The 71,541-nt window shown below is 43.4% G+C and overlaps 1 protein-coding gene across 4 annotated transcripts; it reads left to right on the top strand.

The window, feature by feature from the left end:
* The first annotated feature begins 20,378 nt into the window (after positions 1 to 20,378).
* AHCYL1 (adenosylhomocysteinase like 1) lies at positions 20,379 to 60,277 on the top strand. 4 transcript variants are annotated; one of them, XM_072754368.1, is made up of 18 exons: positions 20,421 to 20,555; positions 37,226 to 37,317; positions 45,241 to 45,352; positions 47,816 to 47,959; positions 48,952 to 49,052; positions 49,476 to 49,578; positions 51,367 to 51,461; positions 52,040 to 52,146; positions 52,977 to 53,093; positions 53,329 to 53,392; positions 54,189 to 54,277; positions 54,640 to 54,710; positions 55,076 to 55,170; positions 55,259 to 55,357; positions 55,768 to 55,836; positions 56,468 to 56,546; positions 57,665 to 57,785; positions 58,285 to 60,277. In XM_072754368.1, exons 3-18 carry the CDS (start codon positions 45,262 to 45,264, stop codon positions 58,289 to 58,291), a joined length of 1,452 nt encoding a protein of 483 aa, XP_072610469.1. In that variant the 5' UTR covers positions 20,421 to 20,555; positions 37,226 to 37,317; positions 45,241 to 45,261; the 3' UTR covers positions 58,292 to 60,277. The 4 variants fall into 4 exon arrangements, with proteins under 4 accessions (XP_025852178.1, XP_025852179.1, XP_072610469.1 ...); XM_025996393.2 differs by lacking the exon at positions 37,226 to 37,317 and having other exon boundaries at positions 20,379 to 20,555; XM_025996395.2 differs by lacking the exons at positions 20,421 to 20,555; positions 37,226 to 37,317 and adding an exon at positions 20,715 to 20,900.
* The last annotated feature ends 11,264 nt before the right edge of the window (positions 60,278 to 71,541 follow it).

The raw sequence follows: 71,541 nt of genomic DNA, 5'->3' as shown, positions 1-71,541 counted from the left end.
CCTCAATGCAATTTTAGTGACATTGATTGATTTACGATCCATCCCTCCTGGCTAGACATAAATTTCTTAGGGGCATAGACTGAACCAAGCCCTGGCTATACTTAATGCCAGGATTTAGCCTAAAGCCTGAAACATAGTTGTCACTTAAAATGTGTTTCTGGGATGAATGAAATAAAGAGCAGAATAATGAATCAACTCAGATCACCTCCTGTGATGCTTTTCCTGACACCATCACTGCTCCCTACAACCCTACCTAGACTGGCGGCCCACCATGCTCTTTTATTTAACTGCTGGCTTCCCCATTTATCCTTTTATGCATCCCTCTTTTCCATGACAGTGTGAACTCTTTAGACACATGAACTATCTTAATCAATTTTATATCCCTAGCACCTAGTAAACATTGAATAAACATTTGCGGAGTGAAGGAGTGAGTGAATGAACACATGGTCTGTAGGAAGACTGTTAGAAAAGTTCTGAACGTTACTAAGGGTTAGCTGGCGTCTCTGGTCTTCATTTCTAGAAAGGAGATTATTTTTCTGGAAGAGAAAAATGCAGAAAGAGCATAGGCTTTGGACAGAGAACACAGCTGAGTTCTGATTCCAACTCTGCCACTTTCTTTGAAGAAGTCACTTCCCTTTTCTGAGCTTCGGTGTCTTGCACTGTAGAGTAGATGTAAAAGGATTGGAGATGAGATTTGCCAAGTCCCCCCCTCCCCCCCCGGGGCATGGTGTGTCTTAGGCCCTCTCTAATAGCCATGTTGCTGCTGCTGTTATTATTTATTATTTACTACTATGGTTATTTAGAGTTGTGAGGGAAGCATGGAGGAAGCTGTTACATATATAGTTTAGGTAGCTTTGGAGGAGAGTTTGGGGGTGGGACAGAGAGTGGGGAGACCTCCGATAATTGCTGTGGTGATCATACCCAGCAGATACCAAGCACTGACTCTGTCAGGCATTCCACACGCATCCTTTCCTTAAATCCTCACAATAAACCCCTTAACACTGGTGGTATCACTGGTATCACCCCTCTTGTCAAATGAGAAGTCACAAAGGCTTCTCTAAAGTTCAAGATCACAGAGGTAGTAGGTGATTAAGCCGAGTTCAATGCAAATCCATCTTGAAAGCTTTGCTTTAAGGGCAGCCCCAGTGGTGCAGCGGTTTGGCGCCGCCTGCAGCCTGGGGTGTGATCCTGGAGACCCGGGATTGGGTCCCGCATGGGGCTCCCTGTGTGGAGCCTGCTTCTCCCTCTGCCTGTGTCTCTGCCTCTCTCTCTGTGTGTCTATGAATAAATAAATAAAATCTTAAAAAAAAAAAAAAAAAAGAAAGCTTTGCTTTAGGTTTGAGCTCCTACCCTATCCTGAGTAACCCAGGAGCTAAGAATATTCTGGGAGTAAAACCTAGGTAAGAAACCTGTCAAGAACCTGGATATTGAGTTAATTTATGTAAAATTACAAGAACAGATACACTCATTTTTTTCATGAACTCATGCTTATCATTCCTACTGTCATTAATGATGTCTTAGTATTTAAACAACTGAGTTCGCCTGGACCACATGGACTGCACTGGGTGTGGGGAAGTGGACTTTGGGGGGGAAAAAACTCCCCTTGCACCTATCTCTCCAGCAGCAGCAAGTCACGTGGTTTGAGGACAGCCACCTTTTTGGAAACTGCCCTGGGCCTGGCTCTTCACCTAATAGAAAATGTCATTGGTTTGCATTTCCCCAGCACACACCAGATGTTTGCCTTAGCATACCGTACATTCTCCAAGCACAGGGGACGTGAAGACTCTCCCTCCTAGGCGCAGCTGTCACGAAGCTTCCTCTGGCCGTAGCCTCTGTAACCCCTTCTCTAGTGCACAGGCTCATCCTGTAGAGAGTTCTCTTGGGCATCACAGAGTGTAGAACCTGATTCTGAATTCCTAGGCCCTGTTGGCCATTGTTGTGCCAGCCTTCTCTCTGTCAACCAGATGGTCTTAACTGTGTTCTGACTTCCCCACCCCACCCCCGCCACCATCTCCAATAAGTTGCACTAAGCAGGTATTCAATAAATATGCCCCAAATGGAGAGGTTAGCTGAGCAAGAGCGAGCAATATACCACCTCTTGGCATTACTTTTATGTGGCATCAGTATTCAGGAGGGGTTTAGGAGACACAGAGCAGGGTTGACTTGTTTAAAACCTCTTTGTTTGTATATATGTCTCTCCCACAGAGTCCTGCTGAAAATAAACATAGCCTGCCCTGTGTGTCTCTACCACAGGAGGGGCATACAGCACGGATTAGAACTGTCTTCTCTGGGGGAGCTTTTCCAAAGGACGCTATCTATTTACTCAGCAAATATTTACTGAGCAAGATGGGAGGAGGAAGGACATTCCAGGGAGAGAGAACAGCTTGAACAAAGCTAAAGAGAGGGGAAACCAAGCATGGGGTCCAGTGAGTACTGAAATTCAGAAGGGAACATTTGAAAGGTAGGAAGGAACAGATCAAGAGCCTTGAATGTTTGGCACAGGAGTTTGGGCTTATTTCAACAGGCAGGAGGGAGTCAAAGAAGGATTCTGAGCAAGGTGAATGTAATCAAAACTGTTCATTAGGAAAATTAATTTTATGAAGAATAATCATACAGAGCAGCCAGTAGTGACTGAGTACTTACTATGCGCCCAGCACCATGCCAAACCCTTTATACACATTGTCTCATTCATTAAAAGAACAGATAATGCATTTAAGACTTAGTGCCTGGGTTCTAGTTTTCCAATCTCCACAATCACCCTGTGAGTCGAATATTATTATTACCTCAATTTTACAGAGAATGCCTGAGGTGCAAAGAGGTTAAGTATATGATGTTCAAGATCGAAGTGTTAAGTGGTGCCTCGGTGGTGCAGTCAGTTGAGTCAGTTGAGTAAGTTGGTTTCAGCTTAGGTCATGATTTCAGGGCCATGAGATGGAGCCCCACATCCGGGCTCTGCACCAAGTCGGCTTGAGATTCTCTTCTCTCCCTCTTCCTCTGCCCCTCTCCATTGTGCCTCTCTCATGCACATGCTCTCTCTTTCTCTCTCTCAAGTAAATAAATAAACCTTAAAAAAAAAAAAGTGTTAAATGGCAGAGCCAGGGTTTAAACTCAGGTTGGTCTAAAGTGGACTCTTAAGGGAGGGAGATGTTAGGAAGTAATTGAAAAATCCTGACAAGTGGCAATGAACTAGAAGAGGGGCAGGAGGGAAGGAAAAGAGAAACAGATGTACAACTGAATTCCAGATACATAACAGACACGACATAGCAATTGAGTGACAGAGTGGCCAAAGATGGCCCAAGGTTTGGAGCACGGGTGACCAAGGGAAAGGTAGCACTATAATGAAAGTGAAGAACAGAGGAGGTAAAGTAAGTTAAAGAAATTCAAACTATGCTGAGTTTGATGTATTGATGGCAATATCACATAGAGATTTTTTTGCAAGCATTTGGAAAACTCACCTTATCCCTTACACCTCGTTCCTCATTTATAATGTCTCATTCTTAAATGTCTCATTCATTTCTTTTTTAACTGTTATTTTCTAAAAAATAAAAAAAAGTATGGTGATAAAATATACCTAACATAAAAGTTACTTTGAACCATGTTCAGAGTCTTGTTTTTTAAGTTAATGTAAGTTGGCTTTGGGCTTCCACTCCAGTATAGGAGGAGCTTGGAAGTCATCACTCCATCCAACCAAGTAAAAAGCTGAACAAAGTGAAAAATCAGCTCTTTTTAGATCCATCAGAAAAGTGAGGTCACAGAGCAAACTGCCGCCCTCCAGAATGGAGAGACAGACAGGTAGACACAAAGAATCACTACTTTGTAGAGCAGAAACCTCCGTGGGACTCAGTCCAGGGGGAGGAAACCCTAAGCTGTAGCTGACAAGTTGCTGGAGGCTCAGTGTGGACAAGTCTGAGAGTTTAAAAAACTCCAGGGGGGTAATCTTGGGGGATGCCCATGCTTTGAGGAGTTTTAGCTCTAGAAGCCATACCAGCCATAACCTCATCAGGTTTTTGCTGAGAATAGCAGAGAAAAATTCCCTTGTGTCTCCTTCTGGCAGAAGGGGAAAAGTGACCATTTTGAATTATGCCAGAGCATTCCATTCTTCTTAACAAAGGCCTGCTCCCAAGAGAAACTCTTTTACCAGAGCCTAACCTATTGGGGCTTTCCCAGAGGTTAATCCTTAACTGGAGGAAAAGAAGTACCCAACTCCAGCCCCCTATTCCACCTAAAGGGAGAAAGAATCGAGAAGCCTATGTGAAGTTCACAGCCCTGGAGAAAGTTTCACTGAAAGACACAGGAGTACAGCCTCACTCAAAGCATCAGGCCACAGAGCGCTTCTTCTCCCCCCACACCTGACCACCACACCATTAAAGGCCTATTTTCCAGAGTTCTTTTTCCTCAGTACATCATGTCAGACTTTCAACAACCAAAAAAACTTTGCAAGGCACGCTAAAAGGTAAAGAAAAATCACAGTTTGAAGAGGCAAAGCAAGCATCAGAACCAGATTCAGATATGGCAAGGGTGTTGTATTCTCAGCTTGGGAATTTAAAACAACTACAATTAATATGCTAATGGCTCCAATGGAAAAAGTAGACAACGTGCAAGAACAGATGGGTAATGTAAACAGAGAGATGGAAGATCTTAAAAAAAATCAAAAAGAAATGCTAGAGATAAAAAAAAAAAACCCACAACAACACAGTAACAGAAATAAAGAATGCCTTTGATGGGCTCATTAGTAGACTGGAGACAGCTGAGGGAAGAATCTCTGAGCTTGAGGATATGTCAATAGAAATTTCCAAAGCTAAAAATCAAAGGGAAAAAAGACTGAAAAAACTACAGAAGGGGTAACATTTGTATAATGGGACTACCACAGGATGAAAAAGAGAAAGAACAGAAGAAATATTTGAAGCTGGGATCCCTGGGTGGCTCAGCGGTTTAGCGCCTGCCTTCAGCCCAGGGCGTGATCCTGGAGTCCCGGGATCGAGTCCCACGTCGGCCTCCCTGCCTGGAGCCTGCTTCTCCCTCTGCCTGTGTCTCTGCCTCTCTCTCTCTCTGTGTGTCTCATGAATAAATAAATAAATAAAATCTTAAAAAAAAAAAAAGAAATATAATTGACAGGCTAAGAAAATGGAATCATATAAAATACTCGATTAAAACTTTGAAAGCCAGAAAAAGAGTGGAAGACAAAAATTGGAACAAAGACCAAGGGTAATGAATGGAGAATGGCAACAAATATGGTAGACACTAAAACAACTATAGCCATAATCACTTTAAATGTCCATAATCTATCATACCAATTGAAAGACATTTCAGAATGGATCAAAATACAAGACCCAATTAAATGCTATCTATAAGAAACCCATTTTAAACATCATGTAGATAATGTATACAAATAAATATGATTAAAAGCAAAGGGATGGAGAAAGATATACCATGCCAATACACCAAAAGAGAGTGAGAGTAGCTTCTTTCACTCAGCATAATACCTTTGGACGGTCATCAAAGTTGATATACGTATCAATAGTTTATTCCTTTTTAGTCCATTATATAGATGAACCACCGTTTTTAAAATCCATTTATTCCATTAATATATTTGGATTATTTCGGGTTTTGGCAATCATGAATAGTGCTGCTACAAATATTCCTGTACAGGTTTTTGTGAAAACGTAAATTTTCATTTCTCTAGAGTAACCACCCATGAGCACAAGTGGTGGGTCATATGGTAATTTGTGTTTCATTTTATAATAATTTATCCATTTGCTTGTAGTGTGATTGTACCCTTTACATTCTGACCAGCAATGAATTGGAACTATGTTACCAGTGTATGACAGCATTCTCATAAGTACTTGGTATTGTCAGGGGTTTTATTTTAGCCATTCCAACATATGTTATGCTCTCCCATTTTTTTTAAAAGATTTTATTTATTTATTCATGAGAGACACAGAGAGAGGCAGAGACATAGACAGAGGCTCCACAGGGAGCCTGCTATGGGACTCGATCCTAGGACCCCAGGATCACACCCTGAGCCAAAGGCAGATGCACAACTGCTGAGCCATGCAGGCATCCCGGTGTTGTGTTATCTCATTGAAGTTTTAATAACTATTTTCCTAATGGCTAATGATGTTGGACATCCTTTCATGTACTTACTTGTTTTATCTTCTTTAGTAAAATATTTAAGTCTTTTACTCATTCTTGATTAAATTGTTTGCATTCTCACTATCAAGTTTTTAGAGTTCTTTGCATATTTTTGCTACAAATCCTTTGTTGGACATAATGATATATAGATATTTTCTCCCAGTCTGTGGCTTGTCATTTCATTCTTCTTGTTTCCTTTATTACCAAAGTTTTTAATTTTTTTACAGATTTTATTTATTTATTTGAGAGAGAGAGAGAGAGTGAGCCCATAAGTGGGGAGAGGAACAGAGGGAGAAGGAGAAGCAGACTCCCTGCTGAGCAGAGAGCCTGACTAGAGGCTTAATCCCAGGACCCTGGGGTCATGACCCTCGCCAAAAGCAGACACTCAACCAGATGAGCCACCCAGGTGCCCCTAAGCATCCATCTTGAATTCATTTTTGTACATGGTGTGTGTGAAGTTTGTTTTTCTTCTTAGGGATGTCCAACTGTTTCAGCACAATTTGTTGATAAAAATTGTCCTTTTCTCCTTTGGATTGCCTTTGCACCTTAGTGAGATATCAATTAGCAATATTAGTGTGTCTTTTTCCAGATTCTCTATCCTGTTTCACTGATGTATGTGTCTCTCCTGTTGCTAGTACACTGTTTTGGTTACTAGCTTTGTAGTAAGTTTCAAATCAGGTAGCGTGATTCTCCCAGCTTTGTTCTTTTGCAAAATTATTTTAGCTCTTCTAGTTCCTTTGCCTTTCTGTATAAATCTTATTTTATTTTTTAAAGATTTTATTTATTTGACAGAGAGAGAGAGAGAGAGATAATGAGGGAGCACAGGGAGGGGGAGCTGCAGAGGGAGAGGGAGGAACAGACTCCCTGCTGAGCAGGGAACAGGACTCAGGCTGATCCCAGGATGTGGGATCATGATCTGAGTCTAAGGCAGATGCTTAACCAACTGAGCCACCCAGGCGCTCCTCTGTATAAATTTTAGAATCAGCATGTGTATATCCACCAGAAAGCTGCTGAGGTTTTGATAGGAATTGAGTTAAATTTATTTATCAAGTTAGAGAGAATCAAATGTATTGCATGACTTTCTATTTTTTAGATCTTCTTTGATTTCTCTCATCAGTCTTTCATACTTTTAAGCATATAGATCCTGTATGTGTTTTAGGAGATTTGTATCTAAGTATTTGATTTTCTTAGCTATTGCAAGTCGATATCGGTTTTTTTACATTTTGGTTTCCAATTTTTATTGCTAGTATATAGATATAGGATTGATTTTTTAATGTGTTGATCTTAAATTTTGCAATCTTGCTAAACTCAGTGCTAGATGATGTTTTGCAGGTATACATGAATTCTTTGGGGGTATTTCTGAACAGAGACATTTTTAATTCTTCCTTCCAATCCATATGACTTTTTTTTTTAATTTTTATTTATTTATGATAGTCACACACAGAGAGAGAGAGAGAGACAGGCAGAGACACAGGCAGAGGGAGAAGCAGGCTCCATGCACCGGGAGCCCGATGTGGGATTCGACCCCGGGTCTCCAGGATCGCGCCCTGGGCCAAAGGCAGGCGCTAAACCACTGTGCCACCCAGGGATCCCTGACTTTTATTTCTTTATTCTAAAACCATAAATAGATGTGAATTTTGTCAGGTGCTTTTTATGCATCAATTGCTATAATAATCATGTGGGTTTTTTTTTTTCATGAAATGGTAAATGTGGGAATTATATTGATTGGTTTTCAAATAATGAACAATCCCTGCATTCCTTGGATAAATCCCATTTGGGCATGGTATATTTTTTTTACTATATTGTTGGATTTGATTTCTAACATTCTGATGAGGATTTGAGTCTATGTTCATGTGAATTTGTTTTTTATTTTCTTTTCTTGCGATGTCTTTTTTCTGGTTTGGGTATAATGCTATTCTAATAATGGACCAATCCTTTATTTTAAAAAGGATAAAACCTAAGAAATGACAAGGATTCTGCAAATATTCCAGAGAAGACAATTACTGGATTCTGAATCAGTACCATTTGCTGTGCTGTGTGAATTGGATATAATTTCTTTTATGTTTTGCTCCTGAATTCAAAATACAGATAGTAGTCATGTTGTCTTCAGGGATAAGTGACTTCTGTAATCTTAATATCTCATTGCCAATTATTAAAGCTAGTTTTCCCTGCTGACACATTTTTAGTGATTGATGTAACAGATGTTTATATCTTCTTACAGCTGCACTACCAACCTGATCTCTTTTTCCCTTCTCTTTTGCAGTCAGACCTGGAACTATACAAAATCTACTAGCCAGGTAAGCCCAGGTAAGCTCAGGTAAGCTCTGTACAATTTATAACCACAGACAGTCCCTGACTCTATGATTTGACTGACTTACAACCCTTCAACTTTACGGTGGTGCAAAAGCAATATTCAGTAGAAACTGTACTTTGAATTTTTATCTTTTCTAGGGCTAGCTAGAGACCTTACAATCTTCTCTCATGGTGCTGGGCACTAGCAGCCAGCCACAGCTCCTGGTCAGCCACATGATCATGAAGGGTAAACAAGCCTTACACTTAAAACCATTCTGTGCCCATACAGCTATTCTTTTTCTCACTTTCAGTACGTTATTCACTACATTACAAGAGATATTTGACACTTTGCTATAAAATAGGCTTATGTTAGATGATTGTGTCCAACTCTAAGTAATGTAAGTGTTCCAAGCATGTTTAAGGTAGGCTTGCCTAAGCTATGACATTCAGTGGTTTAGGTGTATTAAATGCATTTTCAACTTAGGTATTTTTGACTTATTATGGGTTTATTGAGACACGACCCCATCATTAGTGGAAGATGATCTATACATTGATTTCCTGAGGGCTTAGGGAGTTTCTGCTTCCTTCTCTCCAGAAAGATACAATAGTTCGGATAACCCCAGGCCTGTAGGTAGCATGCATTTAGCTGAATATATTGCCCATCTAAGGGCTCATGATCACTGAGGTGAAGACCGGCCAGGTCATCAACATGAAAGTAGGTAAAGGGGCAACTTTCCACTATGCAGCCCCTCTCCAAGTGATGAAAGGAATAGATGAGAAGTTAGCTATTCATTTGTTTTGTTTAATTTTTTTTTAAAAACCACAATTCTTAATTTTTTCCTATTAAGTTGATAGTCTTAATGTGGATGGATATCTATGAAATAGTGTGGAAAATCAAATAAAAAACATAATAAAATAGTTGAGATTCAGGCAGTGCTTTTTTAAAAAGATTTATTTATTTATTTGACAGAGAGAGAGTGAGCACAAGCTGAGGGAGCAGCAAGCAGAGGGAGAGGGAGAAGCAGGCTCCTCTCTGAGCAAGGAGCCCAATGCAGGGCTTGATCCCAGGACCCTGGAATCCTGACCTGAGCTGAAGGCAGACACCCAACCGACTGAGTCACCCGGGTGCCACCAGGTAGTGCTTTTTCTATACCAGGCATGGCTCTTGGCTCTAACCCTTTTACATATATGAGCTCATTTAGTTGTGACAAAACCACCAACAAGGTAGGTATCATTATAATCTCAACTTTACTAGGTAGCTGTCACAAGAGGAGTTATAGAATAATATGAATAGCTTTTTTATGCAATAAAAAAGCCCACCTATGAAAATACAACAAATACAAAGCCTGGAGTGCATGCATGCATAGGGAAAGAAGATTTTCATTTTTGTTGCACATTCATCTGTTTGCTTAGATTTCTTTTTACGAGTATACATTACTTTTATCATTTAAACTTACATGTTTAAAAATAAATAAATAAATAAACTTACATGTTTAAGGGTGCCTGGATGGTTAAGCTGGTTAAGTGGCTGCCTTCCGCTCAGGTCATGATCCCAGCCCCACATCTGGCTCCCTACTCAGCAGGGAGTCTGCTTCTCTCTCTGCCCCTCACTCTGCTCATGCTCTCTCTCTCTCTCTCAAATAAATAAAATCTTTTAAAAAACAAAATTATATTTTTATTCAAATTGCTCATTTATTGCACTTATTGTCAAGTTTTTAGAAAATGAGATCACATAGGAATGAGAAAACAGGAATGACCTATAATCTTGCCTCGGAGAGGAAATAGCATTTTGGTGTTTATCTTTTCAGTTATTTTTTTCTTTGTATAAATACACGATTTGACATTTATCCAAACATTGGTTCGCACTTGAGAGATGATAGAAAATATATATCGGCCACTGCCCCCAGCCCCCAGCCCCCAGCCCTGGCTCCTAAAACCCTTGTAATTTCCCATATGATGAGAGCCCTAGGAGCCACTGTCATTCTAGTAAAGTGACTACTGGTGAGCTCCTCCTCCTGGGTAGGGGCGGGTGCCTAGAAAGAGCAAGCCATGATTGGAAACTCAGAATTTTCAAGCTCTTTGAGAAAGTATGGCTGAAAGTAGAGCTAATGATCGATAATACTCCTGTGGTAAAAAGTCCATCAATTCCCACAAGTACGGACTCAGAAAGCTTTCAGGTTGATGAACACATGAAGATGGCAGGGAGAACAGCCCTCGGAGAAAGCATGGAAGAGTTCCATGTGCCTTCCCACATAACTCGCCCTGGGCATCTCTTCCATCTGGGTGTTCCTTTTATAAGAAACTGGCAAATATAAGTCAGTGTTTCTCTGAGTTCTGTGAACAGCTCAAATCCAAGGAGGGGTCATTGGAATCTCTGGTCCACAGCTGCCTGGTCAGAAGCACAAGTGACAACCTAAGCATGCAGCTGGCATCTGAAGTGGGGCTGGGGGCGGTGGGGGTTTCAGTGTTGTGGGACTGAGCCCTTAACATGTGGGATTTGATGCTGTCTCCTGGTAGATGGTGGTGGGATTGGGTTGAACTGTGGGAACCCGGCTGGTGTGGCAAGGAATCATTTATTGTGGTGAAAAACCTCTACACATTTGGTGACCAGAAACAAAATATTCTGTGTAAAAGTAGAGAAGACACTCAGGAGAGACACACAGTGGGCAGGAGCTGGGTTTTCACCATTCATGGGTGGAAAACTGAGTCTCTCTCCACCTACAACACTGTAACGTTGTTTTAAAAGCTGCCATTTTCAGCTAGCAATTTTATCATGAGCATCTTTCCAAGTCATTAAGCATTCTTGCATGGTATGGCCTTGACCATATTTTTGGTACCCTGCTGCTGTACTTTTCTTTTGCTGTTGGAAGTGGGAAGGGGTGATTAATTGAACATTTAATGTGATAGGATAATGTGATTGAGAAATAAGCTATATGTGGTTTTCTCGGCCATAGACTCTTCAGGAAAGTATGTGAAGTATTTTCCCCACATCCTCCCAGAAGGGTGGCCAGAGCTTCCAGTCCTGAAGGTCAAGGGGAATGGAGCTGGTTTTCCAATGGGGGAGCAGAAGCCTTACCTGTGGGACAGTGACTTCCAGTACCTGAGAAGAAGGTGCGAGATCACAGGTGTCCACAAGTAGAAGTTGTCCAGCTGGAACACATAGTCCCTGACCCCGTACCCTTCAGGTGGTGAAACCTGGTGCGGGATGGCTATGAGGAAGAAGCAGTACTCACAGACAGGAAGGACCAGCATTCAGCATGTATACAAGAAGCAGATGTAACTGTCGCTATTTCCACTGAATAAGGACCAGCTGCCCTGTTTTACAAGATCAAAACTTTCGTTTGCTTGTTTGGGGATTTTTGTTTGGGGGTTTTTTGGTTTTGTTTTTAATCCAATGGGCCAGGGGATGAGGACCTAATAATGATTTTAAACTTCTCACCAACTGTGGATGGGCCTTGGGATAAGATTGAAATAAACCTGGCAAAATAAAAAATATTGGCATTTCTTCCCCATCAAGTGTCACAAACCTATTCATTCCTCACTTATGCACCACAATATGAGAGACATTTGTGTGGCTAAATCTTCATTCATCCTTGATCACTGGCTGTTCATTTCAAACATCTCTTGGCCTGGTAAGCAGTGGCAAAGTCTGCTTGGCCGGTCAGCTCCATGGATTAAGCTCTTTGGATTAAGAGACCAGAACTGGACAGGAGTAGGGGACCCTGGTTCCAGGCCTCTCTCTGTCATACTGTGCTTTCTAACTCTGAGCAAGTTCTTTTACCTCCCTGTGCCTCCATTTTCCAGTCTGTAAAGTTCTGTGGACCTATAAGTCCTTGCCTCTTGGAGTCCTCAGCCTGTAGAAGTCAAGACAACTCACCAGTAAACTAAATGACCTATCCATGGAAACCATAAGCAGCTCAGTGTTCTCCCATGTGCTCCAGTCAAACTAGATTATAGGCTGTGTTCCAGAACATACTCTTGAGTTTTTTCCCTCCAGAGTTTTGCTCTTGCTGTTCCTCTAGAATGAGTGGCCATCCCTCCTGCCTGTGGAAAGGAAATCCGAGGGGCCCTTTTAAATTCAACAAGAAGGACTCTCCAGGAGGCAGCCCCCAAAGAAAGCCTCTTTCTTTCCTCTTCCTCTGGCCTCTTCTGCCTGTGACTACAGTCATCAGGGTACATTTACAAGCTCCCTGAGGGCAGGGGCTGGGCCTCACTCCTCTCTGTGTCCCCCACAGGCCCCAGCCCAGGATGCTGCGAGTTAGGTACAGCCAAATGTTGTGGAACTAAAATTGGGACCTGCGCCTAGGCTTGGCTCAAGTTTCAGACTATTTCAGGCCCTGGAATGGGTGGGGCAATGAAAGGAGTACTGGGGCAGCGAGATAAAAGGGCTGAGCGGGAATGTGGCCTGGGCTTCACTGCCTGGAAGGGCCTCTCTGCCTCCCTCCTCTCCCCACCACCCAAGCGGGAACAGGGAAACACTGTGTACTAGGGACTCTTCCATCAGGGCCCCGTGGGTCCCTTAGAACCCTAGCCCCACCAACCCCTTTCCTGGGTCCCTGGGGCGGGGGGGAGGGGGGAGGGGGGGCAAAGGTCCAAGCAGGTCTGCAGAAAATGGTTGGAAGGGCTGTGGAGACAGGTTACTGTCCAAGCTCCTGGTCTCCACTTGGGCCTCACTGTTGCTCTTGGTCTAAAACGTGGTGTTGACCCTTTGTCCGGGCTCTGTTTGGAGTGTGGAAGTGGCATGAGCTCATGTGAGAGGCCGAGGAGCCTTTCCTCACTGCTGCAGAATGGGACAAATGCTGAGGGTGGGGATGAGGGAGGTTAACTCTTTTCCTGGGGAAGAGTCCAGGCTCACAAAGCCTAAGGTGGAGCCCTCGGCCCTCAGAAGGCCGCCTGAACAGAGCTTCTGGGCATCACAGAGCAGAAGAGAGGCTGGCGAGATCACACAGAAGGCTGTGAGGGGCAGCGCTGGGAATCTAGGTCGGCTCTAGGAAGGCCTGGGAGGCTGAAATGGTTAAGGGTTTGTTGAAAAACAGGGAGAGTCCCTCCTCCAGGGGCCCAGCTGGCTGCAAAGCCAGGAGCAGAGGCTCCAAGGGTGATGCAATGGGGCCCGCCCTGCACATCAGAGAGGGTGAGGAAGGCGGGCTCCCACCCAGCAGCAGCCTCCAAACAGACGGCTGACCACACTGCTCCCGCTCCAACAAGCCAACGGCGATGGGGCAGGGCCTTTGGGGCAAAAGGGGCAGGATCCAGGCCACCAGAGACTTAGGGAGCTGCAGCATCTGGCCCTCCCACTGCATCCAGCCCCAGTGCCCTTCCGGCCAAGGCAAATCCTTCTCTGAGCCCCCAACAGCAGATCTCATCAACCTGGCAAACCTCTTGTCTCTTCCAAATCTGAGACCACTTCCAGTGCTAGGGGCAGGTGGCTGGTGGCAGGTGGCTGGTGGCAGGTGGGGAGCCAGTGCCAAGTGAGAGGCAGAGCAGACAGGCAGTGCAGTCTCTGGTCCCAGCAAACTTGCACTTCCGCCTCACCAGCCCACTCTCCATCGTCTTAGGACAGGATATATGCCAGGGAGAAGTATTCCAGAAACTTCTAAAAGACTCAGGACAAAGCCAAGGGTGGCTAAGTCAACGTGAACTCTGGAGTTGGATTGCCGTCCTCCTCCCTGCCCTGGGGTCTGGCATGGTAAATGCAGTTCACTTCTCAGAAGGACTTTGCAAGGTGGGACACATGGAGCGAGCGAGGAGGGGGGCCCCTCCATGGAAAGGTATGGGTGGAGGGGTCCCAGATTTTGTGACAAAGTCCCACCATTGACTCTAAGCCCCTTGAGGACAGGAACAATGTCTGGTTGACTGCAGGCTCCCTGGCATCTGGCACATACCCTGACACAAAGTGTAAGCTTAATAAATAACTGGCAAAGACCTGGGTGCAGGCGGATGACCAACGCCAGTTTCACAATTTCTGGAGTCTGCTTTTTTGGTAAACTCCTTACCACTCTCTCTCTCTCTCTTACAGGAAAGTACACAAAGTAGCACAAAGAACCAGCAAAACAAAACAGATTCCTTGAACATTGAACATTGTTTACAATTACTGGATGCTTGCTCAGCCTTAACTTTTATGGGCTGCAGTTTTGGAAAATACAAATTGAAGAAAGATACATCAGGCTCTGTGGCCCAACACAGAAGATAGCGCTGGAGAAGTCTGGAGGGGCTGCTGGATACACAGTAGCCAGACCCCAGGCTGGGCCAGGGCAGTGGCAGTTGCTCATGGCTGGGACAATGACACTTCAACACTTCTCAAGGAGGTAGGATCCCAACATAAAACAAGTACTCAACACCAGCACGGACAACTCCCCCAAAATGAGCAGGTTGCTGCTGCTCCTCCTCTTTCTGAGAAGCGGTGCACAGTGAAAATTCCAAATTCTCGACAATTACACCTTTCCCTCCAGATTTTTAGCTGGAGTCACCTTTTGGTAACTTCCATTTGCACAATACTTGTTCAAAGCTCTTTTGTATTTATTATTTTATTAGATTGGATCATCACAAGCCCCAGAGGGAGAGCTATCCTCCTGTTTTGCCTGAAGAAACAGAGGCCCAGAAAGGCCCAGGATTTCAGCAGCCAAAATGGTAAGAGTTAAAACCTGCGGGGCCACATGTCCTTCTGCCGGGCTTCCCTCCACACCACACAGCTCCCCGCTGTGAGTCAGCCAGCAAGAGTTCCAAGCATGGGGCCTCACATACCCTGTGGTGGAAAGGTGACTTCCCCCAGTTCCTATTTACAGCCTGGACCATTGGCCCACTATTTACATTTTTGCTCCTTCTCTCCGGCAGGACCCAGGTGCCGTGACCCAACCTTGTCTGTTTTGCTTGAAAGCCTATCCCACTCTGACTCCTACTCTGACCCGCTCTTTATTCAGATTGCACTAAGTTGGAAACCAGGGGCCAGCGCTGGGAGCGCGATGAAGCCAACTTTCATGGCAAGATGATGGAGCACTTGGGAAATGCTGGCAAGAACAAGCATGTAAGCAATCTCTGTATGTGGTAATATGTGTTTTCAAAATATTGTAATCTGATCAAAGCAGAACACAAGGTGACATGCACCTACTGATCACAGGTATGTAAAAGCAAGCTTCTTCTGCAAATGGCCAAGAAAGAGAAGTGAAGTTTGAGGAAAAGAGATTTTTATCTTCACAGGTTTTCCTTTCCTATAATACTCAAAACTATAATAAATAATAAACATGATCATAAGAAGCAGAGAAGGAGAAGGCCCCCAGGGGACTTCCATCTTCCGCAAAGGGCTAGAGTTACAAGGCGGGGAGAGGACATGGGGACTGAAGGAGCTGAGTGGGAGGCAGGAGCCAGGCATGCTTGCGGAGCCAGTGCCCGAGATGCAGAGGTGGAGCTAGGAGCCTTGCCTTGGGGAGCCCTTTGGGGCCAGGAGGGCAATCTGGAGTACTGCTCCAGAGGCCCCCTTCCTATCAATTACAATGTCAATGGTGCCTCCCAGAGTTGTGCAACATGGAGGGCCTGGGACAGAAAGAAGATGGGAGGCAATCCACCCAATGCAGAGCCACTGACTGAGCCTTGCTTCCTTGCTTCTGTTGTCATCCAAGATCTCCTGCAATTTTTCTGCACCTTTCATTTCGGTGGTCTAAAGAGAGGAGAGGCTAGCCTACAGAAGGTGAAAGGCCTCCAGGAGGAAGCTCACCCTGGCTGGGAGCCAGCCTGGCAGGGAGCAAGCAGGTGTGAAAGGTGCCAACCCAGGCTCCCCTGGGACTCCGGGACAGTTCACTCCACAGACAAATCAAGCTCAACATGCCTGAAGCTGACTCCTTATCTCAGCAGCCCCTCTGCCCAGCCTTGCTTCTCCTCCCAGGTTCCTCATCCTGGTGGATGTCAGCACCATCTACCCACAGCTTGCCAGGCAGTGCAGGATCTGGCTCCACCTTCAGCTCTCGCTCTGTTCCACTTTGCCCTGTGTGCCCCACCTGCACCGAAACACCTACAGTGCCCGTAATATACCAAGTCATTTCATTGCCCTGCCTCTTCTCATGCTATCCTTTCTCTACCTTGTCCAGCTGTTTATCTAACGTCAAGAGTCAGCCCAAGGAGCAGCTGCCTCTACAAAGCTTTTCCTGCTCATCCCCACCGTCACTCCCCCATATCCCCACCATCTGTCCCCTGGTAGAGATCAGTACATCTTTTGTCTCTGTAACCCCAATATCTAGTGCTGCTCCTGGCACATCTTCAACATTTGACGTATATTTTGTTAATTTAAAAAGATGAATGAGGGGCGCCTGTATGGCTCAGTCAGCTAAGCATCTGCCTTTGGCTCAGGTCATGATCCCAGAATCCGAGGACCCAAGTCTCGTGTTGGGCTCCCTGCTCTATGGGGAGCCTGCTTCTTCTCCTCCCTCTGCCTGCTGCTCCCCCTGCTTGTGTTCTCTCTCTCTGTCAAATAAATAAATAAAATATTTTTTAAAAAATGAATGAATGGGGGATCCCTGGGTGGCGCAGCGGTTTGGCGCCTGCCTTTGGCCCAGGGTGCGATCCTGGAGACCCGGGATCGAATCCCACGTCGGGCTCCCGGTGCATGGAGCCTGCTTCTCCCTCTGCCTGTGTCTCTGCCTCTCTCTCTATCTCTCTGTGACTATCGTAAATAAATAAAATTTTAAAAAAAATGAATGAATGAATGTGGAGAGTAAATTTTTGGGAAGACAGAAGAGTGGATTTCATTAACAAGACCAAGCCCATGGGTGATACCCCAGTGCCACCACATTTCTGGTGACAGCATCTCCTAATTCATTTCTACCCTCAGGCTACTCTTTTCTAGAATAGGGTCCCTTCTGGTCCCTAGGCTCTTTGACACCTTCCCTCAGCACACACAGCAGGTGTACCTGGCCTTGGGGCTGTATTCTTCTCAAAGGTTGGCTCCTGGTCATTGTTCTTATCTGTGTATGGATGGTGCCGTTCAGGAGAAAGAGCCCTGACTCACCTACCTGACTTAGCTCAGAGGTGCTGAGTCAGATAGGTGGGTAGGCAGGTTGAGGACAGGTCATTTCTTGATATCCATGAGAGGCAACCCCCCTACCTGGGCCAAGTGGGACCATCTAGGAGGGAGAGGGGCAGCATGCAACAGTTCTCACCCATGTTATGTTATCATACTCTCTGGCTGGGTGAGTTCTTCAGGTCCTGGTCCACACATGGTGGGAGCAATAGCAGCCAACCATGTCCTCTGCAGCAGGCTGATTTCCAGGAAGGCCCTGGGCCCTGGGCCCTGGCCCGACATGAACCACATAGGTCTGCTGCTTTTTCCAGGCATGGAGTGCTATCACTCCTGCCTTCCATTCTAAGCACCCAGTTCCCCTAGCTCAGCCTCCCCTGCCTCCCCTTGGGCCAGGCACTCAGGTAAGTGGAGTCAGACCTGCTGGTCTCCTTCCTGGTTCAAACTGCAAGGGTATTGTTTCATCTCAGACCGAGTCTGCCCTGAGCATCCTCAGCAGCAGCAACGGCCAATTCCATGAGTGAGGTGTTAGGGAAAACCTCTTTGATTCAGGAGGAGTCAGAGTGGTAAACCTCCCTCTCACGGAGTCTCACAGTCTGATCGCTAGGACCCATGGCAAAATTTGGGCTCAGAGAGACAAAGCCCTCAGACAATGGGAGTTTTAAAAATCAAATCCAGAGGACAGAGACATCTACTTTTTTGTGTGCTTTTTGTTTTTTGTTGTTTTTTCTTTTTTTAATAAGCTAGCCCAAGTCACATGCTTTCCTATTCTAGGGATATGAAGTTTTTACTTCTGTTCCAACTGGCTCTGCCTCTGTTCTCTGAGCAAGCACCTCTGATCCTTGGACACTGACAACAGTTTGGGCAAACTCATGGGCTGCAAGCTACTTTAGGCTGTAGGTCCAAAGACTCCTGGGTGAGCAAGTATGGTTCCTGGCCCCAGCTGAGAGATAAAGAGGAAGGTACCAGTGTGGCACCCATGTGAATGAATCTGGTATTCTGGTCCCCCTGCTCTCTGTCCCTTCTGATACAGGAATACCCCTGAGAGGGAAGTTGGGGACCTTTGAGAGAATCCCAACAGTGAAGATGAGGATCTGCAGAAGCATGCACCCCATTGGCCATTTCCAAAGCCCAATTCAAACACATGACCCCATGGGGTGGGGCTGTTGGAACATGGGCTTCTCTGACTAAGATTTCCGGGGCCCCAAGAGGCATGTATTTCACACCCTCCCCAATCTTGAACACAAACCAGTGAAAAAAGATGTCATTTCAAGGCACAGCTCTTTTCTTCAAAGAGCTGAGCCTGTCAGAGACCTGGTGGGCTTCTGGATATAAAGAGGTGGGCTTGGTGGAGCCCTTGAGAAAAGGGCACTGGGAGGACCTGAATTACTCATCACAGTAGAGAGGAATCTGGCTTCCCAGAGTCAGTCAAGGAGGAGAGAGGGAGGTGGAAGGATGGGAAGGGAGTAACGGTTGGGGTAACTGAGTGATGGGTATCAAGGAGGATACGTGATGGAATGAGCACTGGGTGTTACGTACAATTGATGAATCACTGAACACTGCCTCTGAACCTAATAACACACTATATGTTAATTAACTGAATTAAGATAAAATTAAATCTAAAAAGGGAGTAACAGGAGGAAGCCACATTAGACAGCAGTGGGCTCGGGGAGCTTTGTGCGGTGGTGTGGCCAGGGAGAAACCCCAGGTGACAGGATAGCCAAAATCACTTCTCAGAACATTTCAGAAATGTGACTTTAAATTGTTTGCCGTGTGATGTAATCTCTCCCCTGTGGCCCACAAACCTTCATTAAAAGTTCTGCTACATGTTACAGCATTATTTTTGCAGTTGTTTTGGAATAGGGGTGGGAGCTGAAAGGAGACAGGGCTGTGTTCCATATCTCAATTGACAGCAGGAACTGAAAAATGGCCACACCAGCGGGATGGTGAATAAGACCTCAGATGAGGCAGAAAACTAGAGCCAGGGGCGACCACGGAGATCTAGGTCCCCCCGTAAGTCACAGAACTCTTGGGGAGGGCCCTGGACTTTCCACAGGACGTGGGCACTCAGCCAAGGCCACTTACGCCTCAAAGGACTTGCTACCCGGGCTGACAGCAGGCTCCAGATGGGGTCGCCCGGCCCTGGGATGAGCTGCGGCCACCGCCTCGCAGAGGAGCCACGCAACGGCGCCCTGGCGGGCCGGACCCTCGGGGCCCCCGCCGGCCCGACGACGTCCCCGGGCGGGCCTTCCCCGGCAGGCGGCTGGCGGCTCCCGCAAGGTCGTGGGAAGGCCGAGGGCTGCGGCGGGCCCCCGCGGCGCGCGGGGGGAGGGGCTGCGGCTCGGCGGCTCGGCGGCTCGGCAGCTCGGCAGCTCGGCCCCCGCACTCCCTGGCGCGGCTGCAGAATGTGTCGCGGGGGGCTCCGGGCTCCCCAGCAGCCCGCCCTCGAACCTCTCCGGCCGAGCGGGGACCCGCAGCCCCAACTGCCCCCGCTCATGTCCCCAGGCCTCCTGGCCCGGAACCACGCGCCGCTCACAGGGCGGATGCCGCCACCTGGCGGCGGAAACGTCCCGCTTCACTCTGGGAACCTGCGGAGCAAGAGGAAGAAGGCGGGGCTTCTGCCGCCGGTCCGGCGTGGTGACGTCAGGACGGGACGCCGCGGCCCCGCCCCGCTCGGGCTGCCAGTACTTGACGTGGCGTCACCGCCCTCTACCCTTACTTTGCGTGCGTGTCGGCGTGCGGCGGAGGTGGCGGCGCGGGCCGGCCGGAGCTCGGCGCTGCAGCCCCGGGCGCTTCTGCCGCCGCGGTCGCTGAGCCGCCGGTGCCGACTGCCGAGCGGGCGAGACCCCGGCCGCCGCAGCGTAGGCTCGGCCGCGGCTGGGCGCGGGCCGGCGGGAGGGGGCGGGCGCGCGTCGGAGGGCGCCGCGCGGGGACGAGGCGGGCGGGCGGGCGCCGCGCGGGGACGAGGCGGGGGCGGCGGGGCCGCGCGGGCCGGGCCGGCCGGGGGATGTCGATGCCTGACGCGATGCCGCTGCCCGGGGTCGGGGAGGAGCTGAAGCAGGCCAAGGAGATTGAGGACGCCGAGAAGTACTCTTTCATGGCCACCGTCACCAAGGCGCCCAAGAAGGTGCGGGGGCCCCGGTGGCGGCGGGGGCCTGGGCCGGGGCCTCGCGCGGGGGGCGAGCGGGCGCGGGCCGGGCTGCAGACGGCGCGGGGCCTCGGGCCGGGGGGCGGGGGTGCGGGGGTGCGGGGGGCAGTGCCCCGGGCCGCCCCGAGCCGCAGAGGCCGCCGCTGGCCCCACTTTCCTTTGTCCCTCGGCCCTGCTCCTCCGGGATCTTTATGAAACCCGAAAGGGCCGGGCCTTCAATCTGCGGCTGACTTTTCCCGGATGAAGGGCCAGGCGGGGGCGGGGGGCCGACTCGGCGGACCTCGTGACCTGCCCCCGGGAAGACCCCCCGGTGCAGACCCCCAGGTGAGCGGGTAAGGCTGGCGGGGCTGCTGTGGGCAGATGTTTGGGAGCCGAGCCGGCTTACCCGGCAGCTGCGTGCTCAGCTTGGAGGCAAGAGGGAAAAGACGTGAAGCCAGCTGTTTCACGCAGGCGAAAGCAGCGAGGGCAGTGTGGACTTGAAAGTATGATTTTCACCTTCCAGGGTCATCCAGTTGCTTCGGCATATGTGAGATACTAACGTTTGGAGGTTGGTGACAGCAGGCACCGCCATGAATACAGGTTGATTGTAGTCATGTGAATAGATCCCTTAGGCATCCCTTGAGAAAGGACCCGGGTGGGTTGGAGGGTGGGTGGCAAGGAACGATTGCTCATTCTTTACTGCTCTTAACTGAGGCAGAACAACTTTAGGCTATTGTGCTGCGAGTTGAGCTCAGAGGACACCCTTCTGATTCTCTTGTGAAAGATTAAGTAACGATCCTTTAGTCTTAACTAGCTCTCTGGTGGAATTGGGGTCCCAAGTGCTTTGTGAGCATTGGCTGCCAACCACATCTTGACTTTCCACATACCTGGCACCCAGGGAACAGTGGACCCGAGAACCTTTGCAAAGAGGTGACCTTTGTGAACCAGTGAGGAGCTGGATAAATATTTCCCTTCTGTAAAGACAGTGTTTCAAGGCTGTCTCTGCCTGCAGTGTTTGATGGGATGCAGCGCTGTGTAAGCTAAGTAAAAGCAAGGTTTGCAGGAAGAGTTACGGTCCTTGAGGTTCCTGAGACCTGAATTCGTTAAGCTGTCATACTGGGAGCGATGACTTTGTTTTTAAAGGAGGATAATCTACCACTCCAGAAATCAAATGAAGGATTGAAAAGACAGGTCGCTGTTGTGTGCTGTAGCTCCACTTTCCCACAAAATTAAGAAACTTATCAATAGAATGCATTAAAAAGGTAGTAGATCTTCTGATTCTGTGGTGTGTGATTTGAGTGCTCTCAGTTCAGCTGGCTGCTTTGTTGGGACAGTACCTGTAATCTGCACTATTTGGAGACACAGCTTTTCTAAGAATGCTTAAGGATAATAACCTATGAGGAGTTAGGGAAAAGCCCTGGTATCCTAATTCCCTGAACTCTTCCTCTCCCCATTAGACTGTCCTCTTTGTCTAGTTGCTTCAGGTATTAAGCGCCTTTATTCTTATTTGCCTTAATTTTAGCAAGCCCATGTTGTTGCAATTGCCAAGACAGTTTGTATTGTAGATTGTAAACTGAATAAAGGCAGGTATTCTTGTTCACCAGTGTATGTATCGTGCCTAGCTCTATATCTAGGATCTAGTAGCTATTTAAATATTAATTGCCCACCTGGCTAACTAGTAATTGAGATGTCCATAGGACAACCTACCAGGAATAAATATTCCTTTTCCCCTATTCTTCCCAGGAGGAATATTGTTATGTGTATTATTCTCAAACCAAATAAAGATGATTTTAAAGACTCATTCCGTTAGCTGAAATGAGCATCTTCTGCCAGGATTGTGGGAAGACTCTGTCATAAGTTTCCATTTGTTGGTCAGTGTACCCCCTTGTTTCTCTCTAATCTTGCTCTTAGCTCTGTTGTGTAGTATTTACATAGCACTTTGTATTAAAGTGATTTATGATGACTAATTACTTTTTTCCCCAGTGATGGTAAAAGGCATTTATTTAATGAGTTGACTGAGGACTAGTCAAGGTCACATAGCCAGTCCTAGGTGATCCGTTTTTTCAGAACAACTGAATTGGACATTACGACTTAAGTCACTTATGTACCTCTGCCATGTGTGGATAATGTGAGAAAGCATGAGAAAAGAAAAAAAATGTAGCTTGGCTTTACTGAATGGTGTAAAAGGTCTCTTCAAAAGGTGCCGTCCTTAACCTACGAGGATTCCAGCCTGGCTCTAGACCAAGTAATCCTTAGATCATTCCAAGCCCTGAGGCCCCTCAGGAAGTGAGGTGCCAGTCAGGCTATAGGTTACTCTAGGGTGACCTTGATAGTCTTTAGATCAGATTCCAGTGTAACTGGTGAAATTTTATTCACTTCGGGGAAGAGTTCATGTCCATCAATTAAAAGCATAGGTTAAGGTTCTTCAGCCATAATCATAACTTAGTTTTGTATGCCCCAGGGTCTACCACAGTACCGTGAAGTTAACAGGACTTGTTGGTTTGATTCAAGGCTTGATCTGTGTGTCAAGAACTCAACTAAATGGGTACCACCTTAAGCAAGTGAGGTTCAGTTTCCTCATCTACCAAATAAGTGCTTTTTATTTGGGACAGGTGGAGATATGCGCTTGTGAGGAGCTAAGATTGCAAAAGTGGTTTTGAGGAAGTCTATTAGTATACTTTAACTCTCTCTTTTTAGTGAGTATTTGAGATGGCTTATAACACAAGACACATATAGGTAGAAAGTCAAAACTATAGAAGGAAAGGAAAAAATATTATTAACCCTGAGTACTAAAACAGTTGATGAGGCTGATCATCACGTGCAGCTCCAAGCTTACTAGGAGCCAGAGGATAAAGGGAATCATCACATTAGCAGACATAGGAGATAATACATACCATTTCCTTGGGAAGACAGCCTTGGCTGTCACAAAGTTCTAAAGGAAATTTTCATGGGACAGTATTAACAGCTATAGTATGAGTCCCATGGTGAGGCTTGTTCACAACTGTTACTGTTGATTTCAGATTGTATTGCCAGGAAAATTTGGGTGAGGAAAGGCGTCCCTTAGTTGTAAGGGAGTGTACATTGTGCCACAACTAAGGAGGATCTTTGTTTGATGTTGGCAGCTACCAGTTAACCCAAATAAGTCTGCTAGTTCCCCATAATCACTGGGTATTTATCCTTCTTTCTGCTACTTTGTGTTGCAAGGATGATAGCTGTCTTTGGGTCTTTGGAAATTGACATTGTATCAAGGTTTTGTTTTTGTTTTTTTCCTAAGTGTAAACCCATATCTTCAGCTTGTTGATGAAACTTCCCTAAGATAGACTTATTTCTCTGGTAGGCCTATCAGAGCATTTGCTATTGTCTGTACTTCTGAACATTTATTGGGGGGAGACTGGGACTGGACGGACTTTCCAGAGTGATACGTTAGGCATTGAACCACTAAGATCTCTGTAGACTTTTACCACCAGCAAGGTAGAGGAAAAGGGAAGACACAAAACAACTACTTTTGCTTGTAAGATATTCTTTATTTGAATAAGGCATATCAAAAGCATCCGCTAGGACTTAGGACACCAAGTAGAGCCCTAGTGAGTACTCTTTAGCTGCTAACCTGTTGGGTGAAAGAAATGCAGGATGCTCCTCTTCTCATCAGGGCTATGTTATGGCTGATTCTTGGTGCAGTTTTACAGAATTTGCACCAGTACTTCTTAGATACACCGAGAAAAGGTTTGATAGGTGGATATTTGCTATCTTCTCTACATCATTAGCATCTCTTGATTCTCTTTAGAGCAACTACTATTTTAGTATCAGTCTTCAAACAAGTCAGAGGCATAAGAAGGTCTTGTTTGGATTTCTCCACAGATAGTGATTATCTCTTTTTCTTATTTATTTTGTTTAATCAGACATTAGTGTCCATATTACTTTGTTCTAACTTACTTTAGATGATTTTCTTTTAACAGAGAGGAATCTGTTGGTTTTCTAGATCCCTTGCTGGCAAGATTACACTTATGTATCTTTTATCAGGAGGGTATCCATTTGGATCCAGTGTGTGTTACCTGGTGTATTCCTGTAAAGTTATTTATGAAGGATATTTTGATACATAGAATCGTGTAGCTTTCTAGTTGCCTGTGACTCTTCATAAATATACTCCGCAGCCTCAAGTACTTATGATCTGTAAACAAGCACTTTAATGCCTTCTTGGGGCCTTTATTTAAAGGAACTGGCCTGGGGATCCCTGGGTGGCGCAGCGGTTTAGCGCCTGCCTTTGGCCCAGGGCGTGATCCTGGAGACCCGGGATCGAGTTCCACGTCGGGCTTCCGGTGCATGGAGCCTGCTTCTCCCTCTGCCTATGTCTCTGCCTCTCTCTCTCTCTCTCTGTGTGTGTGTGTGACTATCATAAAAAAATAAAATAAATAAATAAATAAAGGAACTGGCCTGTAAAGGAGAATCATTTCTACTTACCAGTTTCTCAAGTTTGGGAATTTGAACATTAAAATTTTATAAAGAAGGGCTACCTTTATTATACTGAGTAGAATAATTCCAAACACATTGTGTTGAGGTGGGTCAGAGCATCCTCATCAGATACGAAGAACAACACATTTGCATGGACCAGAGTTTATTCAGCCTGAAATCTAAGAATCCAAAGTGAAAACAGATTCACAAACTTTCCTTCTGACCTTTGTCAACGGTGTCAGTGTCCTGCATATGACAAGCAGTTAAAACTTCACATAGCGTTATGTTCACCTTTTCTGTTACTCATTCAGGTAGTTCCCACTGTTGCTTGGCTGTTACGTAAGGTCTCTTTAACTTACCCCTTTTTGTTCCTAAAACCGAGGGAGAAGTACAATGTACGTTAAGCGCTTGATTTTGGGAATCAGGTTTACCTTCAGTCCCTACCATCTCATAACTGTGTGACTCTCTGGACAAGTGACTTAACCCCTGCAGCCTCCATTTTCTTGTCTATAAAATGAGGAATAATGGTAGTACTACAGGATTGTTGAGGGGATTAGCATTTAGTAAACTTACTAAATTTGCTTAACGCTTTGGTTCCTTTATAACCAGAGTGACCATATTTCTCATTTGCCTGGTACAGTTCTGCTTTAGACCTGTTATCCCAGCATGCTATTCAGTGACTGCTTCTGTAAACTCTGAATAGTACCCTGGTTCATATGGAGTTTTGAAATAATCTTAAAGAGCCAAAACAAAGATGATTCTATTGGAATGCTTTTTCAACAGGGAAAAAATTTTCCTTGAGAAAAATGTTATTTTACATAGGGCTTGCACCTACTGAACACTGAATTATTTGATTTCTAAGAGGTACACAGACAACAGGAGAACTTAGAGCTTGTGATGGAAATGGGATGTGGTATACCACCTGACCCCTCCTCCCCCATCCCCCACATTACACAGGGCACCTGTAAAAGGTGGGCTCCTTACAGACACTGGGCAGGCTGAATCCAGGAGTTTGTTTCCTCAAACTGCAGTCATCTGGGAGGCTTCCCAAACTAGAATCCTTGAAACATGAAACAAGTCCAAAGACCCTTTGGAAGTGTGACTTTATCTTCTTACATAATCACCTTCAGATCACATCCCTGTGTACTCCCAACTCCCTCCCTCAGGTACTGTTTCTCTTTGTTCTAAACAGCCTGCTCCTAATTACATTTAACTGATTTTCTGCTGCAGAAATGTGTGGCCTTTGCTCCGAAGCAATTGCAGAACTAGGGTGGAACACCTATGCTTTTGTTTATACTCTGACTGGTTTCATTTTTTTCCTATCTCTGTTCAGTTTCTCTAAAGGATTCAGCCCGGTGCCTTAATCTCAGACTGAGTATAATGATTGGTGCTACTTAGTAATGTACAGTGGGGCTTAATCATTTACTACCCAAACAGGCCACAAAGTATAATGAACTACTAGTAAAAGGTAGTACTTGGAATCCCGTGGTGGAGACGAGGAAAAGACTTTGAAGAAACACAAATGTGGGACTGGCCCAGCATGCTCCTGCTTTCTTGCCACGGAAGTCCCAGGGCCTCAGCTGACATGCCTCTGTGATTAACCTGTAGAGCTTAATGGGCTGAAAATGTTCTCCTTGACCAGCCCAAACCAGTTCACTGCTAAAATGGACACCTCGTACTCCGTTGTGTGCTCGATTGAGGCTTAAACAGGAGGGGCTTGGGACTGCTTACTGTTCCATGCTTCTCATCTTGGACCTGCCTCAGGCTTACTTAGTTCTTTACAATCTGAAGAACTGCCCAGCTAGAGTAAGCCCTGTTGTATGTTTTTCTCTTCTTTCTTGAAGAGTGTGTGTACAGTAACATCAGTGGAATCCCACTGAGCATGCTGTGTGCTCGAAGTGCCACGGAAAATGCTATTGGAATAGAAAATGGTAACGGAAAATGCTAATGTGCTGATCTGCAGTGGTGCACAGCTCTGTGAGCTAGATGGTGAATTGATGACTGACGGAGTGAGGGTTAAAGGCCTGGAGGAGATGAGTGTAAACCATGTTTCATTTCTGTCTCCCAAATGAAACTGTCCATTACCACTGTTTGAGTAATGTCAGGATTTTGGAAGTTCTGTTTTTAATAAGTGTTTCCAACTCTCATGGTACTTATTAAGGTGAACCTTTGGTGCACAAGTTTCCATGGGCATAATGGGAATTACTTTATTCCCTTTCTCCAGGACTAGCCAGTACTACTTGGCTTGACCTCAAGTTAAAATTTTTGGACTGTGACTTGTTTTCATTATGATCTTAGGATCCTAAAATCAGAAAAGAGACCTATCAGAAAAATAACTAGGACAGTGGTTCTGCTCTGCCCTTTTTGACCACCTCTTTCCTCAAAGGTCTTAAGAAAGATTTATTTGAGTTCTCGTGATGATTAGCTTTATTTTGGAGATGTAGAAAAGAGCTCGCCACCTTGAATTTTCAAAGTGCACACCCTCCTCTCTGTTTCTAATTTTAGAAGAGAGGAGTAAGTAGACAAGTGTGTGGAAGGTAGAAAACTGAAATAGGTTTCTCTTTTGCCAGTTAGAGGGAGGCTCCTGAGATACTCGCTGGTTCTTAATCTTTTGAGTCACAGATCCCTTTAAAAATCTTATGAAAATTATAGTTCTTTGGGAAAATCCAGGAACACAAAAACTTTCATATACTTTTCAGAGGACTTGTGGTACTTACTGAAACTCACCCGTGGATCCTGGGTGAAAAACTCTGATTTAGAAGAGGAGGTCTTGGGCAGCCCCCGTGGCGCAGCGGTTTAGCGCCGCCTGCAGCCCGGGGCGTGATCCTGAAGCCCCGGGATCGAGTCCCATGTCGGGCTTTCTGCGTGGAGCCTGCTTCTCCCTCTGCCTCTCTCTCTCTGCATCTCTATGAATAAATAAATAAAATATTTTTTTAAAAAAAGAAGAGGAGGTCTTTATGCCATAGTATCTCTTCCCTTTACAGATCCAGAAACTGCTGAGATTGTTTCCAGCTTGCTGTTTGTCCTTGAAACAAAGCTGAGGTTGTTGGTGTCCTCTGTCATCCCCCTCTGTGAGATGCTCCTCACCTTCCCAAGAGACTCATTATCAATGCCGTGAGGGTTCAACTCAGGAACTTAGGCATACTGAAACCAGCATTTCAGCCGCTTCTGGGGTTTCTTGTACTATTTCATGCCCTCTGCCCTTCAAATGAACTGTGGGTGCCTCTAAAGCTTCAGAGCTGATTCCCAGGAGTGTTTAGGGAATTCACGGGCTACACTATCAAAACTAAACAAAATAACTTGTTCCCTTGTATCTCTCAAAAATAGATTTGATTTCAGTGTAGTACCTCTCAAAACTATTTTCAGGACTGACTTGATATCTGAATCTTAATTTTCACTTGATTTCTGTAGATCAGGCAGGCATATTGAGGGCAAGGACCACATCTCACACATATGGATAGTATACAGTGCTTGGTGTATAAGTACTGTCAATAATTGTTTTTTGAGTAAAAATATTGGGAGATGGTTATCGCTAGGAGAAAGTGGGTTGGACTCACTTGGTTACTTTGGCCCGCTGTCCTCTTCGGTCGGCAAAAGTGGTTTTTCTGATTCAGATCCCTCTCATGTGGGTAATAATGGAAATACCAAGAACTGCAGGTGAGAAATTGAGAAGAATTTCCAGCAGCTTTATAGATCCCTATATAATGCCAGAAATCGAAGATAAGGGAGAAGACTGTTGAGACTCAAGGCCTCCAGCTTCTCAGCCCAGTAGCCAAGAACCACAGGACAGTAGGCTAGCAGGTTAGGGGTATCCTTACATGTAGTGGGAAGGTAATCTGATGTCCCACCAAGTTTTAAACCCTTAGCATTAGGGACACTGTCCTAAGTTGAAAGTGGTACTCTGGTTTACACATGCTTTTGATTTAAGGAACAGAGGCTTTCTCTTATGGTATTCGAGATTTGAGGGCCAGCAGTGAGTTGAACAGTTTCATTTTGGAATTTGTGTTGGAATCCTAAAAGTAATAAACAACAGCACTGCCCTGCAATGCCAGGCAGACTTCTGATTCTTCTCATTCTGCAGCCCTAGCTGCCACTTCTGAACCAACGGCTGAGCTCCATGTTCAAAAGCTTCATATGCCCTTGTCTTTGAAATACACCTCTTTTAGAGTTACAGTCCTCTGGGAAGTGGGCCAATGCTTGTCCTAACCAGGAATCAGGCTCTAGTTGGCATTGAGGATTCTGTGTGTGTGTTGTTTCCCTTAAGTATGTGACGTAAGCAGGATTCAGGGGAAAGGGAGACCCTCAGAATTCTGTAGTTTTGGAAGTAGAAAATAGGCACTTTGCAAAGATGGCAGATGTGTTCAATTGTTCTAGTAACTAATTCAGTTTCCTGTGGGTGGCCAGGTAGTATCCTACTTCGAGTTTAGTACTTGAGTTTTTTGTGCTCAGCTTCAGAGCACCAGACTTCTTAGGAAGCAAGACATGAAGATTCCCAGTGTTCAGTTTGTATGGAGAGTAGCCCAGCTGGCTTGTCATGCTGGACTAGATGAATTGTGAATGTTAATTATACTGATCAATACAGTGGCCTTGGTAACAGACTTGTAGCTGCTGTAGAATCTGTTTACTTCAGGTTTATAACAGAAAAGAGACCAAGCTGGTTGGGAACATGATGTTCTAAATGTAATAAGCTGTATTGTAAGTCCAGGGAAAAGGCACACTGGAGGCACTGACCCTATTGCACCCTTCCCTAGGATTTCCCAGAGGGAAACATTATTCTGGGGGTGGTTTCTGTCATTATTTGCCAGTTGAAAATGAACTGAGGTTGGCAGAGGTATAGCTTTTGTGAGGTGGGGTATAGAATATTTATGACTCATAAGGATTAGACGTAGAGCACCCACGTTGGAAGGCATCTCATTCTTCTACGTAGTTGGTAATTAGGAGTGGAAAGTTGAGATTAGTTGCAACCCTTGCATTCAGAAGAAGGAACCCCTCCTATTTGAGGAATAGAGGGTTCAGAATTCTGCACATTCTTTTCTGACTCCACAGGGAGGGGATTAGCTGAACACTGGGCATGTTTGGAATGAGAGCACCTTGCCAATTTTTACTGATTTTTGGACCAAGCCATTATAAAAATACAGTCTCTCTTCGTATGACAAGCTCTTTGTCATGTTCTCCTAAACCCTATAGATCCATTTGATGGATTGGCTGTACCTAACAGATGGAGTTGGTATTTAAAGGGCAGATTTTCTACTTTCTTTGCCTTGTTTTGTCTCTGACAAGACATGTCTAACCCATATGTTCCCCGTGTTGCCTTCAGTTGCTTTATCAGGAGCCTGGTAAACTCAGTGTGCTTATGTTTGCTTTTCAGATTCTGCTTAGATTGTCTCCAATGAGTACTTCTCATGGAGTGGAAGGAATGGAAGGAATCAGTCACCTAGGGACCTTTTTCAAAACATTCATTTCAGGGCCCTAACTTAGATCTACTTAATCGGAATGGGGAAGGGTTGAGGTATACAGGGGCAGGGGGAATAGGATAGTATGTGCTTTTTGAAACAGCTTAAACTTGAAAGATCCCATATTTGGAACCACTCTTTTTTTTTTTTTAAAAATTTTTATTTATTTATGATAGTCACACAGAGAGAGAGAGAGAGAGAGGCAGAGACATAGGCAGAGGGAGAAGCAGGCTCCATGCACCGGGAGCCCGACGTGGGATTCGATCCCGGGTCTCCAGGATCGCGCCCTGGGCCAAAGGCAGGCGCCAAACCACTGCGCCACCCAGGGATCCCTGGAACCACTCTTTTAGATTATCAGCAAGACTGGCCAAAATAGTTATGAAATCTGATATTGGGATGGTAATGTAGCTCCTATTTATCTTGGGTATGAGGAAGAATCTTGTGTCCATGTGAGAGGACTGGAAATAGCTTATGGTTACTCTTCTTTCCAGAGTATTCAGAATAAACTGTGACCATCATGAAATCATGCAGCTCTGTGTCAGCTCAGGGTTGAGCTCTACTACTGTATCTGAGGACCTGTGCTGGGCACTTAGGATTCATCAGTGAACAAGACAAAGATCCATATCCTCTGGAGTTTACATTGTAAGGTCATTACTTTTGGGTCATGTAAGTCTAGTGTAGTGGTTCTTAACCATTTGGTTTTTGGAGCCCTACAGACCCGTGTTCGTTTTCCAGAAAAATAAACACGCACGCACACGTATTTTTGACAATTTACTTATAAGGGGAGTTGGCAGCCTGAAGCCCATCCATGAACCCCGGTCTAAAAACCTAGAATGCTTGCCTAGAATTGAGAATGTGGTGATTAGGATTAAGCCAGGCCATGATTAGGGTGTTTGGGACTATTGTCTCCTAGCCACACTGGATTATAGTTTCTTCTATATAGCTGAGGCCACTTGCAAAGAACTTAAGGATGTAAATAAATAAATAAATAAATAAATAATAAATAATAAATAAATAAATAAAGCAATTGCAAGGAATTGCTAGGCATCCACTACACCAATAGCGTTTCTTGAGTCTGCACTCTCTTTGAATGATTTTGATTTTGTTGCCATTCCCGCCTCTGATTTCTGATTAGCTGGCCTTCTTAGATTCAGCAGATTAAAAATCAGGTCAGAAGATGAGAATTGCCTTAACATAATTTATATTATCAATTCCTGGACTAAAAGTAATAGTAAAATTATAAAGATCATGAGAGGGCATTTTAGCAAAATTCTGGCTTCAAAACACAACCTTCCAGAAGGAATTGATGAAGGACTGAGAAAATAGACAAGGAGTGAAGACTGGAGAGAGAGGAGAGGAAACAAAGGACAGAACTCAGGCAGCTGATGAGCTGGCAAGCCAGATAGCCTTAAGCCAAAGGGAGTGGATTTGAGACCCAGACCAGTGGGGGGGGCGGGGGGGGGGGGGGAGATTCCTTTTTAGTCTTGAAGGGTCTGTCACTATTGCTTTATTATCAAACAGAACTCAGGATAAAAAGGGGAGGGCAGATAAGGCTTTGCTTCATGTATTAATATTAATATGTCTCTATCCTTGGAAAAGTTGGTGTTTGACTTGAATGGCTAAACCCTGCCTCAGGATTAGTACCATGTATAACATATATTGCAGAAGCATGAATGAAATTTCATTTGGGACACTGGCAGAATTATGTAGAAGTGACATGGTCAGATTTAGAGGTTGGAGCACAGTGAGCACACAGAGTCCTGTGCCATTTCTCCCTTTACCTCCCTGGAATCTGATCTTCAGTGTAAATACAGATCAAGACGTCTTTAAGGGTGTTCTTTACAAGGAACTCTTGTTTCTCTGCCTGAGATCTAAGGGTCCAGACCCACACAGAGGGATTGCTGGAAAAGTCCAGGCCTTCTAGGCCAAACTGTTAGACACTAAGAGTCCATTAAAGAACAGAGCCCAGGGATCCCTGGGTGGCGCAGTGGTTTAGCGCCTGCCTTTGGCCCAGGGTGCGATCCTGTAGACCCGGGATCGAATCCCACGTCGGGCTCCCGGTGCATGGAGCCTGCTTCTCCCTCTGCCTGTCTCTCTGCCTCTCTCTCTCTCTGTGTGTGACTATCATAAATAAATAAAAAATTAAAAAAAAAAAAAAAAAAGAACAGAGCCCACAGTCCTCCCCAGAGGAGCCTGGAGGCTCTAGATGATTCCAGTTGTAACTGCTCCAGTTGTTCAGCATATGGAAAAACTGTTCTGCTGTGAAACCTTCCAACCTGCTGTTATGTTAGTACAAGGACATCTCATTGTTTGCTCAGTGATGCATTAAAACCAAAGCTCCCTAATCTAGGGGAATATAATCACACCACCAATTATATTTATTTTCTATTTTTAAAGAAGCCCTTTGAATGATCAAAGGGATTTTCAGACCTCACTTCCTGGGACTGTTTAAGATTCTATTCAGCTTATAAACTACATAGTTAAAACTTGCTGTTTGGTTTTTGGAAAAACTCTCCTAGAAACCATATAACTAGAATGTTTTCTTCATTAAATGAGTAGTTTAAATAAATATCTAGTGTGGATATGGAATCAAAATTCAATCAGCATATGTTTAAATCCAGAATACTTCAATAAAATTGATAACATTATAAGAACTTTTCGTTGTAGTAAAGTCAGAGAACTTGTTTTGTATTGGATAAATGTGACTTTGTAAGATCTTTCAGACATATTGTAAGATGTAAGGTGACTTGGAGTAGATACTGTTTGAGTACCACACCATAGAGGAGAAAGGAACTTAGTGGAGTTTTCCGTTTAAGGGTGTGTACTCTGTGCTGTGTGTGAAAGAAAAGTTCCTACATTATCATTGTGCACTACATAAATAGCCTTAAAAAGCACATTTAAAATATATTCTCTAGGGCAGCCCCGGTGGCTCAGCGGTTTAGTGCCACCTTCAGCCCAGGGTGTGACCCTGGAGACCCAGGATCGAGTCCCACATCGGGCTCCCTGCATGGAGCCTGCTTCTCCCTCTGCCTGTGTCTCTGCCTCTCTCTCTCTCTCTCTCTGCATCTCTCATGAATAAAAAAAAAATAGAGTCTTTAAAAAAAAAAAATATATATATATATATTCACTGTTGCATATCTTTTTTAAAGATTTTATTTATTTGAGAGAGTGAGAGATCACAAGTGGGGGGTGGGGGAAGGGAGGATAGAGGGAGAAGCGGACTCCCCGCTGACCAGGGAGCCAGATGCACAGTAGTGGACCGTGGGATCATGACCTGAGCTGGAAGGCAGAAGCTTAACTGACTGAGCCATCCAAGCGCCCTCTGTTGCACGTTTTAAAGTATGGTCATTTCTTATGAAAATAATCAGCAGGTTTCCCAGATGATGAAAAAAAAGTTATTGGTTGGTTTTAACCGTGCCAGATTGAATACCTTCTTGTATAAATAAACATAGTTGGAGTTTCTAAATTACTTTTGATATCTACAAGACATTCTGAGGTCATTTCCCTCATCCTAGTGGTCAGGGTTAGATTGCCTGTGTGTTCTTCTCTCCAGTCTGTCTCCAGAAGACAGTAGACATATATGCCAGAATGGAGCTTTTTGCTTCCACAATGTTTGGGCTCTTATACTTTGTCCTCACCCTTTCTAAGTCCAAAGAACCCTACCCTTCAAAGATAATAAATTGGCAACTTTAAAATATTACATTTCTTTTCATCATTTCACTTCTAAAATCAAAGTAGATTTTGGAAAAAAGAATTAGTTTTCTTCCCTAGAGCCTCACCAAGTGTTCATCTGGAAGCGGAGAAAGCTTCAGTGCAATTGGAGAGTATTCTGTAACTGTCCTCTTGAAAATAAAGGGGAGAGCTACTCTTTCCTCTAGCCTATTCCAAATGAAGGGTAATAGTACTAGACTTGTAGGGATTATTTTTCTCCCTTGTATTTTCCTTTAAAAAAAACAAAACTCCGTATTGCTAGCAAATTTTGCCTTCAGCAAGTCACTTAATCCTCACTTCTGTTTCTTTCCTCGGAGCAGAGTAAATCCTGCACTCAAAAGATTATAAAATTTTTTGAAAATACATATCCTCAGTAAGGAAATCATATCTTCAGGCCACTTATGTTGAAGCAGATTGCTTAAACTAGAAATCATAGAAATCTAGGCATTCAGAACCTTGGTTTTTACAGTACCAGTAAGTGTAGATTTCAAATTTATAATCAGCTTTAAGTAAAAGTCCTGATGTAATGCTGGCAGGTGTTTTCCCTTGTTTGTACACCAGAACTTAAAAATAGTTTGAAAAATACTGAGATCAGTGATGTCTGGCATTGTTATTTATTGATAAAATTGCTGAATAACTCTTCCTATACCAAATTTGATTTTGACTTTTGGTTTTCAGTACAACGTAAAAGCAAGAGATCTTTATCCTTGTGCATTTATCCACTTTACTTGTTAGAAAATGTTCGGAAAGTTATAGGTCAGGAAAACCGCATTTTTGTATTCTTGTCTGGGAAATAGAGTGAGGGGATTGTACTGTATTCCCTCTGGAGCAATAGGTAGTTTGGGTATTTTGGTTTTTTGTTTTGAGTGTGAGAAAGGAAGGGGTGAGGGGAGGAAGTGAGAGAATCTTAAGCAGGCTCCATGCTTAGCACAGAATGAATGCAAAGCTTGATCTCAAGACCCTGAGATCATGACCAGAGCCAAAATCAAGAGTTGGACACTTAACCAACTGAACCACCCAGGCACCCAGGTAGTTTTTATTTTTAAATAGCCCCAAAGGCATTGCAGCCAATAATTCCTTTCAACCAGCTTCTTTCTTTTACAGGCTATCTAAGGTCATGATTTCATACTGAGACTCATCTAAAATTGAACATAAACATCTCAAGTTAGAAAGTCAGGAAGAGATGGCAAATACTACCTCTCTAGAATGAAAAATACAGTTATGTTTTTTTATGTGATTGTCAGATTCTTGTCCTTGTATTATGTCTCTAGTCTCCTAGAAGTTTAATATTTTGGGTTTTGTTAAAAGCTATGGAAACTAAAGCTACCTGCAGCTGATCTTTTTTTTTTTTTTCTTGCAGCTGATCTTTAAAGTGATTTTACCTTGTTTTTTTTTAAATTGAAACTATTCCACCTATCTACAGAGTGGATTCTGAAAGATCCCATTGACCTACCTACATTTGGTTACAATACCTGTTACTACATAGTTACTGTTTAGTATTAGGTCTTTAAAGTCAATTTTTAAAAATTTAATACTGAGTTTTGATGTCTTTTTCCTCCCTGGAGCACATACTTTATGGGAAGCAGTGGATGGTAACTAAAAAAACATATACGGTTTCTGTCTTAGTAAACTTTGTTGGGTGTTAGCCTAGGGTTTAGAAAGCACACCTAGCTAAACTCAGAGCTGCATGTAGTTCTTTTGCCATAAACTATTTGGCAAGGATTTTCATGTCTTTGACCTCCCAATTGGATATAGGCTTCCCAAATGCTGCTCTAACAAGTGGGATTCACTCAAGCAAATACTTGCATAGAGGGTTTGAATTTGTAAAATGTAAATTGGCTTTCAACTTCATTTTTAAGCTAAACTTCCAGATCACAGCGAGAATTGTTTTTATACATCTCCAATCTTGTTCCTTCTTGGCAGGCTAAGAAATGATACAGATGGCATTTACTCAATCTGTGTGGCCACCTTCCAAAATGTCAGAAACTCCCATCTTCCTTCTAGACCTGTCCATTGATCCATTGCTTGTTTTCACTGTTTTTTTTTTTTCCTTAGAAATTCATTTGATGAATATAGGTTTACCTGTTTATAAGCATTTGACAGATTTTCATCTTAAAGAACATCCCAGCCTACCTTGTAGTGAGGTTAGCTGGTTTGATTTCTTGTGAGCTTTATTTAAAGTCAAGATTGGCTTAGAGAGGCTGCGAATTAAGGCTAATGACTTTTTATTAAAAGCATAATAAGGTGAACAGTAGTAACCTGGCTCAGTCTTTCCCAGAATTTAAGAATTACTGATTCTTATACTCTGAACCAATACAAAGTGATTCCTAAGGCGGGGTGGGGTGGGGTGTGCAGATTATTTTAGCATTCTACCTTTTGAGTAAGAAAAGGGAAATAAGAGTATAAAGAAAAAAACACAAAGCAAGTATATACTTGCTTTTTTCCGACCTTCAGAAATAAATATAAACCAGACACCGACAATAATAGGGAGAGCAGGGGGTTAGAAATGGCAGTGAGACCTCTCTGAATATACCTTTAAAACTTCTGAGATGTGTGTTTCATATGTCAAAAAATTAAAGAGAAAAAGAGGAAACCTTAAAATGGCTTGTTATCAGAAACATAGGAACCTAAACTAACTACATATGGAATTGATTATTTAATCACCCAGAAAACCATACTTCAGCTACACATCCTTTGTGAGAGATTTTTCAAAAAGAACTTCAGTGAAATATTGACACCTCACTATGTAGAGTATTGTTAGTATTACTCTTAAAATTTTGAAGTTGTTGTAGCAGTATTATAGAATAAAACAAGTGTATCATTGCTGTTAGAGACCAAGATTTGTCAACTTAGGAGAAAAGAAATACAAATAGGAAAATTAAAAGTTTAAAAAAAAGTAATGGTAAATTTGAAATGGAAATATCAAAATAAACTGAGTAAACAAAAAGATTTCTCTATTCCCTGAAAGAACTTAATAGCACTGACACCTCTAATAACAATTAGCACATTTTGTACTCAGATGTTATTTTCTTTTCTTTTTTTTTTTTTTTTTTTCAGATGTTATTTTCTAAATAACATTCCCCACTAAAAGAAATCAGAGCTCCTTGGAGAAATGGCTGATTCTAGGTCTGAAGCAGAGAAAAAATTAGGTGAGCCCGGTGTATCTTCTTATGCCAGAAAGGAAGGGAATGCTAAAACAGAAGAGTCAGCTTGAAGGAGACTCCTGCTGGCCCAGTTTGGGACAATTGGAGCATTCAGTGTACCCATTGTGTAACTGAGTGTAACAGATTGAATAAATAAAAATATGAATGACGAGTAAAGAAAAGAGTGAGAGGGAAAAGAAAAGCTTTTCTTTACAAAAGTAATGCTAGCTAATATATGTAGAAAGAATGATAGGGTAAAAAAAACAAACAAACATGGTTCTGAAACACTTTCCCCCCAATATAATTGGTTCAGGCAAGGATTATGAACAGATGGTAAAGTCACTAGGGAACAGGATATTCACAGGCTGACAAATATCACCCTGCAATTTAACCTTTACTTGCAAAGGAGAAAATAGAGTCTCACTGTAACCCAAGGCTCAGCCTAGTGTCACTAATCACGGAACAACCAGATATTACATGCCACCTAATACGATGCAAAGTATACAATGTTATCTATGCAATATTCTTGCCAAAATTTTAATCTTTCTGATCAAGTCTCAAAACTGAACTTCCAATTTACGGGAAAGAACTAATCTAAAATATCAAGAATATGGGAGATTCTGCGAGGCAACTCACCTGGACTCTTCCAGGAAAAGTCAGTATCACGGGGCCGGGGGGGGGGGGGGGGGGGGGGGGGGGAATAAGGGAGGGAGAACTGTTCTAGATTACCAGACACTGAAGGAACCTACCAACCAAATGCATTTAGTGAACCTTGATTCCATCCTGGGTTGGAAGAGTTGGGGAGTCATTTGGGTCTATAACTATGCAAGACATTCTTTTTTTAAATTGCACAAGTATGATTAACATGGTGTTATGTTTCAGGTGTACAATGTAATGATTCAACTATTCTGCACATTACTCAGTGCTTGATGAATGCTTAATCTCCTTTTTTTCCCCATCCTCTCCAACCACCATCTCTCCTCTGGCAGCTACCAGTTTGTTCTCTGTACTGAAAAGTGTACCTTTTGTGTGTCTCTTTTTTTGTTTGTTTTTATAATTCCACATGCAAATGAAATTATATGGTATTTGTCTTTCTCTGACTTATTTCACTTAGCATAATACCCTCTGGTTGCTGCAGATGGCAAGATTTCATTCTTTGTTATGGCCACATAATCCATCCTGCACATACCACATCTTAATGAAAGGTATTCTGGAGGTACTTGGAGAAGTTTGAATACAACTCAAATGATACAGGGTTATTAATATTCTTAGAAGTATGAGAAGATTATTGTGGTTCTGTAAGAGAATATCCTTATTCTTAGATGATTCATTCTGAAGAATTTATTGGTGAGTTTTCATGTTGGCAATGTTTTTTCTTTTTTGGCAGGACCACTTGAAAATACGCATATGTACATATGTATATATATACAGAGGAAGAAACCTAATGTGGAAAATGGAAGGATTCAGTGTAGTTGGGAGGGTATACAGGTGTTCATTATACTATTCTTTTAAGGTGTTTACATGTAGAAAATGAAAGTAAAGTTGGGGAAATGGGACAGTGGGGGACAGAGTAAGTTGGAAGGGAACTTTGGTTTGTCATTGAAGTCATGGGTATGTTCCAGGAATCTTGATTTCTTCAGGCACCTGTACAAAAATTAGTCAATTAATTAAATAACCTAGGATTGATGATAATTGAATGATAGGAGAAAAAGAATGACCAGCGTATTTTCATGTATTATTGGTGACAGACTGAAGAAGAGAGAAGTATGGACAGGCCACGCAGTTGGACAGGCAGATAGCTAAATAGACTTTGAAATATAACTGGGATTGTGTGTCTGTTAAAATTACAGTTTTCAAAAGATTAGGAAGCCCCTCCCTGTTCTACTTGTTGCCACTTTTTAACCTCTTGATTTTACCTCTAGTTGGCAGTTGGAGGGCCAGAGCACTCAGGAGCTAATAGCCAGTGAGGTATATTGTCTCATATGAAGAGTGGGGGCTGGGGGAGTATCTGATAGGAGTGAAACAGCTCTTTGGCAGAGGTTTTCAAGCTTTATGTTCCTTCCTCACCAGTTAAGTGTTAGCCCTGATGTTGCCTCACCCCTTCCTCCCACCAGCATTGATGAAAGATCAAGTTAAGTCCCATTTTTGAAAGGAGCGTTTCTTCTGGAAGTGGATTCTAGCAGTGTGCGTGTGTGCATGCACACGCACATGTCATCCTGTTACCCTTGAGACACAGAGATGGGTGGAGTGGAGGAGGGAGATGTATGCTGTGATTAGTCAGCCGTCCCCCCCCCCCCCCCAGAAGCTCAGGCCCCATCTGGGGAAACTGAGAATTTAAGAAACTTGAGACAGAGAAGAAGGACAGGGAGCAGCCAAGACCTGCTGAGTCTCAGAAGACTAGTTTGTGCACTAGGGAATGGAAGCAGTGACTGAAGGAGACTGTGGATTTGACTCTGTGGCCTGAGGTTGATTCCCTTGAGATAAATTATTTTCTGGTGGTGTACCTGAGCAACGTGTTGGGAAGAGGATATCCTTCTTTGGGAAATTTCTTTTATCTAACTGAAGGTCTGAAAGATGTGCAGACTTACATAGTTCTTGTACCAAAGAGTTGGTGTTCGTTGATCACTATTTTTTTGGATTCATCTGAAATGAAATCAGACTGGTAAGTGGTAAGTATCAAGGAAAGGTCTTGGGCCGATTTAGTTTAGGGTAACAGCCATACCCTCTTCCTTTCCTCTGAGAAGAGAGCAGAGGAGAGTCGAATCTGTCGAAAAAGGAATATATTAGCCAGAAGATGTGAAAGAGGGATTAGAAAAGATGTAGGAATCCTGGAAGGTGTTGTAACATATTGCTTAGTAATTGACCTTGTTAAAAATCTCTGATAGTCATCTTGTGCTCAGTTGCTAAGTATTAAGCCAAGAAATACGCCGACCATTTCAAAACAGAAAAATCTGCACACACAGTATGCTAGAGGAGACAATGGGACAGATTATATAAATTTAGGAATATGTCAGAAAATCAGTCGTGTACCAGAAGAGGGGATACTGGCCCTTTAGATACTCCTCAGCAGTTAAGACAGACCAATCCCTCTATTCATTTCTAAGCTATGCTTTCTTAATGATTTGTTTTCCTAATAATTGCTATTTACCTTTGAGTCTAGTCCTTCACCCTTAGGAGGAAACCTTTCTGAAGAAATTAAAAGCTGCTAGATAGGTATGTGAAATCACAGGTCTGTAAATTGTCTAGCCCAACCTCTGATTTTTGGAGGCCTAAGCTAAACAGTATCCAGATAAGACTGTTAAGATCTATATCTTAACATCTATATCTTCCTTAAAAAGCAGTAAAATTCTTTGGCAACCATTTGTGTTATTATTACCCTGTCATCAGTCTAAATCTACAGATTGTAAGGGTCCATGTTTCCTTTCATAGTTCTTTCCTGGGATAGTGCTGGGTGCTTAGGTGGTGCCTCCCAAATGTGTTGACTAAAAGAGTATAATAGTCCATGAATATTATCCTGATCACCATCCCTTGGCCATAGTGTCATAATGGCATTCTGATGGCTTTCGACTCTCTTGGATTCTGGGGCTAGACAGCAAAATTGGGTGAGACCTGGGAAGGAAGTGTGGCTAAGCTACTTAACATCTGGGTAGATAGAATATGTGTTTGTGGAAGTAAACCTTTCAGCTTCTAATGGTAAAAAATGTCAGTTGGGATAAATTGAACCGGTAACATATAACAGTTTTCCTTCCCTGGAGGTTCATAACTCTTTTGGATTGCCTGTGATCCCTTTTTCTGGATAAATTATCTACAGAAATTCTTTCAGCTCACTTTGTCACCAGACTTAACAATGAGGTGGTGGGTGCACCGTATCCCACATTGTTTCTTTGGCAAAGTTTCTCTTTATCATTTTCAGTGTCACATGGAAGACAGTCAACCATTATACCCACTGAGCCCTTTGAAGAGGTGCTCTAAAATAGCATATTAAATTGGCCTGATATTTAATTGAGTTTTTAAGACACAGCAAGTAGGCTTCTGTATTTGGATATGCTATTTGGAGAATGGGTCAATCTGACCTTCTAACCTTTCTCAGATGTAATACTAGTTCAAGAATGAAAAACACTGGCATGCCTTGTTGTGGGTAAGGCTGGTTTATGGGGGGGGGGGTGAGTATTCAAACACAAAATAGTTCTTTAACATAGGACTTTTTGAACATCCAACTATCTTATCTCTTTTTCTCTCCCCCTTTTTCCCATCCTACATCATATTTAGAACTAGCCTTCCTTACAGATAGAGCTTTGAAGAAACACTGAAGTACACCAATTGAGATTTAATTATGATTGGAAGAAATGACCACAGGAAGTAATGTAAACAGAACAGCTTTGTAGCCATCTTTGGGTTTTGTTTTTACCTAAATGATCATATTTGCATAAATGCAGTGAATCCATCCCAATTTAGAGGGCTGTTACTGAGATCTGGTTTCACTGAGGGAAATCTTGTGATAATTGCTTTTGGCAACGGTGTCTTTGTTTATAACATGCAGGTGAACAGCACTTCAGGAGGTACTTTAAAAAGGAAGGCAGATCTGCTGGCTGTAAAGACAGTCATGGAGGGGCGCCAGGGTGGCTCAGTCAGTTAAGCATCTGCATTTGGCTCAAGTCAGGGTCCCAGGGTCCTGGGATCAAACTCGAATCAGGTTCCCTGCTCAGTGGGGCATCTGCCTTGCCCTCATCCTCTGTCCCTCCTCCCTGCTTGTATGTTCTCTGTCTCTCTCAAATAAATAAAATTTTTAAAAATGAAACATGCAGGCATGGAGTAAGCAGGCCTAGTGGAAACTGGCAGAGCAGCTGCATTCCACCCCACCAGTTGTAATATAGGTTCTCTTCAGGGGATCCCTGGGTGGCTCAGCGGTTTAGCGCCTGCCTTTGGCCCAGGGCGTGATCCTGGAGTCCTGGGATCGAGTCCCGCATCGGGCTCCCAGCATGGAGCCTGCTTCTCCCTCCTGTGTCTCTGCCTCTCTCTCTCTCTCTATGTCTATCATAAATAAATAAATCTTTAATATATATATATTTTTTAACCTATATATTTATATATGTTCTCTTCAGCATGCAGGTTGGGAGAAAAGACAAGGTCATCATGAATCTTTGTATAGTTGGACCACCCTATTTATATTTATAACCAGTGAAAATATCCAAGAGCTGTGAGAACAGACAGATACCCATCCATGTCATGGCTTGAGTTAACATTCTGCCCACTTCAAATATGGACCAAATTCATTATTTGAGAGATGGGGCACTGCACTGATTAGTAAGCTGCTTGCAACACAGTCTAATATTTTTAGATGGGAAAGATTTTGCTAAGCTTTAGGCTACTGGTGAGCTGCATTAATACAAGGCGGGATTATGACTATTAAATCAGTTCTTAGGTGGCTGAAGAAACATTTCTGTCTTGCCACAGCTATCTCTCTCTCTCTCTCCTTTTATTTAAGAAACTGCAAATGTTACTGCATTTCCCTTCCCCACCCCTGCCACCACCAGGTAGGTGGTGTCTGGGAATATGCCCAGAGCCTTTTGAAAAAAGATGAACAGGGGAGGGAATCATCACAGTCAAGAGAGAAGACTAGCTTCCGACTAGACTGCCCATGCCAGGAACAAGGAGGCTGATGGAGGAAGGGCTGCCTCTAGAGAGTGGTAAAAGGCATGGATGGTCTCTTGACTATTTTTTCTGGCACCAAAAGAACTACATATTGGGTTGAAAGTCATTACCTTGGTCCTAGATTAATCTCTTCAGTAAAACTAGCTTTGCTGACTGTAGAAGTCATGTGAACATGCAGTGGGAAATCCTGTCCAGAAGGGCAGATGCTGACATGGAGCCACTTTAGGAGTGGGGTGTTTTATTTTGTTTCTTGTTTGTTTGTTTTAGATTATTTGAGAGTACTTGGGGAAAGAGGCAGAGGGAGAGAGAAACTTAAAGAGGCTCTTTGCTGAGCTCAGAGCCTGACACAGGGCTCGATCTCATAACCCTGAGATCAGGACCTGAGCCAAAACCAAGAGTCCGGTGCCTAACTGACTGAGCCACCTAGGCACCCCTCAAGTGTGGGGTTTGTTTGTTTGTTTTTCAGAAAGTCACTGTGCTTTTGGCATTTCAACTATTTAAGTTTTAGCACCTAAACTTTAAAAATTGCTTAGAAGATATAAAGATATTTGTTAATCAAGTTATGGTGTCATGTATGTTTAGACTGAGTCCCTTTTACTTGATTATTTTTCTATGTTTCACATTTAAGCCTGATTCTTACATGGCTGGCAGATGCTACCCTAGCTGGAGGGTACAAATGACAGAGGTGGGTGCTGTTCTGCAGCTATGACAAATGGGTAGTTTACTGTTCCTGGCTTCAGAGTGGCTATAACCATGTTGCTAGCATTATGGGGAGAAGATTTTAATCTGTAATAGCTTTTACACTTCCCAGAGATATCTGCTAAAGACTTAGCTTAATGGATTCTTCATGGGAACCTTTTCAGATTTAGAATGGAGGAGAATCTCCATTCATAGTCTCAAACTGTTCTGTTTTTCAGGAGGCTGAAGTGTATTTTAAAGAAAGGGTTTTTCAGAGTTTAAAGAGTTCAAGAGGAAGATTTAAACCATTTAATGGAAGAAAGTGTTTTCATACACTTTAGAAGCATCCCTTAATTTGACTTAACTATAAATTATATTATTTGTGGGCAGCCCCAGTGACGCAGCGGTTTGGCGCCGCCTGCAGCCTGGGGGTGTGATCCTGGAGACCCAGGATCGAGTCCCACATCGGGCTCCCTGCATGGAGCCTGCTTCTCCCTCTGTCTGTGTCTCTGCCCCTCTCTCTCTGTGTCTATGAATGAATAAATAAAATCTTAAAAATTTTTTTTTAATTATATTATTTGTAAGGTATTTACCATTTATTAAAGCCAATTTTCCAAGTATCCTTCAAACAGTTACCTAGTTCTGGTGTGTTTCATTGAAAGAAGTTTGTAATGCAGAGTTTACCAAGTCATTTATTTTCTCCTTCCTTCAAATTAATCCTAATTAGTTGGATTTTACTGTGGAGTGCATACACTTTTTAAAATTTTGCTTTCTTTACTGTATTCCAGTATTTTACTGAATGTAGAAAGTTCTGGGCATACTGTACTGGCTTTGTGAAGTATAGGTATGATTGGGCTCTTGACTTGGCATCACCATCAAGTGCCCATCACCATCTCAAGACAGCTCCATGGTTTTTCAAACAACAAGACAGTTGCTAATTTCAGGATAAGAATGCGCTGCAGATAATATTCTGAAAAAAAGAAAAAAGCAAAAGCTCTATGAGTGTTTAAAATGCCTGTTTTTTGGTAGTGTTGGGAGGAAGGGCGAAGAGTTTAATGTGTCAAGGTTGTAAGAGGAAAGAAAACTTTATGGAATGTGAGAAGAAATATTTGTGAGATTTGGACAGATGCTGAAAGAAATTGAGTCTTAAGCACCACGCCCAACAAATACACACACACATACAAATTCTTCATCAGAAAGAGATAGTAATTGGCATTTGGGGAGGAGTCAGCCAGGAGCCTCTGCCCACCCTCATTCTGGTAGGGAAGTTGCTAGGTTAATAGGAGCCATACAATAATACTGGGTTTTAGGGAAAGAAATGTATGGCCTTCAAAGATGGAACATTTCGGGATCCCTGGGTGGCGCAGTGGTTTGGCGCCTGCCTTTGGCCCAGGGCGCGATCCTGGAGACCCAGGATCGAATCCCACGTCGGGCTCCCGGTGCATGGAGCCTGCTTCTCCCTCTGCCTGTGTCTCTGCCTCTCTCTCTCTCTGTGACTATCATAAATAAATAAAAATTAAAATTAAAAAAAAATTCAAAAATGGAACATTTCATAGAATTCTTGTTGTAAGTTTTCAACTGTTTGTCTTCTTCTTACAGCAAATCCAATTTGCTGATGACATGCAGGAGTTCACCAAATTCCCCACCAAGACAGGCCGGAGATCTTTGTCTCGCTCCATCTCCCAGTCCTCCACTGACAGCTACAGTTCAGGTAGGTACAAACTTCGAGTCCACTCTGATCTCTCTTCCCAGTTCCATCCAAAGCCTTAAGCTAGTTCTCTACCCACTGCTCTTTACTTATCTAGAATCTGAAAGTTCCTCCTATCAGGACTTCCCATCTTTCTGCTGAACGCTGATAATTAGCAGTTGGGCAATTGGACATGTCCCCAACCAGGCTTGTAGCTGAGGAGGCTTTTGTCATCTGAGGACTCTCTTCCCCTGGCTGTCTCTCTGTGTGGTCTGTGGGCAATACCTGTTTGGTAGTATTGGGCCAGTTCCCATTCCCACGTTTCTCCGCCCACATCACAAATGGAGAAAATCAATTCTATCTTGGCTGACAGAACTGGCCTTGAAAAAGAGGTGTACTTTGGAAGCATAATTTCTCACTTTGTTGTTTAAGATGTACACCACCACCTATCCTTTTCTTTCTTGGCTCCAAGACTGTTTAAGTGGTGACAATAAGAAGGAATATTTTGGCTCCTTTTATTCACTAGGTTATCCTTTATGTTGAAGTGTCCTCTTCTGTTCACCTCTGGAGTAGGAAAGGTTCAACTACTATAATGTGACTCCAGCTTGGTTTCTTTTTAGCTCTCCTCTCCTATATTAACATAGGCTTTTTTTTTTTTAAAAAAAGATTTTATTTATTTATTCATGAGAGACACAGAGAAAGACAGAGGGAGAAGCCGGCTCCATGCAGGGAGCCCGATGTGGGACTTGATCCCGGGACTCCGGGATCAGGCCCTGGGCTGAAGGCAGACGTTCAACCGCTGAGCCACCCAGACATCCTTTTTTTTTTTTTTTTTTTTTTTTTAATTTTGCCCTTCTCAACTTCAAAGTGAGTACTACTAGAAAGTTAATGAGGAAAAAAGGATGTAGAATTTAGGATTTGAGTACTAGAGGAATAGACACTGGAAGATCCACAGGGGCCACTGATCTAACCTCCCCCTCATTGTTCAAGTGAGGAAACATTGTTAAGAGATTAAGAGGCTTGCCCAAGGTCCTAGATTGCTGTTAGTTTTAGCAGAGATTTGCTGTCTCAGTAAGTGGCTTTGCCAGAATACTGTTTGTACAGTGTTATTAACATTAAGGACTGGGCTTGAGGTGAAAGGAATGTAAAAACAACAAATAAATGCATTTTTTAAAAAAGTGTCCTTTGCTCTGTGCCACTGATAACCCAGGGTAGATAAGATAGGCAAATAAGAGTAAATGGTGGTCTACAGGGTTAAGTATTGAAATAAATGAATATCCAGACTCCCTGTGGGCATGTGTGCAAGAAAAGGTTCCCAAGTATATTGGCTGTCATAAATGTGTCATGGAGTGACAGATACCAGAGTGGGGGTGATAAGCAGGCTGACTATAGCTAAAAGTGAATTGTGAAAAGCTGTTATAAGAGGAAGAAGGAAGGAGTGAGGGAAGAAAGCTTTAGTGAAGTCCTCAAAGATTTTGATGTCTGTGTATTAACAGGAGCCTATCAGAGCTTTTTTAAAAAAGCTTTGTGATCTAGTTAAATTGTCCCCATGGGAAAGAAACCTTGGAGAGTATTTGTGTTGGCTCTTAGTGTGAGGAAGACAGCCAGGGAGACCTGATGCACGGGCAGAGACAGATCAAGAAATACTTGTCGATTCAGAGAGGAAGGAAGTGATTTGAGAGTCTCAGGGACTGATGATTATACGTCCTCCTGCATATGTCTAAAAGGACATTTTCAGCCTTTATGTGAAGCTGCTTTTTTTACAGTTGAACATATTGAGTGATCTCAGGACTGGCAGAGCCAGAGCTACTCACCCACCTTTCGATTCGTTTCTTTCCATCTCTATTCCTTCAGCACAACCTTGTGTAAAATCCCTTGCAAGATTCTCTTAGCACTGTCGTCCATATTAGTGGTTCTCAGAGTGTGTGGTCTTCAGAACAGCAGCATCAACAGCACCTGGAGACTTGTTAGAAATGCTAATTTTGGGGTCCCACCTGAGACCTACTGAGTGGGACGCTCTGGCGGTGGGGCCTGGCCATTTGCATTTTAACAGACCTTCCACATGATTCTGATGAATGCTTTAAATGCTTAAGTTTGAGAACAGGTATTCTCCAGAAATGGTGTTCCTTCCATGCCCTAAAGTATTCTTCCATTTTTGCCATGTCTGGTTCCAGTCCAGGTTGGGACCAAGCTCCCTTGTTACCTGGGATCCCTCGAGGCAGTGCAGGAGTGGGATCAGTAGCTTCCCATTACAGGCACTGATGGCACAGCATCATCAGGGTGGATGAAGGGGCCCCAACACTGAAAGATCCACAACAATTTCATTCATCTGTTAGACTCTGAAGTAGTAGAGCTGAGCGTGATGTAAAAGGCAGCTCCAATTCTGAGTTTGCTTAACTTAAATGAGAGTCCTTTGGGGGAGGGCGGTTTGTGGAGTTGGGGCCATTGAGGTTTTTCTATCCTTGTTTCTTTCTCTCCTGGCTCTAGCTGCATCATACACAGATAGCTCTGATGATGAGGTTTCCCCCCGAGAGAAACAGCAAACCAACTCCAAGGGCAGCAGCAATTTCTGTGTGAAGAACATCAAGCAGGCAGAATTTGGACGCCGGGAGATTGAGATTGCAGAGCAAGGTAAAGAAAGGGAGAGGGTGAGGGCCAGAATCAACCCACTTGCTAGTCATCAGGATCCACAGACAACTTCACACTTGAAAGCTAACTTGAAAGTCACCTTGGACAATTCAGTATTCTAGACTCTTGTATGAGCAGATCTCTGTGTGTGCATGCAGCTCGAGCCTCAGGGTACTTGTTCTTGGTCTCCTTGCTTCCTGTTCTCTGCACGTAGTGATTACACAAAATAGTTACTGTTTTCCTCCCCCATGACACCATATTCGGAGAGCTCCTTATAGAGTTAGCGAGTCCTGGACCACTATGTGGTGGTTAGTTCTGCAAGATTCTACCATAGCTGCCAACCTCAGGGACCCACATTTCCCAGAAGCAGAAAATGTGGGAGGGTTTTCAGCTAAGGATGTGGTGACCTAGGGTCTCACTGGTCTTTGGTCCCAAGCACCCTCTGCTGGAGCAAGAGTAAAAGTGACTGGCAGTTAAATCTTGGTTTCCCCACCCTCTCTACTCCAAACAAGGTCTCTTTACTCTTGTGGCTTTCACACTGAAGGCATGCTCTGTACTACAGAAACCAAACAAACCGGCACAATGGGGTTAGGCAGCAAGTGCTCTTCTGCTGAGGGTGAAGTCTTCCTTCCTGGTTTGATGATTATATATAGGAGACCATTAGCCAATGCCATAACCACTTCCCTCTCCTCCCAAGTGAATGATGAGACTTTCCCTCCATTTTGAGGAGATTTGAGAATTTACTTCATTCTCCATTCAGTCCTCTGTGTAGAAAGCTAAAACGGTGGAGGAAGCAAGAAATTTCCAAGCGGTTGGATGGCAACTCCCCAACTGTCTGCTGTTGAAGCTGCCAGTCATCATGGAAATTTGCTTAGAGTTTTTCATCCAAATCCTGTGATATCTCTACAGATGCAGACCACCCCTAGATGTTGCTGGGGCAGGAACTGATAATATTGCTAGCGCAGACCTAGCTCAAATCCTCTGTTCTTTCACAGACATGTCTGCTCTGATTTCACTCAGGAAACGTGCTCAGGGGGAGAAGCCCTTGGCTGGTGCTAAAATAGTGGGCTGTACACACATCACAGCCCAGACAGCGGTGAGTTTGTGGGGAGGAAAAAGAGGGACTTCTGATGAGAGGGAAGAAAGAAACTTTTTTTTTACTTGCTTTTCCTTCCCTAGCTATCCAATTTCCAAATGCTTAAGACTATTATGTGGGACCCCCTGTTACCCAGTAATGGGGTTTTCTACTCTGTGTGCACAGGTATAACCTATGTTTAACAAACTTGACTTAGGGAAATCTAGATCTGCAAAAATGTGATTGACTATCATGAAAATGTTCAGACTTTAGGACACATCTGTTGGGTAAAGTTAGATACCAGTATTCTATTTCACTGGCCCCACATTGTGACTTCCGGCGCACCACTTGCTACAGAGTTGCTGGGTCTTGTCCTCTTACATGCCGTGCGCTTCTGTCTGGCCCTCCTCTTTCTCACTCTGTCTTCCTCTGTTATCTACATAGGTGTTGATTGAGACACTCTGTGCGCTGGGGGCTCAGTGCCGCTGGTCTGCTTGCAACATCTACTCTACTCAGAATGAAGTGGCTGCGGCACTGGCTGAGGCTGGTAAGTTTAGCTTGTTTTCACCAACTCTGCCTCAGAATAATTATCTAAGTAGATTTTTTAAAATATTTTATTTATTTATTCATGAGAGACAGAGAGAGAGAGAGAGAGAGAGAGGCAGAGACACAGGCAGAGGGAGAAGCAGGCTCCACGCAGGGAGCCTGATGCGGGACTCGATCCTGGGACTCCAAGATCATGCTCTGGGCTGAAGGCAGGCACTAAACCACTGAGCCACCAAGGGATCCCCTAAGTAGATTGCATACATACCAAAACTGTCTTTGGGGATCCCTGGGTGGCTCAGCGGTTGAGCGTCTGCCTTCAGTCCAGGGTGTGATCCTGGAGTCCTGGGATCGAGTCCCACGTCGGGCTCCCTTCATGGGGCCTGATTCTCCCTCTGCCTATGTCTCTGCTTCTCTCTGTGTCTCTCATGAATGAATAAATAAAAATTTCTAAAAAAAAAAATTGTCTTCATGGTTATATGTACGTCTAGGGGCTATAAAACCTAGAGGGTAATAAGAATATCACCAGGAAGAAAATGGGTAATAAACTGAAGGTCCATATCCCTGATGAAATATACAGCCATTAAGAATGACCTTTGAAAAGAATCTTAATTACGTGGGAGATGCTAATTATAATGGTTAGGTGAACAAGGAAGAGTATCAGACTATATGAGGCACATGAGTTCAGCTGGTCTTTTTTTTCACCGAAGGCTCATCACTTTTGAGGGACCACAAGTAAGAAGTGCCTTCTGTATTAGCGGTTTGGTTAGATAAGGTGGTGGTCAATACTGCACTGAAAATATATGGACCACTTGTAAGTTCAGTTTAGCTTACAATTTTTATTGTAAAAATGTTCAGAAGAAAATCACCGTGAAGTTTCTTGAAGGACTTATCATCTCCCTGGGATCCTCAGAGAGCAACTGTGTAACTTATTTTTCTTGTTCTTTTCTGGTGCTCATTGCAGAAAATGTAGGGGTTTTCAAAATAATAATAATCCTACACAGGAATAATATTTTTTTTTAAGATTTTATTTATTTATTTACTTATGAAAGACACAGAGAGAGAGGCAGGGACCCAGGCAGAGGGAGAAGCAGGCTCCTCACAGGGAGTCGGATGCGGGACTTGATCCTGGACCCTGGGATCACGACCTGAGCTGAAGGCAGACACTTAACCACTGAGCCACCCAGGGATCCCCACAGGGATAATATTTGATGCATTTTTCCTTTGTTCTATTCATCTTTTACAGAGATGAGATAAATCTCTGTATACTTTTATAACATTTTCAGAAGTAGTTTTCCATTTCACTGAAAACTTCTTGAAAGCATCATTTATAATAATGCTTATGGCCACGTGATTTTACTTCACCGTTTTACTCATGTTGAACATTTAGGTTTCAAGATTCTTACTAATATAAATAATGTTCTAATGAGCAACTTTATTTTAATTCCCATTTCCTTTTATCTCCTTAGGTTTGAGTTCCAAGTATAAAATTGGCCAAAGAGGGCAGCCCGGGTGGCTCAGTGGTTTAGTGCCGCCTTCAGTCCAGGGCCTGATCCTGGAGACCCAGGATCAAGTCCCACGTCGGGCTCCCTGCATGCGGCCTGCTTCTCCCTCTGCCTGTGTCCCTGCCTCTCTCTCTCTCTCTCTCTCTCTCTCTCTCTCATATGAATAAATAAATAAAATCTTTAAAAAAAATAAAATTGGCCAAAGAGAATCACATTTTAAGGTTCCAAAAATGTCTTAAATTTGTTACTGATTGGAGAAATCAGCTGATTTGTTTCCATCCCTACAGGAGTTGCAGTGTTTGCTTGGAAGGGCGAGTCTGAAGATGACTTCTGGTGGTGTATTGACCGCTGTGTGAACATGGATGGTTGGCAAGCTAACATGGTAATGATGTATATTCATCCTACAATTTGACCATAGATTTGTTTCCTTTTTTCCCTCAAAGCATGGTTCCTTCCCTAAATATGTTTTGGTTGTGTTCTAATACACTTAACTTTGTTGCCAAAGTGTTGAACTTGATACCTATTCAGAATGGGTCTGAATACTGAATGGAAAGGTGGGGGAAGGGTAAGACGAAAGTGAACAGGTTGGCTCAAACACAGCAGAGTGAAATAGAAGTAATGTGGTACCTCTTTGCAGTGGAATTCTGGTTTCTTTCCTTCCTGCCCCAGCTCTCCTTTTGCATTCCACAGAGCCATAGATTACAAGACTCTAGACTAAAACGAGTCTGTGATTAGCCTAATACTCTTCACTATAGCCAAGAACAAACTTAGGAATCCTTTTAACCATTCTACACCAACAAATTTGACTGTGTTTCCATTGTCTAAACCTGCTCTAAGGAGATCTGAGGAGTGCTCTTCCAAAACATACAGGGCTCTCTTATTAGTACAGAAAGTGGGTTCAAAGTTCCCCCCAGCTCTAGCAGCCTGAATGCCCATAGAAGTCTTCTGGCTGTTCTATAGATCCTGGATGATGGGGGAGACTTAACCCACTGGGTTTATAAGAAGTATCCAAACGTGTTTAAGAAGATCCGAGGCATTGTGGAAGAGAGCGTGACTGGTGTTCACAGGTAACAGATTCTGGAGTAGCTGCCCTTGGGTCCTTGCCTCAGCAAACTCTCCTGGTCTCCATTAGGCCCGAGGGCTGTGTTTCAGACTTATAACTAAATGGGAGGATCTTCATTAGATAAAACTCCATTTTTACTTCTGAAGAATCCAGGAGATCCTAAAAGGAAGTGACCTCAGGCTCTAGTTCACACATTTTTCTTTCCCACTTATTCCACTGTGAGTCTCAACCAGTGTTGGGAGGTGTAGGGAATGGATATATCTGGAAAAACTGTATTCAATATGTATTATAATTTTATATTTGAAATAAGAAAAAAAAATCCTATTATAAAACTATACTTATACCCACTACAAAAAGTAAAATTTGGCAAAATATTCTTGGCTTGTTGGAAAACCTCAAAGATATCTCTCCGAAAAAGTGTTTCTCAGTTGGGGGCACATTGCACATGCTTGCACACGCACACATAGGGAACCAAAGCAGAGTCACTGATAATCTTTGTTTATCAGAAGTAGGGATGTTTTTGTTTAATTGAGAAAATGCTGGTCTAAGGAAATACTTCCCCTTTTATGGAAGAGAAGTGAATTTCTTCAGTTGAAAGGGTTTTTGGTTTTTTTTTTTCCCTTCCAAGAAAAAGGGCGGGGGCAAAAGGGGAGAGAAAATGAAAAGAGGTGAGGGATGACAAGGAAATGCTCTTCTTTACTAATATCCTTGGGCAGTAAATACAGCTTGGGAGGGCAGCATGGCACTCGAAGAGAATTAGGCAGATTTTGTCATGTATTATGTTTTACCAGCTAACTTTGGTTTGTTTGTTTTTGTGGCTTCTTCTCCCTTTAGGCTGTATCAGCTCTCCAAAGCTGGGAAGCTCTGTGTTCCGGCCATGAATGTTAATGACTCTGTTACCAAACAGAAGTTTGATAACTTGTACTGCTGCCGAGAGTCCATTTTGGATGGGTAGGTTGAAATGTAGAGATATTCAAACTTAGAGGGGACAGGTTTGGGTTGGGTTGCAGTGTTAGTCTGATACCACTCCAGTCTTGTCCCGTGGTCTTCCTTTGGCATTAAAGGTTTGTTAGAGGGGTCCATTTCATTCTATGCCTGGGGCATTGCCTCACACTTTTACTTTTGTGCAAAGGGACTGTGTTTGGGCTAATAATGTTTAAGTTGAGCCCTTATCTGTTTTCCACAGCCTGAAGAGGACCACAGATGTGATGTTTGGTGGGAAACAAGTGGTGGTGTGTGGCTATGGTGAGGTAAATAGTTGGGCCTCAGTGTGTCTTTTCATAGACTTATTAGAAATGTTGAGTGAAGGAGATTTGTGCCATCAGTGTGGTCACTGATATGGGGTTAAAACATACTTTGAGATAGTTATTGCAGTAGCAAAAGTGCTTTATTCAGACTTATCAATACAGACATATAGATCAACTGAATTTTCAGATCTCACCACACTGTTTTATGGATTGGCATGTTGGCATCATCCGCCCCTCCCCCCATGATAAGTTACCTTTTATGAGACTTACTTTAAGTGAATATGTAGCATTTTAGCTGCACAAGTGACCTGGTATTGGAGTGAAGGGTGGGATGCGAAAGTGGTATATAGATGATTCTGTCTAAACTAGAGTAGGTAAAGGAGATTTTATTGTCATCCATGACCCATGGAGTCTCTTGAGCTACTGGGCTATCCTGAGTTAGATGCATCTCAAAGGAGAATTAATCAGGTTTTTCTGGAATAAGCTATGAGAGGTTACAATTGCTCTTCCTTGGTCTTGCTTTCCTAATGGTAACACTTATTTTATCTCCAGATTCCTTTTACTATCCCAGGCCCCGCACTTGATATAAAATATGAATGTCCACTAAGTCCCCTTTCTAAGGGTCACAGCATAACCTGGATCTGTTTATGCTCTGCTTGGATTGGAGCATCCCTGCCAGGGCTCACTAGATGATTGGTGATTTCGGGGAGGTTAATTCCCACCTCCCAAAGGGCCTACCTGCCCCAGTACCCATGCCTTAATGGACCTGACACCCCTACTTCTTTCTTATGCCATGCAGGTAGGAAAGGGCTGCTGTGCTGCTCTCAAGGCCCTTGGAGCAATTGTCTACATCACAGAAATCGACCCAATCTGTGCTCTGCAGGCTTGGTAAGAACAGAGTGGTAATACCATTAGATTCATCCCTGGTACTTTGTTGTTTCTGAGAGTTATTGATTATATTAACCATTCCTTGCAGAAATCTCTCAAAGGAAGAGAAAACTAGGAGGATGGCTCTGTTCCCTCCATTTTAACCCCAGGGCACTCCTAGAGCTTCCTGGCATTTTCCCTTCCTGAACAGAATCTCAGGGAATATGAAGAGGCCAGTGTGAAGTTTAGCACAGCTTGTCACTTAGCCTTGTGAGGTGCACTGGACCTGACTTCAGAAGGGAATTTAGCAGTCTCATTTTGTGACCAGCTTCTATCCCACTGCCTCCTTGCTTTGCTCATCGTGTTCCTTCCTTTTCTTCCAGCATGGATGGGTTCAGGGTGGTAAAGCTAAATGAAGTCATCCGGCAAGTTGATGTCGTAATAACTTGCACGGGTAAGTATCAGTGCTTTCGTGTATATGGAGGACTGGCCACTCTGAGGCCAAATCTTGAATGTGGTCTCCCTTTCACATAAAGTAGGTGAGACCTGGGCTCAGTGTAAAAGTCTCAGAACCAGAATAAGCTTTCAGAACCTTAACATGTTTTCCAGACCTAAGAGCCTTTTTCCCTGATGGCTATTTATACTGTTTAATCCTCAAACCAAATTACTGAGTCTACAGAGCTGTCACACAGTGTACACTTTCTTACAAAGGATACGTGCCCTTGAATGCAGCAGACTTCTTTCCCGTGCTCTCACTGGAAGCCAGTTGGTACCTTTGTTACCCAGCATCTTTCTTTGGCTACTCTCCTTTACTCTTAGGAAATAAGAATGTAGTGACACGGGAGCATTTAGACCGCATGAAAAACAGTTGTATCGTATGCAATATGGGCCACTCCAACACGGAAATTGATGTGGTAAGGTTTCTCTCATTCATTTACTGCAAGGGCTCTTCTCCCTCTCTTCCATTATGACCACAAGTCAACTGTGCTGTCTTCCTTTCAGACCAGCCTGCGCACTCCAGAGCTGACATGGGAGCGAGTACGTTCTCAAGTGGACCACGTCATCTGGCCAGATGGCAAACGCGTCGTCCTCCTGGCAGAGGTACACACGCAGGAGGGCTTTGGCAGTGCAGCACCAGCAGTATAATTAGATCCATGGCAGAGTCAGGGAGATGGGGAAAAAAGTATTAGGCCCCTGTCTCCCTCAACTCTGTCTTTGGATAGTGATATTTCTTAAATTTTTTGGTCCTTAAAATAGAACCACTCGAGGAAAAAAAAAAAAAAAAAAACTACCTTTTACCATGTAACATACTGTTTCCTGACCACAGCGGATTCTTCAGCTTTTCATACTCAGATGGACTTACAGAAAAATAAGATAAAACCTAGAGTCCCAATCTGGAACTGTAATTCTTTCTCTACCAACTGACTGCTGTCCTGCATTTGCTTAACTTGTATGACACTGGAATCTGAGAGCGGAACACAACTCATCCCAGGCCTCTCTTACCTTTTCAGGGTCGTCTGCTCAATCTGAGCTGCTCCACAGTTCCCACCTTTGTCCTGTCCATCACAGCTACAACACAGGTACGTGACCCAATGCCTTCTTCTCCCACCCTGAGATTAATGGAACTGGGCCTGGGTCACAATTCAATGAGTGTGTGTGCCCTTCTATGTTCTTTTCAACCTGTTTCAAGTCACAGGTGGTCAAGATAGGCTTGTTTTTTTTTTTTTTTTTTTTTTTAAGTTTTATTTATTTATTCACGAGAGACAGAGAGGCAGAAACATTGGCAGAGGGAGAAGCAGGCTCCCTGTGGGGAGCCAGATGCGGGACTCAATCCCAGGACCCCGGGATCATGCCCTGAGCCGAAGGAAGACACTCCACCATTAAGCCACCCATGTGCCCCACAAAGGGCTTTCTCGAGTATAGAAGAGTCATTAGGCAGGCAGGCAGTGTTTGTGTCCTTTTGAGATGGCTATGTTAGTTGAGAATGTAGTGTTGCAGTTTAGTTGTATTTAGTCTGTTTTATTAGGAACCAAACAAAAACAGCAGATCCTCTTACGATACATGGTGGTGTTTATTGCAGGGCAAGTCCTGGGTAGTGCTACCATGGTATATCACTGTAGTACTTACCCCAAGACCCTGTTATATCTAGTTTTATTTTCATGTCCCTAAGAAGTGTTTTTGTGTCTTCTGACCCTCTTTTTCCCAATCTAGGCTTTGGCACTGATAGAACTCTATAATGCACCTGAGGGACGATACAAACAAGATGTATACCTGCTTCCTAAGAAAATGGGTGAGTGAGAAACAGTAGGAACCTGTATTGATTCCCCAGACTTTTGCATGGTTTAGTAAAATGATTATCATTGAAATTATTGGATTTAGAGTCAGAGATCTAATCCACATCCTAGCATTTCATGGTTTCTGAACCTCAGGACAAGCTCTAATCTCCACGAGCTTCAGTTTCTTGAGCTTCAGTTTCTTTATCAATAAAGTAAGAATGATATTTATATACACTGCAAAATTATAGTAAGAATTACAGCTAATGAGTAAAAGTGCTTAGCACAATGGTTTAGGGTAGGTGCTCTTATTCTAAGTAGCCTCATGGAGTTCAGCAAACTTCCCACCACCAGTGACTACAGCCTGCAACCAAGATGAAAGAAACAGAAACAATCTTGGTTTTATCATCCATCCTCTGTAAATATGCAACCTTCTGATACTCCGGGAGACAGCTGTGTTGTGTTCATGTGGCATAATACATCATCTCTGATTCTTTCCCTTCTAATAGTGGCACCCACCTCCCATCTATGATTGGTCAGCCCCGACCCCTTAATTAATTAGCTGAAAGACTTCTCCCTCTCATCTCTTCCCGTGGCTTTCCTCATATTTTTTTTTTCCTTTAATTCATATTTATAAAAGTAAAGCCTGGGAAGTTTATCTATGGAAGAGTAATAAATTTGCACCAGCTGCCTTAGAAATCCATGATCCTAAGATTTGAGGCCTTTATGGATGTTATTCTAAATAAATCTTAATTTGACACAGAGGTCTTTTGAACTGCTGGTATCTATTTTGTTTCATAGTTTGATTGTAATTCAGTTAAGGAAGTTGTTGCAGGAAGGTGCCTTGGGTAAAGCCAAAAACTTTGCCAGAGAAGGATGAGGAGGTAAGAGTCCACCCCATTTTGTCACGCTGACAAATGGCTTTCTTAAATGCATTCTGGATGTACAGAGAAAAGTTCCTGCCAGAAAGGCAACTTTGAGGGTTCTTTAAGCAAATACTTTGAGTTACAGATACTTTCAGAGTTACTCTATTCCTGTCCTCTTCAAAGAGCTTCGGATGAAAACAGGAGGAGGTTATGCCCTGGGAGGTAGATTAAAGTAAGAGTCTGCTCCCCTGCCACTGTGTTTTTCCTAGATGAGTATGTTGCCAGCTTGCACCTGCCATCATTTGATGCCCACCTGACAGAGCTGACAGATGACCAAGCAAAGTATCTGGGACTCAACAAAAATGGGCCATTCAAACCCAATTATTACAGGTAACTTGGGGAAAACAAGTGAGAAGCTCTTTTACCTGATATTAAACCAAGCATGCTAGCCAGCTTTCATAAGTGCTGTGGCTGATTTTGAAGAGTATGAGAACTCTGCTCCAGACTAACAAGGTAGGCAGAGAAGTTGTAGTAGATGTTAGAGGAGTAAGGGTTTTCTAGAATTTTGAAGCTTGGGCCTCACCTCCAGAGATTGTAAAACAGTTGGTCTAGCATGGGGCCTGGTGTTATTTTTTTAAAAGCTCCCTAGATTAATGTATAGTCAGGGTTGAAAGCCACTGGCTTATATTATCAGGAAGCAGGAAATGAAACCAGAGATGGCATTGTCAGAAGTCCTGTGGAAGCACAGGGAAGAAGAATCCATGGGGAATGGCTGTAGGGATCCCTAGCCGGGACCAGGGAGGGTCCCTGGGGAGTGTCCTCTCTTTCTGATTTTTCCCTTGGCTCTCTCATGAGCCAAGTGCTAACCAACCAGTCTCTTTCTTTACAGATACTAATGGACCATATTACCAAGGACCAGTCCACATGAACCACACGACTCTTAAATCTTTTTTAAGATAACTTTTATTTTCCTTTCCTGTTGATTTTTTTTCTATAATAATTTCATTTTTGTTTTTTTCATCTCATTGTCCCAAGTTCTGCAGACCACACAGGAACTTGCTTCATTGCTCTTTAGATGAAACTGAGGTTCAAGGTTCCTCACCCTAGTCACTAAAGAAGGATTTTACTCTCCCGGCCCAGAAAGGTGATTCTTTCTTTCCCATTTCTGGAGACTTTATTCTTAATTGGGTACCTTATTAAGAGGAAGTGCTAAGGTACCTTCTATGCTGAACAATCTGCAATGTCTAAATTGCCTTAAAAGAGCCCATTTCTTAGCTGCTGAAATCAGTGCTCTTTCACTTCATCAGAGGAGCAGGGATGGTACCCACCAGCCAGGTAGGTTAGATGTTAGGTGAGGCACATTCATTTCCCCAGGTGTTCCAAGGCCTGTTTCCTGTTTGAAGGTGGTGTGTCTGGTTCAGAGATGAGTACTGTTCAGATCCAGTTGGTCCACTTGGATTTAGTACAGCCCTTCCTCCACCCCCACCAGACCTTCTCGTTTTTCAGGTCTTTAACCAGACTGCAGTCTATTAAGTTGAATTTTGTCCCCTAGCATCAATCTCCATCGTACAAAAAAAAGAAAAAAAAAGTAAGAAAAATGTTTAGCGTTAACACTGAGGAACTGCTTGGGTGATTAGTTGTTCACCAGTTTCTCCTTTGAACCTTCGGAGCTGAGCGTGCAGAGTTGAGTCTGCAGAATGCTGGCCTCCACCTCTGCGAAGTCCCTCTGTCTCTAGCCCGTAGTCTTAGAGCATCAGTGAACTGGGGCCCCATACAGCTTGTGCTGAAGGCGAATTTCTTGAGCCATCGCTCAGCCTGAAACGCTGAGCTCTATCTTTAGGATTTATACTTTAAGAGTAAATTTCTGGTCAGCTGTGCTTCTGCAACCTAAAATATTTAAAAGGAGGTAGATGTGGATGGGAGAAGGATAAATTGGGCCAGGGTGAGGGAAACGTAGTTCCGTGTAACTGGTCTGGGACTTGAGGCCCCTGCATAACGTTAGTGTTGCAGAAGTGGTGATCGACGCATGTCACAAAAAGTTTATGAACCAAGATCTTAAAGAGCAGTTTGTGCACAGAGAGGGTAATCAGTGTGTCCTGGCTCATGCTCAGAAAGAATCCCTCGAGAGGCCCTCAGAGATTGGAGAGGTGTATTCCCATGCCATGCACCCGGCTTACCAGCATCTCTGCATGGTCCGATGAGCTTTATGCTCATGAGCTTTATATAATTATCCAGGATTCGAAACCTTCAACTTGTTCTAGCTAATGATCCTTCCAAGTTGGGTCAGGCATTAGTGCTAGGTACGAGCAATGTTCATTTCTCTGTTGCCATTGATCAGAGACAGACATTAAAAACAGTCATATAAGAAAGGAAAGCTTTCACTCTGCAGCCTTCTAGCAGAGTTTTGCCAAAACGTTTTTCCTTTTCCTCTCCTGGTTCTCCACTACCCAGGCCCTTCCCACTCCTTTTCAGTGTGACCATGCTTTCTTCTCTGTAGATGTTAACGGCCCAAGCCCTTTTTCCCAGGGCATTGAACCAGCCAATCAGAACACCCCATCCTTTAGGGGCAGTAACCTGGCCAATAGTGGTATCCATCGCATCAGCTCTGCTGGAGGCAAGGGGCCTAGGTCCTGCTGCCCTGTGGCCTGCCCCCTGCTCCCAATCTTTTATTGTGTCCATAGGAATAATAGGTAAGGGCTCCATCTCTGTCAAGCCATGTAACAAAGGACACTGTGGGAAAATCTCTGGCATCAGAGGGAGCATGTGGAGAGCAACTCGGGAGGAACAAGTTTATTTTGTATTGAATGATTTTTAATGAATGCAATATTAATCCTTGCTGATGAGCAATAATCATTAAAGTCAATTAAAATGATAAGACCTTATTGGGATTGTGTGTCATTCTTGTTTAGACTTGTCATTAGAACTTCTTTTCTGGGGCGGGATGGGTCAGAGGCCAGTCAGCAGTCTCTAACAGAGATTAGCTGAGGACCTAATATGGAGAGGAGCAAGCTGGATGCAAAGTTCTTTGGGAATATCTTAAGTTGTGTTTGCCTGCTCTGTGCCGAAGCACTTGCATTTGAAACTCCTTCAAGAGTCCAATCTGCAAGGTGCCTGACTGGCTTGGTCAGTGGAGCATGCAATTCTTGATCTCAGGGTTGTGAGTTCGAGCCCTATGTTGGATGTGGCGAGGACTTAATAATAAAATCTCAAAAAAAAAAAGAAATGTTCAAATTTCAGGGCTCCTCGCTTGCATCACCCCCCTTCTAGACTTATACCTAATTCTTTTCCTTAAAAAATGTCTTTAGGGCGTCTGGTTGGCTCAGTTAAGTGGCTGACTCTTGGTTTCAGCTCAGGTCATGATCTCAGGGTCATGAGATCGAGCCCTGTGTCGGGCTCCATGTTTAGCTGGAAGTCTGCTTGGAACTAACTCTCCCTCTGCCCCTGCCCCTCTCCCCTGCTTACTTGTTCTCTCTCTCTCTAATCTTTAAAAAAAAGAATGTCTCCAAAATTAGGAAAGCTTTAGCCCATCTCACACCTTTATCCAACTTTGGAGTTGTGTCTATGTCTTCTGATGTAACAATGTACCTATTAATACTCAAAAGTATTTTAAATTGGTCCCAGACAATGTTGACAGTGTCTATGCAGACTGGTAAAATGAGTATTTTTAATTCTGGGAGGCTTTATCCATACACATAAATCCAAATTTAAGATAAACTTCAAATTGCCTAATTAGAGATTTAAACTTTTAACTACCCTGTGAGTCTCTTCGGTAACTTTTGAGATTATAAAACATTGCCTATTATGGTGGGAAAATATCTTGAAGTTAAATATTTGAATACAAAATATTTAAATGAACTGTTGACCTTGTAGTTTCATAAAATTGATTCCTCGTTGTTTTTGTTTTGTTTTGTTTGTGCCAAGGTCTGTATTAGATACTTGAGACATATATCAGTGAGAATTCGATTTCTTCCTTTGTGAAGTTTACATAAAATTCCAACAACTCTCAGATTCCTCTTCCCCCTTTTCCTTTACCCACAATTCTGCAATTCAGTAGAGCAGAGCAAGCTAGGCATCCACATGGATTGGTAGGTTGGTATGTGGATGTGGAGCTGGGGGTAGGCCCCATGCAGAGAGTCAATGTAAGTGGGATGAGGAGGGCAATGGAGTTGGATAAGAACAGGAACTTGATCAAATACGCAAAAATATTAAGGATAATGGAAGAGAAGGTGTTACAAATCGGAAAGGGGGAGAAGACTAGAATGAACTCTGGTGTTGTGTCTGAATAGGAGGTATTGCTGTGAATTCATGAATTTCAACATAAAGAAATACAGAGCCTATATTTCATCCCCTAGCCCTGTCTACTAAATGAGGCTTGCAGCAGTCTCCTTCCCCCAGAGCAGTCACGCATCTACCATCCAGATTCAGGCACTACGTTCTCCACTTAAAGGAGTCAGGACTGTTTGAAGAAAGGGCTGATTACATGGCTGGGCGGGAAAAGTAAAAGATGAGCCAGAAAGAAAGGAAGTAGTCCAAAAGTGATGGGGGCATGTCAAAAGAACACAGAAGCTAGCTTTAAAGGGACTTCGTAAAAATAATAATAATAAAGGGACTTCATGCTGGGCAAACCTGAGACAATCTGACATAAAAATAATGGCTTCTAAACCATTAAATAGAATAGGAAACTATGAGTTTATACTGATATGAATGAATGAATGGTTAAATAAGGAATTGGCTATGTATACAGTTTCCAAGTACTTCCCTGTAAAATATTAAGTGCAATGGCAAAAGAGTATCTTAAAATGGAGAAGTTGGCAGACCACCTTAACAGGATGAAAATCAGTAATAAGATTCTATATCCTCCACCCCCTGGGATGCACTGAGAACACAGCATGCCTTCTGCGATATTCCTGCCAAAGATGCAAAACCCAAATGTAATCATGAGGAAACAACAGACAAATAATCGTTTTACAAAATTACTGGCCTATAGTGGTCTTCAAAAGTGCCAAGGTCACCAAAGTCAAAGAATGACCAAAGAACTGCAGAGACTAATACAACTAAATGAACTGAACTGGATCGTTTTGCTGTAAACATTACTGGGACAACTGGTGAAACCTGAAAGGAGGCAAGGACTAGGTGGTGGGAACATCAGTGTTGATTTTTTCTGAAGTTGATGGCTACAGTGTGGTTCTGTAGGGTGTCCTTGCCTGGAGGAAATCAATACCCAAGTATACTCCAAAAAAGAAATTGAATATATGAAATATATAAGTGCAATAGTAAATGTTTAAAGGAGTTTAAGTTATGAATTGGATATTCAGACCTCCCTTAATTAAAAGTAATTAACATTTGCTAGATTTATAAATAAGATCTAGAAGCCAAACTTTAAAAAGCTTAAGTAATGTTTTTGTTACTTTAGTAAATTGAATATTAATCATTTTGACTGAAGTGTTATCTTTTCTGCCCATACAGCAGCCCTTGAAGACATTTAAAAATGTCCTCTAAAAAGAATTCTTCTGAACTGTGGGCCAGAAGATACAAGTCTCTGATGGTGGGACATTTCCCCTCCTCCTGCCCTCCTGTGGGGTGGTTCTCCACTGCAACCACCAGAGGGCGAGTTTTCCCACATTGTCTTATAATGTGAGAAATGTGTTGTCATATAGGGTCTCCTGCCGACAAATGATAATAAGATGTAGCTCCACTGTCCCTTCTCTGAAACCCCTGCGCTTTGAAGTCAAGAATATTTCAGATTTTTAGGATATACACAAATATACAGTATATTATATAATGCCTATTGGGAGGTGTAGGGCAGCCTTCCATAATCAAATGTGTTGATATTTCTTCAATTAAATTTTAATATTCACAGAATAAAAGATAAACACTATTAATGGCCTCCAATCAACTCAGATCAGGTTTTACTGCCAAATTGATTTATGCCAAACTTAGGGAAAAACTTTTTGATTTTTAGAATTTTTTTTTAATTTTGGAGTTGTGGATAATGCTTTGTGGATCTGGAATATTAAAAGTAACACATAAAAAAATAATAATAAATAAAAAATAAAAGTAACACATAGGTGGGGCAGCCCCTGTGGCCCAGCAGTTTAGTACTGCCTTCAGCCTGGGGTGTGATCCTGGAGACCCGGGATTGAGTCCCACGCCAGGCTCCCTGCATGGAGCCTGCTTCTCCCTCTGCCTGTGTCTCTGCCTCTCTCTCTCTCTCTCTCTCTGTCATGAATGAATAAAATGTTTTTTTAAAAAAATAAGTAACACATAGGGCAGCCTGGGTGGCTCAGTGGTTTAGTGCCGCCTTCAGTCCAGGACCTGATCCTGGAGACCTGGGATCGAGTCCCGCATCGGGCTCCCTGCATGGGGCCTGCTTCTCCCTCTGCCTGTGTCTCTGCCTCTCTCTCTCTCTGGGTCTCTCATGAATAAATAAATAAAATCTTTAAAAATAAATAAAAAGTAACACATAGGGGCACTTGGGTGGCTCAGTCAGTTAAGCATCTGCCATCAGTTCAGATCATGATCCTGGGGTCCTGGGATTGAGTCTGCATAGGGCTCCCTGCTCCACAGGAAGCCCACTTCTCTGCCTCTGCCTCTCTCTCCTTTCTGTCTCTCATGAATAAATAAATAAAATATTTAAAAAATATATTTTTTAAGCAATGCATAATGTTTGCTGTAACTTGGCTCCATTGTGTTTTCCACAATACTTGATCTTCACAATAACCCCATAAGACAGGTACTACTATCAACCCCATTGTATAGATGGGGAATTGAGACAAGACAGTGAAGTAACTTTCCCCAGAGTACACAACTCCTAAGTTGGTGGAGCTAGACAGTCTGGCTCTAGGGTTCATGCTTAACACTAGGCAATACAGCTTATAGGAAACAGCCTCAAGCCAGGTTTCTAGTATGAGTCACATAAGGGGGCTGGTTAAAAATAATACATTCCCAATCCTGTCCCAGACCTACTGAAATAAACTCAGGGCCAGGAGGAAATAAAATATATCGAGTCACAGCGCAGTTGATAGGTAGAGCTAGGATTTGACCTCCAGTCTTTCTGGCTCCCTGTAGGCTTTCTTCTGAGTCACCTCGAAGCTCCCCAAGGGCACTTTCAGGTGGTTTCCCTATGGTTCTCATTTCTTAGCAAAGACCCTTTCAGCAGAAGAAACAGCAATGGCGTGAAGACCCACACTGCAGATGCCATGACATGCTAATGCTCTCTGAATAGCAAGCACTGGCAACCTCGGGACCCTGCTGCCTCCTGGTGCACAGGATTCTGCTTCCCAAAGCCAGCGCCAAACTGGCTCAAAGTCGCCCACTCTTGGGGCCCCAAAGATTCCCTGATGTCCCATTGGGTCCTGTGCTCTGGACTGGGTTGTTAAATCACAAAAGTTCACACATATGTTCATTTCTTTTTTTTTTTTTTTTTTTTATTTATGATAGAGAGAGAGAGAGAGAGAGAGGCAGAGACATAGGCAGAGGGAGAAGCGGGCTCCATGCACCGGAAGCCCGACGTGGGATTCGATCCCGGGTCTCCAGGATCGCGCCCTGGGCCAAAGGCAGGCGCCAAACCGCTGCGCCACCCAGGGATCCCCATATGTTCATTTCTGACACCACTATTTCCATGCACAAATGCCAAACGAAAGGTGCACTCTTTTCAACAATTCTCTTGCCTTTTTTGTGGGCAAATTACTTCTGAAGGGCCACTTAGCAGTGTTTTCTCGCCAGGGAAAGTGCAACTAGGAGCTTGAAGTAGATTAATATGAGCACGCTGCTCTACTGAAGGTCCATGGAGCCTAGCCTTCTCCGGGCTGCGCTAGCTCTTAGCTCTTTGCTTTCAGGCAGATCTGTCGACAGAGGGGATAGCTGTGTGAATTTCAAGTAAACATGGCTTTATCTCAAATCTCATGGTAAAACAGGAAGAAGGGAACTGTTTTTCTCTGTCACACATATGATGGGGAACAAGCCACCACCTGTGGCTTTTTCCTGTCTATGCTGGGAACTTACTAATGTTTATGCTTTTTGTTGTTGGAGAGAGGGTTCTGTGTGTCTGTTAGAGCTGGCTGGTTTACTGCATTGTTTCAGTCCTCTGATCCCTTGCTTATCTTCTGTTTGGTGGTTCTATCCATTATCGTGAGTGGGGTATTGAAGTCTCCAACCAATACTGTAGAACTATCCATTTCTCCCTTCAAGTCTATCAGTTTTTGCTTCATTTATTTTGACGATCTTCATTAGATGCATAAATGCTTATGATTATTATAGCTTTGTGCTGTGTTGAACCTTTTTTATTAATACATCATGTCCTCTTTTGGAGAGCCTGGGTGGCTCAGTCAGTTGGGCATCTGACTCTTGGTTTTGGCTCGGGTGGTAGTCTCAGGCCCTGATCTCAGCATTGTGAGATAGAGCCCCACCTCAGACTCCCTGTGCAGCACAGAGTCAGCTTGAGATTCTCTCTCCCTCTCTAGCCCTCTCCCCTTTCTTTCTCTCTCTGAAATAAATAAAATCTTTACAAAAAATATGTAATATCCTCCTTTGTCTCTTCTAAACCTTTTTTTTAAAATTTAAGATATTACTTATTTATTCATTAAAGACACAGAGAGGCAGAGGCAGAGGCCGAGGGAGAAGCAGGCTCCCAGGAAGCCTGATGCGGGACTCGATCCCAGGACCCCAGGATCATGCCCTGAGCCGAAGGCAGACGCTCAACCACTGAGCCAGCCAGGTGCCCCTCTTCTAAACTTTTTTGATTAAAAATTGATTCTAAGGTGTCTGAGTGGTGTAGTGGGTTAAGCAACCAACTCTTGGTTTCAGCTCAGCTCATGACCTTGGTCATGATCCCAGGGTCATGAGATGGAGCTCTATATTGGGTTCTGCACTCAGCATGGAGTCTGCTTGAGATTCTCTCTGCCTCTCCCTCTGCCCCTCCCCCCATGCTCACGCATGCATGCATGTATGCCCTCTCTTAAATAAATAAATAAATAAATAAATAAATAAATAAATAAATAAAAATAGATAGATAGAATCTATTTTGTCTGATATTAATATAGCCATCCCCACTCTTTCTCTTTGGTGCCTATTTGCATGGAATATCTTTTTCCATCCTCTCCTTTCAACTTGATCGTGCCTTGGGATCTCAAGTGCATTTCTTAATAGACAGCATATAGTTAGGTCCTGTTTTTGTCCATTCTGCCCATCTCTGTCTTTTGATCGGGGCATTAAGTCTATTTATACTATTTTATATCTATTTACACTACTTGCACTTAATTACTTATAAAGACAGACTTCTGTCATTGTGCAATGTGTATTCTATATGCCCTACAGCTCTTTTTGTCTCTCATTTCCTGTATTACTGTCTTCTTTTGTGTTTAGTTGATTTTTTGTAGTGAATTATTTAAATTCCTTTCTCATTTCCTTTTGTGTATATCATATAGCTATTTTCTTTGTGGTTACCATGGGATTACATTTAAGATTCTAAATTTATAATGCTCCAATTTGAACTTATACCTTCAATAACAGACAAAAACTCTGCTCCTTTACAGCATTTGTCATTACCCCTTTTGGTTTCTGCTGTTACAAAATATCATTTTTAGAGGTACCTGGGAGGCTCAGTTGGCTAAACTTCTGGCTTCCTGGGGGAGTCAGCTTCTCCCTCTCCCTCTGCCTCTCTTCCTCTGCTCCTGCTCTCGTTCTCTGTCTCTCAAATGAATAAAAAATCTTTAAAAAAAAAAAGTCATCTTTGTACATTGTGTGCCCAAAAACAAAGTAATAATTCTTTAAATTCTTTATTCTTTCAAATTATGGAGAGAACAGAGTGAGGAGTCACAAACCAAAGACACAGTAATACTAGTTTTCACACTAACAATCTTTTTCTTTAAATGCATCAGTCTCAGAGAAAACAAAACCTACAGTTTTAAGCCATTGGAGAGGGGTAATTGCTACTGTGCTAAAAGCTGAAATTGATCAAAGTTAAGGTAGTTTACTCTCCAGGTCTTCCCCCTGGGAGGTGCAAAGCCTTCAGCAAACTTCTGAGTTCCAGAACAGTTACATCAGACAGCCTCTGCCAGTGCACTGTCCTCTAGATGAGGAGACTGATTTCCTGGGGCTTCCTACTCCACCATCTTCCTCGAACCCTCCTCCTGCAACCCCTAACACTGACATATCACTTGAGTATGTCCCATCACCTCCCACCTCCCCGGGTCAAGCTGTCATATAAGACTACAGCCCCAGTTAACAGTTTGCAGCCTCATGAGAGACCTTGGCAAGAGGCTCTGCTTGTCCAAACTTCAATCAGGCTCCTCCGAGCCCTTTTCTTGATGAGGCCTTGACCTTGCCCCCTTCACCTTGGCCTTGTCAGGCTTGCAGAGCCCAAGTGTAACAAGAGTTCTGTTAAGTCAGTTCAGTAAGAATCTCCTCACCCTTGATATCTAATCATATTCTTCATTCTCTACCCTTGGTATCTGATCACGTTGGCCTGGCTTCAGCAAGAATCTTGTGTCAGTTTAGCAAGAATTACCCTACCCTAGATACCTCCTCTTAGTAACTTTTTTTTCAGCCACTGACCCCCTTATTACACTCGCTGGCTACAAGTCCCCATCCGTCTTTGCTGAATTTGGGTTGAGCACAACATTTCTCAACTTTTGATAACCTGGACACCACCTATTTCAAGAGTCCTGACTAAAGTCTTCCTTACCACATTAACAAGTATCAGAATAATTTGTTCTTTAACATCCTTGAGCTAGAGGCTCTCAGCAAAGCCATCCTCAGATTTTCAACCCATAGAAACTATGAGATAATAAATGTGTGTTGTTTTGATCATTAGATGTTGGGGTAACCTGCTACACAGAACTAGAAACTAATACATGGTGTGTCCTGGACAGCGTGATGCACTGTTCAAACTCTCCTTCCAGGGCTGGGGTTCTCACAATTCTATTGCCCACAGTGTTGGCTGCTAGCAGCTGAAGTTACCAGAGGTGCTTCTCCAGTTACTGCCTTTGGTAAAGAGAGCTACCTTGCCCAAAGATACACCCCTTCCCTAAGCAGTCTGCCAGCCAAGGATGTGTCCATGCAGAAACAGAAAGGCCTTGGCCTCCAATGTGGGATGACTCTAAAGGGTCATCTCAGCTCTCCAATGCCATGAAGGGTCCACTGAGATCTCTGCTGCAACTGCGTCACAATCCAACTTCTCCCTCCCCCCAGTCCTGGTGCTCTTACCTCTGTGTAGGTGCTACAGGGTCAGTCTCCAACATACCTCCTAAATGTGAACCTCTGCTTCAGAGCCTCTTTTCAGGGAACCTGGCCTAAGACACTCTGTGACCTTGAGCAAATACTTTACCTCTCTATATCCTGGTTTCTTCATCTGCAAAGTGTCCATCCCAGAGTGTTGTTGTGAGGATTAAATGAGTTTAGGTCCTTAACAACAGTGTCTGCCATACAGGAAGCACATACACATATTTGCTGTTATTATTATTACTGTTATCTATAAAAGAACACTCCAAGCTCCCTGCCCCCTTTCACCTCAATAAACCAGCTAGTGCGCAGGTCTTGCCACAGCTGCAACCTTGGCACGCTAGAGAGACAGAGTGGGGGGCCGTGAAGTCAAAGGAGGAGAGAGGTAGGAGATGAGGTCAGAGAAGCAAGCAGGGCCTTGCTGGGCCCACGTGGGCCTTGGGTGTTAGGGTAAAGAGCTAGGATTTAAATCTAAGTAGGGTGGGAAGCCATGGCAGATTGAGAACAAGTAAATTACACGAGTTGCTTTGGGGTTCTCAAAGCCCAAACTGGCTGCAGTGAGAGTCAGGCAAACAGAGGGAGAGAAGTGGGGATGACTACAGGGGTGATGTGCATGAAACGGGAGCTCTGGGATGGGTTTTAGGGGAGAGTCACTGGTGGATACATGTAAGGGGTAAAGCAGAGAGGAGTCAAGGATGTGTCCTAGGTTTTGGCTTGAGAAAAGTGGGCCATTGGGAACATTATCTATTCCGAGAAGGAAAACAAGGGAAGAGCAGGTTTGGGGAAATGGAGAATTCAGAGTTCTGTTTGTAGCATGCTAAATTTGAAATGCCTATTAGACAGCCAAGTGAGATGTCAAACCAGCCATCGGATGTATGTTTGGATCCTCCTTTGACTGAGCCATAGAGCATGTAAGAAGGGTAGGAAGTTATAAATTAATATGTCCTGGGACAGAATTAAGCTGGTTGATTCCTTTAGAAGACAGGATTAATGTTATTTGCCTTATTAATTGACTACCACATTATCAACCTTTTCTTCTTCTCATAGCCATTAATAGAGAAAACACCACATAGCACTGCAACTAGAGGCTAAGACTTGGTCTGTATGTGCTCCACAAGTCATGACTTGAATATTGAGCATATCAGTGACTAGTAATAACCTAACTAGGGCTAAGATGGAAATTTCCAGAAATATGCAGTTAGGTATGGATGGTAGATGACACCCTAGAGGTACACAGCACGGGCCAACTTCCTTCTACAGAGCCTACCTGGGACCACCACCATGTTCTTAGGTGCAGCCCCATGACTACTTGTGGCAAAGGAAGGTCCTTCTCACCGTAGGGTTCACCTCTTGGTAATAATAATAATTCCCCTTTTTAAAAAAACACTTTATAGTTATCAAAATTATTTCACATAATTTGATCCATAGCCTTCATAAAACATGGGATTATCATCAGTTTACAGATGAGGAAAGAAGAAAGTCATAACTATTTTCCTACGTGTCACTGAAAATTCTTAATATTAAACACGAATATTCATATCTTCTATATATTCAATTTTATCAAAGCCCCATTATTTAGTTAGTCATTTTTTTATTGGCTACTTCTCAAATTGGGTTGGTCCCAACTTTATACAACTGAAAACACAAATGGCTGGAACATCATCACATATATATCTTCATCTAAATCTTTGTTTCTTTAGGATCTTTTAATAGAAGTGGAATTATTAAACTAAAACCTTAAACTTTCCCTACTCTGAACAGAGATGAAACAGTATAGGGTGTTTCAAGGTCTATTCTTCCCCCTAGGTGATAGAACTTGTGGTATAGGTCAGTCTTAGAACTTGGCCAAACTGGTCACTAAAACTAGACAGCAGTTATGTATTGGGTTTTGTGGGACTTGCTGACTTTATCCAAAAAGGTTAGCCGTATTAGTCCTTTTCCTGCAAATTCCTAGTTTTTCCTATCACTTTGGCCCAGCCCAGCTTGGATGAAATGCTAATTTACAAAGTGTATTATTAGACATAAAAGGAAATGGGCAAAGGATGGGAAGATCAGTAGGAGGAAGAAGCAACATAGTGGCTTTAAGTTTATTCATCAGTTTACAACAAAGACTTTTAAAGCAACTACTAGTTGGATGGTGGAAATTTTGAGAAAGTTGCATCACGGGGAACTTTCTGGGAATTGAGCTGGAGTAGCCAAGATGGAGTTCTGAAGGGACAAGGACGGAGAAAATGCCTTTAATGCCTTCACAGCATAGTAACAGGTAATTATCACACATTACCTCTAAGACGTTTAATGGGCATCTCTAGCTTGACATGCCCCAAAGAGAAATCTTGATCTTCCTAAACCTGTTTTTCTTTCTCCTAGACCTCCCTAATGTAATCAGCTATACAACCATTCACCTAGTTGCTTAAGCCAAAAATCTAGGACTCATTCTTTACTCCACTCTAACCTGCTGATAGGATTCTAACCTTTTACTAAATCCTGTCACATCTACCCACACAACATAGAAATATTGTTAACTCCACTTTGGTGCAAGCACCATCATTTTCATCTACAAAGTTCCTAACCTGCCTACCCTCATTCACTCTCAAGTCTCTAATTCCTTTTCCAAAAAGCAGCCAGATTGGTCTTGTAAACTTCAGACCACAACAGCTCCCTGGTTAACACCCTCTGATCGTTTTCCATTTTACTTAGAATAGAAAATAGAAAAAAAAAAAATTTCATCCCCTTCACGCTCTGCATTTATCTGGCCCTCATCTCCTCCTGTTCATCCCCTGGCTCACTCCACTGCCACAGCGACCCCAGGACCCTCTGCTTACGATGCCTCCATGCCTCTTTGCACGGTAGGGCACCCGAGGGGCTCAGCAGTTTAGCGCCACTTTTGGCCCAGGGTGTGATCCTGGAGACCCGGGATCGAGTCCCA

Source organism: Vulpes vulpes, chromosome 3 (genome assembly GCF_048418805.1).
Source record: "Vulpes vulpes isolate BD-2025 chromosome 3, VulVul3, whole genome shotgun sequence".
In the NCBI taxonomy this organism is placed as follows: domain Eukaryota; kingdom Metazoa; phylum Chordata; class Mammalia; order Carnivora; family Canidae; genus Vulpes; species Vulpes vulpes.
The sequence above is the reverse complement of the archived record's forward strand: the minus strand, read 5'-3'. Positions and strand labels throughout refer to the sequence as shown.

Coding starts and splice junctions, on each gene's coding strand:
- AHCYL1 (XM_025996393.2), top strand. CDS start 20,436: ATGTCGATGCCTGACGCGATGCCGCTGCCCGGGGTCGGGGAGGAGCTG. Junction 20,556..45,240: donor TCACCAAGGCGCCCAAGAAG/GTGCGGGGGCCC, acceptor TTCTTCTTACAG/CAAATCCAATTTGCTGATGA. Junction 51,462..52,039: donor ATGGTTGGCAAGCTAACATG/GTAATGATGTAT, acceptor GCTGTTCTATAG/ATCCTGGATGATGGGGGAGA.